Source organism: Nicotiana tomentosiformis, chromosome 1 (genome assembly GCF_000390325.3).
Source record: "Nicotiana tomentosiformis chromosome 1, ASM39032v3, whole genome shotgun sequence".
NCBI classification, from domain to species: Eukaryota; Viridiplantae; Streptophyta; class Magnoliopsida; order Solanales; family Solanaceae; genus Nicotiana; species Nicotiana tomentosiformis.
Window position 1 is genome coordinate 32,085,355 of NC_090812.1, and position 71,730 is coordinate 32,157,084.

The window sequence follows — 71,730 nt, forward strand, 5'->3', positions numbered from 1 at the left end:
TGAAAACAACATTCATAAAGGCCATCGACCAACAGTTCGAGAAACGCCCGAATGCGAATGTGATTGGATAAGCCCACGACTAATCTTCGAAATACTGCAGGCTCAGCAGGCTGCGATAGCACAACTACAGAATAATGGCCACCCTCTTGGGAGGGTCGAGCCCGAACGGTCTTGGGAGAACACCTGAAAAAACGAGCAAACCACCGAGATGTCGGATGGAGGTGATCCTGGGGACAACCTCGAGATAATGAAAATGCTTGAAGAATTGATGAAGCGGGTGGAATCAGGTGAGGAGAAAATTTATTCCAACAACAAAAAGGTGGAGACGAATAACTCCAGGGTCGATCAAATCCCGGGATCACCCCCGATATTAAAAAGAAGGATTCCAAGAAATTTTTCCAAAAGTTTTTCCCTCCGAGCGCTGCACCGAAGCCGATCCCGAAGAGGTTTTGTATGTCCGATATTCCCAAATACAACGGAACCACAGATCCAAACGAGCATGTGACCTCTTATACATGTGCCATCAAGGGGAATGACTTGGAAGATGACGAAATCGAGTCGGTGTTGCTAAAGAAGTTCGGGGAAACTCTATCAAAAGGATCAATGATATGGTATCATAACTAACCCCCAAATTCTATTGATTCGTTTGCTATGCTTGCAGATGCCTTTGTGAAAGCTCATGTTGGGGCCATCAAGGTAAAGACCAGGAAATCAGACATTTTCAAGGTTAAGCAAAGAGACAACGAGATGCTCAAGGTGTTCGTATGAAGATTTCAAATGGAACGGATGGATCTGCCTCGGGTTGGGGATGATTGGGTCGTTCAGGCATTTTCTCAAGGACTTAACCCATGAAGTTCCTTGGCTTCACAGCAACTAAAATAAAATTTAGTAGAATACCAGGCGGTAACTTGGGTCGACATCCACAACAGGTACCAGTCAAAAATCAGAGTCGAGGATGACCAACTCGGAGCCCCCTCTAGGTCCGTTTATCCCTCAAGAACCGATAAAAGGTCTAAGAGAGTCGTCGATCATGAACCAAGATCGATCCGACATCGGTATCAACCATACAACGAAGATCGAAAGGGAAATGAGTCTGGGCATCACCCTACGAGGAACGAAAAAAGAAGCGATCGAGGGACCAATATCCAAAGTCTGATGAGCAAAAATGGTTTCGACAAGCCGCTCGGGGCCAAGGAGGCACCAAGATTGTCGGAATATAACTTCAGCGTCGATGCTTCTAGTATCGTATCAGTCATCGGGCACATCAAGGACACCAAGTGGCCTCGATCATTGTTATCCGACCCTACCCAGAGAGATCCTAACTTGATGTGTAAATATCATGGCAATCATGGCCACAGGACCAAGTATTGCCGGCAAATGAGAGAAGAAGTTGCTCGGTTGTTTAATAACGGGCACCTATGAGAATTTCTGAGTGATCTAGACAAAAACCACTTCAGAAATAGGGACGCCAACAAACAGACCAAACAAGAGGAACCTCAACACATCATCAACATGATCATTGGAGGGGTCGATGTCCCTCAAGGGTCGATGATAAAATGCACTAAAGTATCTATCATAAGGGAGAAACGCACCCGAGATTATATCTCGGAGGGAACCATTTCGTTTAGCGATGGGGACGCCAAAGGCATCGTACAACCACATAATGATGCACTGGTAATATCCATACTTATCAATAAATCTCGAGTTAAATGTGTGTTGATTGATCCAGGTAGCTCGGCAAACATCATCAGATCGAGGGTGTAGAGCAATCAGGGTGCTGAACAGATTTAACATGGCATGCAAAACCACCAAATGGGAGATAACCCTACTAGTGAACATTGTCGGGACCATCCAAGAAACAAAGTTCAATGTAATAAAAGGGAACATGAGATATAACACTCTATTCGGAAGACCATGGGTTCACAACATGAGGGTGGTATCTTCAAACTTACACCAGACATTGAAGTTCCCTACACCGGGAGAAATCAAGACGGTATACGGAGAATAGCAGGCTGCAAAGGAGATGTTCACAGTTGATAAAGTACTTCCGGTGCCCGCCGTCTCGATATTAAGGAACATAGAGCCGACCAGAAAGGCCAAAGTTAAATAGAAACCACCGATGATGGTCCCGGTTGGACCGGAGGAACGAGGAGTCGACGAGGAAGATGATTACGGAATTCTGAGATCATTCATAGCTCCTAATGATACCGATGCCACCAAATCGACGGTCGAAGAGTTGGAGCAAGTCACATTGATCGAACACCTGCCAGATCGAAAGGTATACCTGGGCACGGGGTTAACCCCCGAGCTCTGGAAAAAACTTATTAATTTTCTTAAAGCTAACATAGCTTGTTTCTCTTGGTCCAATCTTGACATGACACGGATCCCGCCGGAGGTAACCGCTCATAAGCTGAGTTTGGATCTGAAGTTGCACCCGGTTAAACAGAAGAGGAGACCTCAGTCCGAGGTCAAGCATGCATTCATCAAGGACGATGTATCTAAACTCCTTAAAATAGGGTCCATTCGGGAAGTTAAGTACCCGGACTGGTTATCTAATGTAGTGGTAGTACCTAAAAAAGGAAATAAGCTAAGAATATGTGTAGATTAGAAAGATCTGAACAAGGCATGCCCTAAGGATTCATTTCCATTGCCTAACATCGATCGGATGATTGACGTGATGATCGGGCACGAGATACTCAGCTTTCTCGATGCCTATTCTGGGTACAACCAAATTTGGATGGACGCGGGTGACCAAGAAAAGACTTGTTTTATCACTAAATTCGGCACCTATTGTTATAATGTAATGCCATTCAGATTAAATAACGATGGTGCCACTTATCAACGCTTAGTAAACCGAATGTTCATAGAACAAATAGAAAAATCAATGAAAGTTTATATTGATGGCATGTTAGTCAAGTCCCTCCGAGCAGAGGACTATTTGAAACATTTGCAGGAATCCCTCTACATATTGAAGAAATACAATATGAAGTTGAACCCAGAGAAGTGTGCATTCAGGGTCGGATAGGGAAAATTCCTTGGGTTCATGGTATCCAATTGGGGGATTAAGATCAATCCTGACAAAATCAAAGCCATAGAAGACATCACCATGGTGGACAACGTCAAGGCCGTTCAGAGGCTGACCGGGCGAATAGCCGCCCTGGGCCGGTTCATATCGAGTTCCTTAGACAAAAGCCATCGGTTCTTCTTACTGTTCATGAAGAAGAATAATTTTTCCTGGACCTCGGAATGCCAACAAGCTTTGGAAGAACTCAAACGGTACCTATCAACCCCCCTGCTGCACACTCCGAAGAGCGGACAAACAGTTGTACCTTTACTTGGCGATTTTCGAGGTGGAGGTAAGTGAAGTCTTAGTTCAGGAAGAGGAAGGTACACAATTTCCTATTTACTATGTCAGTAGAACTCTAGGCGAGGCCGAAATAAGGTATCCTCACCTGGAAAAGTTGGCGCTCACTTTTCTGAGCGCCTTCAAAAAGTTAAAATCGTACTTTCAATGCCACCCCATATGTGTCGTAACCTCTTACCCACTGAGGAACATCATACACAGACCCTAGTTCTCGGACTGATTGGCCAAATGGGTCGTTAAAATTAGTGGTTACGATATCGAGTATCGACTCCGAACCGCCATAAAATCTCAAATTTTGGTAGACTTCGTGGCTGACTTTACGTTGGCCTTAATACCCGAAGTCGAAAGGGAATTATTGCTAACCTCAGGTACTACCTCGAAAATTTTGACCCTTTTCATGTATGGTGCCTCAAACGCAAATGGGTCCAGTCATGGAATCATATTAAAACCCCCTATAGGGAATGTAGTTAGGCAGTCTATTAGAACTATGAAATTGACTAACAATGAGGCCGAGTATGAGGCCATAATTGCAGGTCTCGAATTAGCTAAAAGCCATGGGGTCGAGGTGATCGAAGCTAAGTGTGACTCCCTCCTCGTGGTGAATCAAGCTAATAGGACATTCGGAGTGAAGGAGGAACGAATGAGAAGATACTTAGACAAGTTACATGTAACACTGCATCAATTCAGGGAATGGACCCCGCAACACGTGTCCTGAGATTAGAATAGCGAGGTCAATGCTCTGGCTAACTTGGGTTCGTTAGTCGATGTCGATGAATTAAGTTCGGGGACGGTAGTATAACTCATGAAGTCAGTAATAGAAGAAGGCCACACCGAAGTAAATTCGACGAGTTTAACTTGGGATTTGAATAACAAATACATAGACTACTTGAAAATCGGAAAATTGCCCTCGGATCCCAAAGAATCGAGGGCCCTATGTACAAAGGCTGTTAGATTTAGCTTGGTCGAAGGGTCATTGTTCAGAACAACATTCGACGGCCCACTTACAGATGCTTGGGGCCGGGAGATATCAAATATGCCTTGAGAGAAGTTCACTAAGGCAATTGCGGGAAACATTCAGGTGCAGAATCTTTGGTTCGGAAATTAATCAGGGGCGCCTATTACTGGACCAAAATGGAGAAGGATGTGAAGGACTTCATACGAAATTGCGATGACTGCCAAAGACACGCACCAATGATCCATTAACTAGGGGAGCTACTCCACTCGGTCTTGTCCCTGTGGCCATTTATGAAATGGGGAATGGACATCGTCGGTCCCCTGCAGTGGGCAACTGGTAAGTCTCATGTCATACTATTCATAACTGATTATTTTTCCAAATGGGTCGAAGCTCAAGCATTCAACAAAGACCAGGAAAAAGAAGTCATTGACTTCATCTGGGACCACATAATATGTCGATTCGGGATACCGGCTGAAATCGTTTGTGATAATCGAAAACAATTCATCGGCAGCAAGGTAAATAATTCTTCAAAGATCACAAAATTAAGAAGATACTATCAACACCTTACAGCCCTAGTGGGAACAAGCGGAATCAACAAACAAGACCATACTTCAAAGCTTGAAAAAGAGGTTGACCGATGCCAAAGGGAAATGGAAGGAAATACTGCATGAAGTCCTGTAGGCATACCGTACGACCTCAAAGTCTAGTATCGGGGCCACCCCATTTTCGTTAGTCTACAGGACCGAAGCCTTAATACCAATCGAAGTAAGAGAACTGAGCCTCCGGTTCTAGTATGTGACAGAAGGGTCAAACGGCGAGGCCATGATCACGAGCCTAGAACTATTGGATGAAAGGCGGGAGATCGCCCTAGTCCGGTTGGCCGCTCAGAAACTGTCACGACCCGAAATTCTCACCTTCGGGACCGTGATGGCGCCTAATATTTCACTTGCTAGGCAAGCTAAAGTTAGAATAATTTAAACCATTTTCACAATTTATTTTAATTAAATAGTAAAGAAACCAACAACCGGAATAATATCTGAATTTAAATGAACAAACCAAAATAATAATGATGTCTAAATACCATCCCAGAACTGGAGTCTCAAGTGCACGAGCTTCTAGAATAATACAAACAAGGGTCTGAATAAAATAAAGTTGTCTGAAAGAAAGCACACAACTAAGATAAAGTAGAAGGGGACTTCAGAGCTGTGAACGTTGTGCAACTATACCTCAAGTCTCCTTTGATAGCTGAATCCGAGAAAATCTACAGTACGCCGCAGGGACCAACTCCGATATCTGCACATGAAGTGCAGAGTGTAGTATGATAGCAACCGACCCCATTTACTCTGTAAGTGCCGAGCCTAACCTCGACGAAGTAGTGACGAGGCTAAGGCAGGTCACTTACATTAACCTGTACGCAATAATAATAATAATAATAATAATAATAATAATAATAATAATAATAATAATAATAATAATAATAATAATAATAATAGAAATAGAAGTAAGACCAGTAAATCAAATCAATAATTGAAGTCAATTCAGCACTCATAATCCCTCAATTAATTTCCGTTGCGGAGTGCAACTTGCTCCAACAATATAAACTTAGAATAAAATCCGTTGCGGCGTGCAACCCGCTCCAACAATATAAACTTAAAATAAATCTGTTGCGGCGTGCAACCCACTCCAACAATATAATTTAACAATTCTTAAATGTAAAGAAAATATTCCAATAAATATCACATTAAATAAGAAATTATTATGCAACAAAGCATACAATGATTATGCAACAAAGCATACATTAGAAATTATTAGGCAATTTAATATTTAATGTGCTAAATATCAAGTAGCAATTAAGACACATAATTCAAATAAGCATGTAGCAATTATAGCATGAATTCAAGACATAATATTGGACCAGGAATATGAGAGAAATAATTAATATAATAATTAATTCATAATTTAAATTAATTTATAATTTTTAGATAAATATGCAAACAATCAATTTGACAACGTATAGGCACTCGTCAGCTCGCCTATACATCGTTACGCATGAAATTCATGTAACAAATAATTCAAGGGTTCTATTCTCTCAAGTCAAGGTTAACCACGACACTCACCTTATTTTGCAATTTCAAATGATCACTCAACCACGGCTTTTCTTTTCAAATTATTCTCCAAACCAATCAAACCTATCAAATTATTGGCCAATAATTCAATTTGAGCTTTAGAAATTATTCACAATTCAAAAGAGACTTAATTTAAGTCATTTTTGGAAAAGTCAACCAAAAGTTAACGTGAGGCCCACTTTTTGGAACCCGATGAAAAATTTACGGAATCCGGACACTCGTTCCGATACGAGTTCAACCATACTAAAATTATAGAATTCCGACATCGGATTGTCTTTCAAATCCTAACTTTTTGTTTTTGGAAAGTTTTACAAAAATTTCAATTTCTTCCATCTAAATCCGAAATAATCGATGAATATAAACATGGATTTATGAAATATAACCACTTTAGGGTATAGAACACTTACCCAAGTCGAAGTCGTGAAAAACCCCTTTGGAATCGCCAAATCCGAGACTCAAAACCCAAAAATGAATAAAAATGGCAAACTCCCGATTTTAAGCATTTTGTCCAGCATTTTCACATATGCGGACATATTTCCGCATCTGCAGTCTTGCATTTGTGAGACAAGGCTCGTATTTGCGGAATAGGGCAGCCAAGTAGATGACTACATCTACGGACCTTCACGTCGCAGAAGCGACTGCGTAGATCTGCGAAGGGAACCGCAGAAGCGCGAAAGATCACATCTGCGATCATGGCACCGCAGAAGCGGGCATCGCACTTGCGTCCCAAGCTTCACAGAAGCGAAGCTTCTCCTATGGCCTCAAAGTCGTAGATGCGATATTGCCTCCACAGAATCGATCACGCATCTGCGACCAAAATTGCGCAGGTGCGACACACTAGAACCAGACCTGCAAAGTTTTACCAAAATGGTCTGAAACTCGTCCGAAGCTCACCCGAGCCACTCGAGACCTAGTTCAAATATTACAACAAGTCCCATAACATAATACAGACTTACTCGGGGTCTCAAATCTTGTCAAATAATATCAAAATTACAATTCACACCTCGATTCACACTTATGAGTTTATGAAATTTTCACTTTACAAAACCCGTGTCGAAACGTATTAAATAAATCTGGAATGATTTTAAATCTGGCGCACAAGTCATAAATGACATAACAGAGCTATTCCAACTCTCGGAATCTCAATCCCAGTGCAGTATCAATAAATTCAAATTCACGGTCAAACTTTGAAAGTCTTTAGCCTTTAGATTTCTAGTTTCCGTTAAATGGTGATAATTCGAGCTAGGGACTTCCCAAAGCACGATACAGACCTACTGGAACTGTCAAAATACTGATCCGGGTCTGTTTGCTCAAAATGTTGACGAAAGTCAAATCAAATGAGTTTTGAAGATCTATTTCACATTTTTATCAAATTTTCACATAAAAACTTTCTGGAAAAATTTGCGAACTGTGCACGCAAGTCGAGGAATGCTGAAAGGTGCTATTCGAGGTTTCAAATCACAGAATGAATGTTTAAAATTAAAGATGATATATTGGGTTATCACATTCTCCACCTCTATAACAAACGTTCGTTCTCGAACGGAATTAGAAAATTACCTGAGATGATGAAAAGGTATGGATATCTACTCTGCATGTCTGACTCGGACTTCGAGGTAGTTGCCTCAATCGAATGGCCTCTCCATTGCACTCAAACTAAAGGATAACTCTTAGACCTCAACTGTCGGACATGTCGGGCTAGAATAACTACCGGCTCCTCTTCATAAGTCAAATCTTTATCCAATTGGACTGAGCTGAAATCTAATACATGGGACGGATCACCATGGTATTTCCATAGCATGGATACATGGAACACCGGATGAACTACTGATAAACTAGGTGGTAGTGCAAGTCTGTAGGCTACTTCATCCACCCTTTCAAGAATTTCAAAGGGTCCGATAAACCTAGGGCTCAACTTGCCCTTCTTTCCGAATCTCATTACACCTTTCATAGGTAATACCCGGAGCAATACTCTTTCTCCTGCCATGAATGCAATGTCACAAAATTTACGGTCGGTAACTCTTTTGCCTAGATTGAGCTGTGCGAAGTTGATCCTGAATAACCTTGACCTTATCCAAGTAATCCTGTACCAAATCAGTACCCAACAACCGTTCCTTTCCCGGTTCAAACCAGCCAACTGGCGAACGGCATCACCTCCCGTATAATGCTTCATATATAGCCATCTGAATGCTTGAGTGGTAGCTGTTATTATAGGCAAACTTCGCAAGTGGCAAGAACTGATCCCAGGAACCTCCAAAGTCTATAACACAAGCGCGAAACATATCTTCCAATATCTGAATAGTGCGCTCTGACTGTCCATCTTTTTGTGGATGAAATGCTATACTCAACTCAACCCGCGTGCCTAACTCACACTGTATAGCCCTCCAGAAGTGCGAGGTGAACTACATTCCTCGATCAGAAATGATAGACATAGGCACACCGTGAAGGCAGACGATCTCGCGGATGTAAATCTCAGCTAACCACTCTGAAGAATAGGTAACTGCTACTGGAATGAAATGTGCTAACTTGGTCAACTTGTCCATAATGACCCATACTGCATCGAACTTCTTCTGAGTCCGTGGGAGCCCAACAACAAAATCCATAGTGATACGCTCCTACTTCCACTCAGGAATTTCTAATTTCTGAAGCAAACCACCATGCCTCTGATGCTCGTACTTGACTTGCTGATAATTTAAACACTGAGCTACATATGTAACTATATCCTTCTTCATTCTCCTCCACCAATAATGTTGCCACAAATCTCGATACATTTTGGTGCCACCCAGATGAATAGAATACCGAGAACTATAGGCCTCTTCAAGAATTAATTCACGAAGCCCATCCACATTAGGCACACAAATACGGCCATGCATTCGCAGAACTCCATCTTCCCCTACAACAACAATATTTGGCACCACTGTGCCGCACTGTGTCCTTAAGGACAAGCAAATGTGGATCATCATATTGTCGCTCTCTGATACGCTCATATGAGGAAGACCGAGCAACTGTGAAAGCTAGAATCTGACTAGACTTTGAAACATCTAACCTCACAAACTGATTGGCCAAAGTCTGAACATCTGCAACTAACGGCCTCTCACCAACCGAAATATACGCATGGCTGACCATACTCACAGCCTTCCTACTCAAAGCATCGGCCACCACATTGGCCTTTCCGAGATGATACAAAATAGTGATATCATAGTCTTTCAACAGCTCCAACCATCTTCTCTGCCTAAAATTAAGGTCTTTTTGTTTGAACATGTACTGTAGACTATGATGATCAGTGAATACCTCACACGATACACCGTAAAGGTAATGCCTCCAAATCTTCAGCGCATGAACAATGGATGCCAATTCTAAGTCATGAACAAGGTAGTTCTTCTTATGAACTTTCAACTGCCGCGACGCATATGCAATCACTCTGCCATCTTGCATTAATATTGCACCAAGCCCAATGCAAGATGCATCACAATACACCGCATAAGATCCTGAACCTTTGGGTAATACCAACACTGGTGGTGTAGTCAAAGCAGTCTTGAGCTTCTGAAAGCTTAACTCACACTCGTCTGACCATCTGAACAGGGCACCCTTCTGGGTCAATTTGGTCAGTGGGGATGCTATGGACGAAAACCCCTCCACAAACCGGCGATAATAACCTGCCAAACCCATGAAACTCTGGATCTCTATAGCTGAAGTAGGTCTAGGCCAATTCTAAACTGCCTCAATCTTTTTAGGATCCACTTTTATGCCTTATGCTAATACAACATGCCCCAAAAAGGCAATTGAGTCTAACCAAAATTCACATTTTGAAAATCTGGCATATAACTGATTATTTTTCAAAGTCTATAGCACAATCCGAAGATGTTACTCATGCTCCTCTCAACTGCTGGAGTAAATCAAGATATCATCAATGAATACAACCACAAAAGAATCCAAATAGGGCTTGAACACCCGATTCATCAAATCCATAAATACTGCTGGGGCATTTGTCAGCCCAAATAACATCACTAGTAATTCGTAATGCCCATACCGAGTCCGAAAAGCTGTATTAGGGACATCAGATGTCCTAGTATTCAACTGATGGTAACCAGACCTCAAATCAATCTTTGAAAACACCTTGGCACCATGAAGCTGATCGAATAAATCATCAATTCTTGGGAATGGATACTTGTTCTTGATAGTAGCCTTGTTCAACTGCCGATAATCTATACACATCTGCATTAAACTATCTTTATTATTTACAAATAACACTGGTGCACCCCAGGGCGAGACACTAGGTCTAATGAATCCCTGGTCAAGCAAGTCTTGTAACTGCTTCTTTAATTCCTTTAGTTCCGGCGGGGCCATACAATATGGTGGAATAGAAATGGATGCCCGGAGCCAAATCAATACAGAAGTCAATATCTCTGTTGGGTGGCATCCCCGGAAAATCTGCAGGAAATACATCTGGAAACTCACGGACAACTGGGACTGAATCCACAGAAGTAATATCCGCACTATGATCGCGAATATAAGCCAAATAAGCTAGACACCCCTTCTCGATCATACGCTGAGCTTTCACGTAAGAGATAAACTTGCTGGTGGAATGGCCAGAAGTCCCTTTCCACTCTATTCGAGGTAACCCCGGCATGGCTGAGGTCACCATTTTGGCATGACAATCCAATATAGCATGATAAGGTGACAGTCAGTCCATTCCCAAGAAAATATCAAAATTTACCATATCAAGAAGTAGAAGATCAACGCTAGTCTCAAGATTCCCAATAGTAACAACACACGAATGATAGACAAGATCTACAACGATAGAATCCCCCACCGGCATGGACACGTGCACATAAGCACTTAAAGAATCACGAGACACAACCAAATATGAAGCAAAGTAGGAGGACACATAGGAATAAGAAGATCATGGATAAAACAAAACTGAAGCATCTCTATGGAAAACTGGAACAATACATGTGATCACGATATCGGATGACTCGGCCTCAGGCCGAGCTGGAAAAGCATAAAATCGGGGCTGGCCCCCACCACTCGGAGTTGTATCTTTGGGACGGCCTCTAACTGGATGGCCTCCACCTTTAACAACCTCACCTCCACCTCTAGCTATCTGACCACTGCCTCTAGCTGGCTGGGCAGGTGGTGGAGCAACCCGTGACGGTACAAAGGCACGAAAATTCTACTGAGATTTGTTACTCGACAACCTAGAGCAATACCTCCTGATGTGACCAATGTTCCCACACTCATAACACACATCCTGTTGTTGTGGTTGCTGAAGCTGAAGCTGGCCCGAATGGGCCGGATAACCGTTGTAGTGACTCTGGAGCGGTGGTGCACTGATAGGAGCTGAATGTGCAATGAATGCTGGCTGCCCAGTGTAAGGCATAATAGGACCATGACTCTCTGAAACACTGTGAGATGCTGAAACACTGTGAGATGCCTGAAGTGATGAATAAAATGGCTTGGGAGGATGACCCATACCATAAGTACCCCTGCCTCCAGATGAGGCGCCTCTGAAATTACCGGAATGACAGAGCCTCTTATCTGACACTGGCTCTCTCTTGAGCACGAACTAACTTGATCCTCCTAGCAATATTCACAGCTGTCTGGAAGGAAATATCACTCCCTGTCTCCTTGGCCATCTGAAACATGATAGTATAAGTGAGTCCATCAATGAATCTCCCCACTCTCTCTTTTTCATTAGGAAGCAAGACGATGGCATGACGTGCTAAGTCCACAAATCGAGTCTCATACTGGGTAACAGTCATACTACCCTGCTGGAGATGCTCAAACTGCCCCGACATTCCTCTCTTAGTGTAATAGGAACAAACTTCTCTAGAAATAGCTGTGAGAAATGCTCCCAGGTAAGTGGAGGCAAATTCGCTAGTCTAGTAAATACATAATCTCTCCACCACCTTATGGCGAAACCAGTCATCTAAAACACAACAAAATTGACTATGTTGCCTTTAACTATTCCTATGTTTCGCAGTACCTCATGGCAACGGTCAAGATAATCTTGGTGGGACTGCTAGAGCCTGATTCTAGGGAGCTATCTGCTCCGGAACGGGAGTAGTGGGAGTTTGTGCTAAGTGGGCATCGGTCGGTTAGGTTCGGTTGTGAATGTCGGTTGGGCATATCGGTTTATCGGTTTTTAAATATGCCAAACCGATAACCGAACTGATAAGATATCGGCTATCAGGTATCGGTTAGTCGGTTATCGATCCTTATCGGTTTACCCGATAAGAATAAAAAATATCCCAAAAATTCATATTTTATTATAGAAATCGTGATCATACTGTTAAGAGAAAGGAACTGAATTTTTGCTCTTAAGAAAAGAGGGATTAAATTTTAATTTTAGAAAAAGAAAACCTTCTTTGCATTTGAAGATCCTAATGAATGATCTAAATTTTCAAAGTTATAAGTTAGTAGGAGTAACGAATAAGACATTTAACAATCTAATCTTACTAACTATCTCTCTACGGGCGAGCATAATTAACATGAAAATAATAAAATCCTAATCTTATGAATACTAAAGAATCAATGCAACAAAAGAAACAAATAGAAAAACTAAAAATCTGAACAATTAATTCTTTAATGTTTAGAACTAAAAATCTTAATTGAAGAATTAATATGAGAAATTCAGAAAAGTTTAAAACTTACTCTAAGGATTAAGGTTTGAAGATGAAGAGTAACTGCCGAGAGATATTGAGAGAATGAGAGAATGAAGCCATAAGGTGGATTTATATACTTTGTGGGTAAAATTATAGTTTTGTTAAAGCTTATTGGGCTATCGGTTAAACCGTTAATGAAAGTGGGTAAATCGAGACTCGAACCGATAACCCAATAGTCAAACAACATTAAACCGTTATCGAACTATTTACCCAATAACCCGATATCGATAACCCAATAGTATTTTATCGGTTCGGGCTATCGGTTATACCCGATATATGCCCAGCCCTAGTTTGTGCTCCTCCCCCCAGCCTGTGAGATGGCTGGTGTCACTGGAAATGTACCATTCTAGGCCACACCCTCCATTAGGCTCACCAAACGGACTAGAGTATCCTAAAGTACTAGAGTAGCTATGAATCCTTCCGGGACCTGAACTGGTCCAATAGTTACAGTATGAGCTGGAACCTCCGCTTCCAAATCTACCTGAGGTTCTACAACAGGCGCCGCTGCTCGAGCCCTAGACTTAGCTCTACCTCTGCCTCTACCTCAACCTCTGGCACGACCTCGGCCTCAGCCTCTACCCCTGGTCATAGTTTCTATCGGGGGATCTGTCCCCTGTCCGTCGGTAGATATATTACGTGTTCTTGCCATCTGTGAGAAAATAAGAATAGAATGGTTCAGTCATCGATGGTAGAATAAAATCGCACGATAGAATAAGAAAGAAGTGATATTGTTCCTAAACTTCATAGCCTCTGGAAGATAAGTACAGACGTCTCCGTACCGTTCTTTCAGACTCTACTAAGCTTGTTCGTGACTCGTGAGACCTAAGTAACCTAGTGCTATGATACCAACCTGTCACAACTCGAAATTCTCACATTCGGGACCGTGATGGTGTCTAACATTTCACTTGCTAGGCAAGCCAACGTTAGAGTAATTTAAACCATTTTTCATAATTTATTTTAATTAAATATTAAAGAAACCAACAACCGAAATAATATCTGAATTTAAATGAACAAACAAAAATAATAACGATGTCTAAATAGCATCCCAAAACTGGAGTCACAAGTCCACAAGCTTCTACAATAATACAAATAAGGGTATGAATAAAATAAAGCTGTTTGAAAGAAAGCACACAGCTAAGATAAACTAGAAGGGGACTTCAGAGCTGCGAATGTTGTGCAGCTATACCTCAAGTCTCCTCTGATAGCTGAATCCGAGCAAATCTACAGTACGCTGCTGGGACCAACTCCGGTATCTGCAGAAGAAGTGCAGATTGTAGTATGAGTACAACCGACCCCATGTACTCTGTAAGTGCCGAGCCTAACCTCGACGAAGTAGTGACGAGGCTAAGGCAGGTCGCTTACATTAACCTATACGCAATAATAATAATAATAATAATAATAATAATAATAATAATAATAATAATAATAATAATAATAATAACAGGAATAGAAGTTGTGTTGCGTAAAAATACAACACAAAATTATGCTCGCTAGTCGAATATAGTATAGAAAATATCGTATCCACAGGGATTGGATTTAAACAGTGTTTTCGTAGCTTCTAGTTTTAATTGCTATCCAAGATGATCAACAATTTAGAGTTGTGCGATTTAAAACTAAAATTTACTAAAAGTCTAAACTATTGGCTAATGACAATCGCAACAAGAGTAAGTAGGAAGATATCAAAGGGAGAAAATATAGGTTGATTGGATAGGTGTAAGATACTTGTTTGAGAATTAACTCTAGTTACTTCACTTCTATGGTTCAAGTGAGTCTCTCGAATTTACTCTATTATGTTCAAACATTCAGTAGAAACTTCTCTCTCGATTAAGTCTATGAACTAAGATAAGCTTGGTGAATATATTCAAGAAGTCGTAGTGGATTGATCCTTAGGAGAACTTCTTTCGATTATTCTCCTAACTAGGTCTAAACATTAATTCAAATAACCTCTTTCGATTACTAACAAGAATCAATGAATTCAACCAATAAGATAATGCAAAACATCACAAATTATGCCTTTTTCGATTACATAAACAAGTGAATATATATGCAACAATAAAAACACCCAAAACGCTTTAATACATAAAACTAGAGTTAATATCCACAAACAATTCTCAAAATACCAAATCCATCAATCCCTAAGGAAGAATTACTCCATGGATATAGAGAAATTCATCACAATTAAGTTTAAGTCAAAGAAAAACATAAAACATCCAAACCCTTGTCTTGAGTGAGGATGAATGGTGAAATCCTTGTGCTCTTGCTTCTCCCTCTTCTCCTTAGCTTCCTTAGGTCTAAATTATGTCCAAAGTCCTCAAAATACCGTCTTTCCATGTATATAAACCAAGTAGAATCGGGCACAAACAAATACACCTTCTCCTAAGCAAAATAGGACACTTTTTCGGACAGGACGTGCGCGGCCGCACACCTGGAAGTGTGCTCGCACACTTTTCACCCTGTTCTGCCTCATATGCGCGCCCAATGCGCTGCCAGTGCACAACCGCGAATATGGGTGGCGTTTTGTTGAGAATTTGGGAAAATATAAAACATGAAAGTTGTATCCCTTTTAAATATCTTTCTAACGATATATTGTGGAGTCCAAACAGAGTTCCGAGCAAAACGTTATGTGTATTTTACTGGACACTGCGCAATATACCTTCTAGATTCTTTGTTTCATTCCACTATCATCCGTTGATCCCCAAACACGATCCCGACTTAATTTTTGGGATTTTACTCAGACTGCAAAGCTCCCGAATAGCATGAATTCATTCCATAATATCTACATAGATCAAAATCACTCCTACAAGGCATAAAACACACAATTAGTGCAAAACACTAGCGATTAAAGCTCCAACTCAATTAAAGTGCAGTAAATTAGAGTGCGATAAAGCGATTAAGACATGAGATTATAGCCTACCATCAAACCCGCTCTGATAATATAAACTTAAAATAAATCCGTTACGGCGTGCAACCCGCTCCAACAATATTATTTAACAATTCTTAAATGTAAAGAAAATATTCCAATAAATATCACATTAAATAAGAAATTATTAGGCAACAAGGCATACAATGATTATGATTTATTTGGGAAATAAGTAATGACAAGTAGCAATTAATTGTGGAAATCAGGGAGAAAATATACAATTTAATATTTAATGTGCTAAATGTTAAATAGCAATTAAGACACATAATTCAAATAAGCATGCATGTAGAAATTATAGCATGAATTCAAGACATAATATTGGACAAGGAATATGAGAGAAATAATTAATATAATAATTAATTCGTGATTTAAATTAATTTATAATGTTTAGATAAATATGCAAACAATCAATTTGACAACGTATAGGCACTCGTCACCTCGCCTATACGTCGCTACACATGAAATTCACGTAACAAATAATTCAAGGGTTCTATTCCCTCGAGTCAAGGTTAATCACGACACTTATCTTGTTTTGAAATTTCAAGTGATCACTCGACAAAGGCTTTTCCTTTCGAATTATTCTCCAAACTAATCACGCAAGTCGAGGAAGGCTTAAAGGTGCTATTCGAGGTCTCAAAACACATAATAAATGTTTAAAATTAAAGATAACATATTGGGTCATCACAGAAACAACGAATAGAAAGATACTACAACCAAAGAGCCAACCTCCGACACTTTAAGATCGGGGACTTGGTGTTGAGAAAAGTAACATTACACACCCGGAACCCGAATGAGGGGAAGCTGGGACCAAATTGGGTAAGACCATATCGAGTCTCGAAATTACCGACAAAGGAGCGTACAACCTCGAAGTAGGAAATGATTTGCTACTACCGAACAACTGGAATGTGACGCACTTAAAGTGGTACTACTGCTAAGGTACGAACTCAACTACTCTTTAATCATGTTATGAATCGGACTAACATTTGCAGGTAAATGACCAAGGATGGATATGGATATTAGGTCTGAAAGCACGCGTTGTACTCATTTTCCCTTGAATCATTTTTGTCCCAAATGGGTTTTTTGGCAAAGTTTTTAACGAGGCAACAGTAAAACATGCTAACTTAGATTCGAAGGATGGTCTCAAATCGGAGTCAATGGGCGTTCACTTCGCATCAACAATATCCGAGCCCTCTCAAGCTCGACCTCGAATACTAGGGGCCAATGCCCTTGGATTAAGGTTTTTATCAAGGAAATATTTAGCAAGGAAAAAAGAAAAACCTTGTATGTTAGAAACTAAGGCTCGGTGGTTAGGATTCATTGTAAGGGCCAAACGATCGTGTGAATCGTGCCCACATAATCCACTTTAGCCATGATACAAGCTTTTACGCGCTCTCGATCATGTACTTTACACACTGAAATGAAAGAAAGTTCCGCCTTGCTATTATGTCTTCAATTTCGAATCCTAAAAAGCCCACGGGCTACCCCTACTCGGGGGCTATCGAGCCCATGAGCAACCCCTACTCGGGGACTGCCACCCGAAGAAAGTTCGGACAAACCTATTAGGTGTGGCCCAAATACAAAAGGCTACGACCACCTTAAAAATGGCTCGAAAACGTCCGAAGCTCGTAATCAGAAAGTAAGACCTTTAGAAAAACTCGAAACCTACAAACAGGTTACCCTCAGCAAAATTATCCTCTAAAATCACTTAAGCATCTTGAAAGCTTCTGGTCACATCGAGGTATCAAAGCTTCGAGCAAATAAAGTTGTATTGAAGTCGGGCTCCGTTCGAACCTCCGAAAAATGAACGCCATGTAATTACATTTGATTCTATACTAAGGCATAAAAAATACTACATATATAGAAATTATCAAAAGATGTTGGAAAAGTAAAGACACGATATTGTCAGAAAGGGAAATATTCACATATATTCCAAAATATATTTAAAAAGGCCCAATAAAAATGGCCTCAAAATAAACAAAAAATATATATACATAAGCGAAAGCAAAAAAAGGTACTAAGGCATCTACGCCTGGTCTTCATCGGGGCCCGACTCGTTTCCAGAACCATCGGAGCTCTCAGATACTTTGACACCCTCAGGCTCGTAAAGCTTCTTTGACTCGGCTTCGAGCTTCTTCACTTCCTCGATCTCGGCTGATAAGATGAATCCTCGGGCGTGGATCTTTATGAGGGTCTCCCTTCGGGACAACTGCTTCATGTATTCAGCCTTTGTCTTTAGGCGGATCTCGGTTGACTTCACATCAGCCTTGTATTGGGACACCATTTCTTCGGCATCATCGAAGGTTATGTCCAACTTGGACTTCAGTGCCTCATATTCTTTACCGAGGGTATCCCACTCTACGACAACCGATCTCAATTGTGCTCGAAGACCGTCATTCAGCTGAGACCATTTGTTAGATTTATCTTTCGCCACCCGGAGTTGGTTCTCTACCGATGCCAGCTCCGCCTTCGCAGCTTCCTTCTCCTAGGCCAGTCGATCAATCCTGCCCTTCCACACTTCATTCTAGGCCTTGACCTTGTCCATCTCGACCCGCAACTAGTCGATCAGATCCATCTTCTGTTGGACCTACGAAGTTGTGTTGTTAGTCATCGCGACTAGCTGTCTGTTCTTATCTTCAAAAACCTTTACCTTTTCAACCATGTCGGTGTGTTCCCATTTTGGGGTCGAGGCTTCCTTCCAATTTTTTCCAGCTCGGCCTGGAGAATCGGGAGGTCGTTAAGGGCCTCGTCCTATTGCTCACTCAAAAGCTTGTACATGTCCATCTTTCGGACCTGCTCCTTGAGCTCGAACTCGAGCTGACTGGTTTCTAAGAGGTACCGAAGGAAGCTCTCGTGCTGAAGCACTGAAGCCTATAAAGTAATAGAATTAAGTAAGAGACGTCACAGAAAAACTTAAATGATTCATAAGGGGAGTTTAAAGGTGTTAGAGCCTTACCCGGTTCAGTGCACGCTGTGCCTCGTTGAAGAGACTTGACGTGCCCACCTCATTCATCTTTGTCTGGTCCTCCTCGGTTGCTATGCATCAGAGGTAGCTGGCTATGCCTACCAGAGCGGATATGACCCGGGCATCCTCCGGGACTATGAGAACAACCGTCCTCTTACGCTCGGGGTCCACACTTAGCGCAGGGAATTGCTTTACCAATTTTGGGCTCGTACTCAGCCCGTTAGCTCCTGAAGGCACGTCCTTCTTCAGTATCTCCAGGTGGCCTAGCCCGGAGAAATTTTCTAATGTAGACATGTCCATGCCATCGAAGAATGAGTGGAGAGGATCCTCTTCACCTTGAGCTCCTTCACTTGATTTTTCCTTGCCTGCTTGGGCCTCTTCGAGCATGGACTCAGTATAGGAGGATGTTTCGATGATGTCTATCACACCAGTCTCCTCCTTCGGAATAGGAATGGCTTCTCAAGAGGTCACATCCCCCATCTCCACTTTGGCCTCTTGAGTTGGAAGGGGATCGACCTTGTGGCCCCGTACCTCGGTCGCCGCCTGCTCCCTGGCATGGGTCGATCCATGAACGACAAAAATGTCGTCTTCTTCATGCTCAAAGAAAGTCAGAGTCCAATACCCAGGACTCCGTATTCTTCTTGGGCTTGCGAGCCTGGGTGGTCGCCCTCTTTTTAATCTTCACCTCGGGATCCTCAGAACCCGATGACTTTCTTTTCTTCTTCTTTTCCTCCGTAGCAGCCCCGGGTTGTCCTGAAACGTAGGGTTCGATGGGTAAGGACGTGTCCTCATCGCCATCCAACGGCCTAAGTTCGGTGTTCTAGGCAAATCTACGAGGGAAAAGAGAAGGTCAACATCGTGTAAGATTGGGGCATAGTAATAATTATTCAGTGGAAAGCCTTACCATGAGAACAGGCATCCCATTTGCCCTTCAAAAGTTTGTGCCACGTGCGCTTGTAGTATGACATCTATTGGCAGATCCCTTCGATCTACTCCTTGAGCCGATGAACCACATTACGAACTCGAGTAATAGCTGCACAACCATAAATAGTGGCGATGAGAGAAAAAATGAAGGGACATTGACACTTAAGGAAAGACTACACTTACGAGATGTGTTCCACTTCTCGAGGAATGCCAGGAACTCGGGAGGGATCAAGTCTTTAGTTTTCACCCGAACAAAGCGCCCCTGCCAGCCTCGTTGTCGATCCTTATCGATGCTCGTAAAAGGGGCATTACTGGCTTGATGAACGAGCTTGACTATTCCCCCTAAAATAATTCGGGGATTGTACAGACGGAGTAGGTGGTTGATGGTAAGCCGAGGAGATTCAGCGTTGTTCACAAAGTGGCGTAAGAGTATCACGATCCTCTAGAGGGACGCGTGGATTTGCCCACGGCACACTTCGTACCTCTTGCAAAAAGGCAAGATCACCGGGTCAACCGGGCCCAACGTAAAGGGATAAGTGTAAACACTTAAACACCCCTCCACGTGGGAAGTTATATCGTCCTCAGTTCTGGGCACTGCCACGACCTTGACTTCCCATCTACAGTCCTCTGGGACTTTGGGAAGAGTATCTTTAGTAACAGAGCATATATATCTCCATGCTCCTTCGCCTCGGTCTTGTTTGACGGAGGCCTTCTCGACCTTGAAGTCATCCCCGATGGAACAACCCTTGGGTATGAAGCTTTTCATAGGAGGCTTGGGGAGCGCCTCAGGAGCATCCACCTCGACATTTATGGCCGGGTGAGAAGACGAAAGGGCCACTTACTGTGGTACTGATTTGGAGGATTTGTCCATTCTAGAAATGTATGAAGGTTTGAAGAAGGCATATGAAGATTTGAAGGTTAGAAGTGAAGATATTAATTTCTGGGTTGAAAATCTTAGAAAATCTATGAAAGTTTGGAGGTTGAAGATGAAGATGTGAAGGTTCAAGAAGCGAGGTATGAAGATTTGAGAAAGTTGAAAGCCTTTGTAAAGTTCGAAGGTAAGACTAGGATCAGAAAGTGAAAGAAGTGAAGGGGTGAAGCTTTTATAGGGGGAGATGTAACTAACACGTGGCGTTTCACTTTCGAAGGCAATCATTCGATGATCGACACGTGCCCGAAGTTAGAATGACGCGACTGATGGGACGTTTCAGCTTGTCCGTCATCTCGATTGTAACATGCGAAAGAAGGAACCGGGGTTCATCTATCGTTCCCTATCGTTTCGGCAAACCTACTCTCTGAAAAACGAGGGGACTACCTGTATACGGGTGAAACCGGGGGTAACATATACCCCGATTTCCCGGTGGATAGAACGAAGCCAAGATATGATTACACGGGATCAGAGCCGAAGCTGAGAACTTCTTGTACCAAGGCCCGAACAAAATGCACCCCGGACCCGGGATAGGTTCTGAGACTTCGGGAAGCGCATGAACGATTGCACACGACTAATAGAGGATCGTGATATCCGCATCCAACCAGATATCACGGTGTAGATCTCGCCCGATGTCATTAACAAATTAGTAATTAACGAGAAAGGATAATTTTTACCTTTTTTAGACTTGTACTAGGAGTGAAACTTTCCTACTATATAGAGGGGAAGCTTTTATTTCAATAGGAGGTATTGTAACACGCATACCAAGGCAATACAAAATTATTCCTCTGTTTTCTAGCTACTGCAAAGTCTTTACTTTACTTTTGTTCTTCGTTCTTGATTAGCTTCGAAACCAAGACCCTACCGATGGCAGAAACCATAGCCCAATCCAAGTTCAAGCTAGGCCATAACGTTATGACTTGTTTGATTATTCATTGTGTCTTTAACTCATTTATCTAACATTCTTGATTATTTGTGTTGAATCAATCCACATATCTTTAAACCGCGTATAAATTTAATTATTATCCATTTTAAGGGTAAACAAAACTGTATACAAGAGTATATACAAAGGATACAACTTGTATCAAATGTATTCATACGCGCAACGAATACAACCAGGGTGAATACACAAATATAGAAAAATAATGAGAGTCGAACTCAAGACCCTTGCTAACTAAGCGGACGCTCAAACCAACCGGGCTACGAAGGCTTGTTGCTCTTATTTCAGTCCAAAACAATTAATCTCTTGTTTCATGGATTTACTATAAAATTCAAATATATCTACAAATGGTAAATTTGTTGAAAGTATAGCAAACGATAAATATAGTGTATATATTTGACGTAATTTTTCCAATAAAACTAGATAAATTGATAACTACCCTGTTATATAAAGTTAAACCATACTACTATTATGTAAAAAACAAAACACAAAGTTATTGTATACGCATTAAATCTTCCATATTTCCACCAGGAAAAAGTGATAATCAATTAATTAATCAAAGCATAAGTGTGTTTAGGCCGGCAAGCCAGCATATCCTATTCCTCTACGCGTAGTAGGGAAGATCAAGAAGAAGAAACTGGCAAAAAACCCAGCTGCTAAGGGCAGGTTCATTACCAAGGCATTTACGTTGGATCCTGGCCTCTGCTGGTTACTGAAGAAACAAGTTTGCACGTCAGAATCACAAAATGCAAAGACCAAGAACACCAAGAGAGAAACAAATGCGTGTACGAAATCTAGGCACTTGAGCTTGTATTTCCTCATGTTTATTCCTTCCAATATTTTCTCGGGATCATTATCGAAGTTAAATAAGTGTATCCCTCTAGTGGTGGCTATACCGTAAAACGACTTCCCGTCGGAGCTGAGGACGCAGCTGTCGGTGAAAGAAGAGAAGAAACAGGCGGCGGAGCAGAATCCAATGACGGCTGCAGTCAACAACTTGTTGGAGATTTGGCAGACGCCCTTATTGGAAAATGAAGGAATTAGCATTCGAAATGCTAGGACTGTTCCGTTGGGTAGAAGGTTTGCTATGTTGGCTGCAGTGTCTAAGGTTTTGTGTATTGGATGAGCCGTTTCGCCGACGACTTTTGACCTAGCCGCTGGAGGCGGTTGTTGTGGTGGGGATGGCGAAGACATCGGCACAGGCGGAGGTGGCAACCGTTGTGATAAAGATGGTTCAGCCATTGATAAATACGTGCATATTCTTGTTGTTATGTTTTTTGTGTGTATATATGTGTGGTTCTTGTTTGGTTAAAATTGGAGGGTAGCTTAAGGGGACACATTGAACATGTGATAAGAAACGTCAGACTAAGGATTCTGTTGCATTTTATATGGTCCTCTATGAAAGTAGAACGTCATATTAAAATTCCTTTTGGCATGGACATGGAGGATACAGGTTGCGTCTATTGCTGCCTAGCTAGTTTGTTTGTTCGTGTGGAGTCTGGTTCTTTTTCTCCATGTTGCGTAACTTGTGCTATATAACCACCTCTCGGGACCTATAACTCAAGACTCATACCACTTGCATTGCTTGTGGTAATACTATTAGAAAAGCGCCTAAAACTATCAAGAAATACCGTCCGACCTGGAAAAATCGACTGATTCCCGATCGACTCTAATTCGTCGAAATTAGGCTGGTTGGTAATAAATAGCGATCGAAGTCGATCGCAATTTCCGACCGATAAAATTTCACAAGCGACCAAAAAAGAAAAAATCTGCTTAAAAAGTCGACCGAAGTCGATCGGTATTTTAAGTATGCAATTAAAAAATGCATCGTCTAGGAATCGAACAGGGGTCTGTACGGTGGCAGGATACTATTCTACCACTAGACCATTGGTACATTTTGGTTTAAAACTATCTTTTTTTTTATTTGTACTTTTTAATTATATTTTCGTGCGAAAATAACCGACTGATTTCGGTCCGATTTTATTAAAAATATAAAATTACCGATCGAAATCGGTCGATTTTTAAAAATGACTGACTGAAATAACCGTCCGATATCGATCGGTTTTTTGAATATTAATTTTAATTTATTTTATATGAAAAACCGACCAAAGTTGGTCGGTTTCTTAAAAAATAAATTTCGCGGGATGTCAAAATAGTTTCTCGCATTTTTGCGCCAAACAAAACCGACCCAAGTTAGTTGGTTTTGTTAAAAAAAATATTAAAAAAATATATTTTAAATTACCGACCGACTTCGGACGTCTAAATATATTTTAAAAAATATATTGTAAAAATTTCACGCGTCCTATTTGGTCACCACTACTTAACTTGTACTTATTTATTTAAAAGTTCATTAGTACCCAAAGTATAGGTAGCTTTAGACAAGCTATTTCTTCTTAGTTGCTGTGAAGATAGAGGCGGCGACATATTTACACGATGTTTGTGATCATGTTTTAAGATGATTTATGGTGTCTTACTGTAGTGAGCTACAACAACTCTCCTTTCTTTCCTACAACTTAGAGTTTCTTTTTCTTCTTCTTAGTTTCAAAATAGGTTTGTTATATTTATTGTTGTTTCAACAAATTAATGATTATGATTTGTTATTTATGATATTTGGAATCAAATTTGAACTCAATTAGAGCAGATTTAGAGTTGAATCGTGTGCTGCATTATTGAAATTTAAAGAATAAGTTTTTATTTTTGGGCAATTCGAACTTGAGACAATAACATCTTAAGTGCATACAAAAATTAAAATTATTTGCACTTTAGATGGATGCATACATCTTGAGTGATTCTTAACGAAAACATTTAAAGTGCACCCAATTTTATACATGTACTTAAGACGTTCTCGTCTTAAGTCCCTAATTGCGGATAAAATTTATAGTTTCAGATGCGGATTGTACTGTTTTAATCGAGTACATTTGAAGTTGTGTCCGCAATGAGTAAAATTGTAAAAAAAATTAAACTTAAGATACGACTTAAACAGTGATGTATTTCCCTATTATTTGTGTGCGCCAAATTATTCATACTCATAAGTCAATATAGGAAAGAAAACCATGACCTAAATAGTAACATTCTCTAAATATATTCTTCGCCCACTGCATCAACCTAGGAGTTCATTGATCCAAAGTTTGGTCCTAGTTAATGGCTTGATCCAAAGTCGTCCTATTTATGTACTTAGAATGACATGTTCTCGTGACCCAAATTAGTGGTTGTGACTGGCAAATGATGACCTCACGCTCGCAGAGCAAACTCTTAAGGTGACATGACAAACACTGACTCATAAATTATACTATTGAGATCCAATGTCTCTATATTGTCATTCAATCAAAACTATAACTCAAACGTAGAGATGTAAGCTTACAGGAGTCATAAGGTATTAACGTATTACATGATATACGTACTCTTTTTTCTTCACTAGGATTTTTTTCCATAAAGTTTTTTCCTAGCAAGATTTTAACGAGTCACATTATCTATGGACAGTGGCGGACCCAAGTGGTAGATAGCGGGTTCAACTGAACCCGTTTTACAAAAAAATAATATTGTGTATATGTATAAATTAGGATTAAAGGTGTGTAAATTTTGCATAAATATTTTATTTGAACTCACTTGATAACTACTATTTTACTACTAAATTTATGTACTTCTAAGATTGAACCCGCTTGCACAAAATCCTGGGTCCGTCGCTGTCTATGGACATCGAAGGGGGAGTGTTATAAAATCTTGAATTATGGTGGATGTTTATAACCACCAAAGGAGTAATGCTCACTACTCTTCTCCATTATCTCCATAATCTCCCTCATGATCTTCCTCCATGATTTTTCTCTCAAATGCTTAATGGCATATTTATGTAGTGACCATTCCACTCAATAGTGGCCATTTCTCTCAATAGTGGTCATTCCACTCACTATTTTACAATAGTGATTCTTCACTTTCTATGCTTGTTTAAAGGTCTGATAGGAAAAATAACACAATTGAAGAAGAAATAAGAATCTCTCCTCTCTTTCTCTCTATATCTCTTAGCTTATTTTTTCTTGTTCTGTATTGTTACTTTGAGGTATATTTATAACACATATAACGTCTTCTAAGAGTAATTAATTAGGTTTAGTATGATAAAGGAGTATGATTTTATTACATAATCAACTGACTAATAGTCCATTTTTTTAATATTAAAATTTTATTACATAGAATACTGAGAAACAAAGGTGAAGTAGGACATATTAATTTAACCTCACTCAACATAACATAAGATAGATGAAACAAATACCCTCTTTACATAAATTTAGAACAAAAACGCAAAATCTAACAGTGATTCTTAAATAATTAAGTGAATTAACTTGCGCGTTGGAGAAGATGAACCTTTGTCAAATCGAGAACACTTGAGCCATTAATCCAACATTTTATATTGTCATTTAGTAAACCAACAGAATCATAGGCTTTATATGGACACACTGTTAGGAATTCCTTTGCCAGTTAATCCCATTTCACTTGAGGCATAGAATGAAGTGTAAGGCACCTTAACAGGACCGGACCTATTTTTCCATTTCTCATCACAATTCATTTGTGTAATTCTCTTCTCAATCTCTCTCAGCCTCTTACCAAATCTTTCAAAAGCTTGTAGTGGTTCTTGATCATTTGTCCATTCAGGAGTGTCCCTTTGTCCCAAGTAAACCTCATCTGCGGTATGCCTTGACAGCATTTCTATGAGAGAAATCCCAAGTAGTGTCTGCATCTGAGGTGTTATTGTTTTCAAGAATGCATTCTCAGGATTTGTGTTGAGCTCCTCGTATTCTTGAGTTCCCGGCTCAGGCATGAATCTTCGACTTAATGTAGGACGATTAGGGAGGTAGCCAGCATAAGGATATTGCCCAAAATTGACTGCTGCATGCAGTGCTGAAGCTATCCATATAACAATGGTGCAAGAGTTTATTAGTTCTTGGACCGTCTGCATTTTAGGCCACCAGGGCTCGTCCTTTTTGTCGCCGTGTCCCTTTTCACGCAGCTCCTTCCACCAGGCTTGGAGTTCTGTATCTCCTTGAATCATGTCGTCTGATTTGTAATAGAAATGACAGTATTCTTCAACCCAAATTTTGATTGCTGCCCAAATTTCCAGCCCGTCAACAGCAAATGGATAGTCTTGAATTAATAAACGAAGACCGTGTGGTGCATTTGAATCCTCAACCGCCATTCCTCTGAAGTTGAATGGTATAATCAATAAGACCATGATAGCAAGGTATCAGAAGCATGACGAGTGCAAAAATGAATATTATGGGGAACTTCACATTTACCTCTTAATAAGATCAGTTGGAAGAGCTTGATCAAGAAACATCCAATTCTTGTAAATAACAGCTGACATTTCCATGGCAAATTTAGAGGGAAAAACTGTCATCTCAACAATTCCACAAGCATTAATGAGGGTCTGCCTAGCAAATGCATTTATGAACATGGTGTCGCGGAAGTGTGGATGCAGAAGTTTGTAAATCGGATGGAGAACACTTAATTGCCTGTTTGTGGCAATCACAAACGGTTCAACTACTGCATGAGTATTCAACCTATGATCCAATATCAGCATCAATGAAAAATAAAATAGCAACTATACCAGGCACTGAAGAAATAATGGCTATCTAGTTATAGATTATACCAATGGGAAATAAGCTGATGAAAGCCGGAATCATTTACTGCAACATAAGCTTTCGCTAGTTGCCAAACAATAGCTTCCTGCCCATCAATTGCTGGTGTGTACACTTTGCTAACAGCTCCAAGATGATCTCCGTCTGGATGTGGCAAGCTCAGATCAATTGCAACTGGCTTCAACGTTCCATCTTCTTTCAGAAAAAGTAAAGTTCTTGTGGCATAAGTCTTTGTAGTAGTAGTGTTTATGCGTCTCAGGTAAGGCATGAGAGTATCATGGTGATTCAATATGAACAATCTGTTATCCTTGATTGCCTATAAAAGAAGCTAATACTCATCAACCAATCTGGTTTATGGCACGAGCAAGAAGTTAAACCTTTTCTTTCATTTTACATATGAATAAGCACAAAAGATTAATAGAGAATACCTGTTCTACAGCTAATCCATCTAAATTCTTCTTTATATGTTCCACTGTAATAGCACTCTTCTGGTCGCCAAAAACTTTAGGATCCAGATTACTTGTTGGAGGAAACTCCTGTGGGTACGATAATTCAGCAAAATATTATGATCATTTATTTAAAATGGTATTCAGCTGATCACACAGTAAAGATAAAGACAATCTTGACCATACTTTTAGAGAACAGATGATAATAGGGTTTAATCCAGCCAACATTTCTCTCGCAAACTCTTCATCAGTTCTCCAAGCAGATTTATCTTCTGATGTCCATAAACACAAGGTCAAAATACATAATCATAATAAAATTGAACAGAACATATTGCTTCAGTAACAATCTAAAGTAAACAGTGATTTTGCTTTTTCTTTACCTTTGATTACTTGTGGCATAGGGAACTTACAGAGGTGTTCACCATCTGATCTCAGCAACTCTTTCACCAGTTCCATTGGAACAAGATCCCTTAATTTATGAACTAGAGATTCAAAAGGAAACTTAAATCCATCATCATATATTTTTAATTCATCCTCAAATGTATCAAACTCTGTAAAGTTAGAAGCCTCAAGCTCAGCAAGTAAGAACTGAGATAACAACTTCAGGGCATATGCTGCAAAATCTGACATCTTTAACTGATTGAATTTCTCATCTCTGGGAACATAAATCTCTAAGCTTTTATGTAGTGGCAGCCGACTTTCACTTTTAGGATCTGCAGGGCCAATAGAGTAATGAGAGTCCAATGAAAGAATTTCTTATGTAGCTGCGGAATTGCATAACAATTAGACAAAAATCGGAATTTCATTACCTGTTGCAGTAGGCAAACGGCCTGTCCTCCCTCGACGAGGATAAGGGTAGTCAGCTGATCCTCCAAGAATCTTGCGCTCGTACTTTGGACCCTTATCAGGATCACCTAAATCATTATAGACATCATAGTCATAGATCCTGTCCCATTCCTCCAGCTTCCCAATTCCATTTCCTCTCAGGTTTTCCAACTCTTCTTCACGATAAGAACGAAGAGGTTCTGGTGTTTGGCTTGGTAGGTAAGTCTGCAGAAAGAAACAAGACAGCAATTGTAACAGACAAATCATTCTGTTGCACTTACTGTCCGCTTTGTAACTTTGAAAATCAAAAGGAATTTGGAAAGCTAATTGATACCTGATTGGAGAAGAAAATGCGATCTCTTTTATAGTATTCGGAAGGGTAAATCCATGAATTGCAAATGAAGCATACTCGGCCGCGGCCTGGAACATCATCAAGTGTCAGTGTCTTTAGATAGAATTCCTTTTGGTGAAAGTTCTTAATAAGGAAAGCCCCTGGAACTCCAGCCTCTTCCTCCCATTCAAATGTGACTCCAAACGTAGCATCAGTAGCTGTCAAAGGTGTGAATTTGGCTTCCCAATTTTCCAGGAATGCTGGTTTTCCAGGTTTTCCTCTGCACTTGTTAGCTAAAAAATAGACAACTAGTTAAACAAACCACAATTACTAAGAAGAAACTTAAAATGAGTTAACCAATTGTTGATTTTAGTTTACTACTCTTAATAAATCTTGAAACTATAACGTACCAGGGTCAGCATTGACAGCACTGATGAGCTGCAGAGAGACCTTATGTCCAAGAATCTCATCAACACGGTCGACAACAGATGCCTTGACATCATCTAAATCCAAGAAATTCTTCTTCATTAAAACAACTGTACCCTTAACTTTTGTTGTCTCTTTACTTGGATTGGAAAGCTTATGAGACAGATCTGTACAAAAAAGTGTCCCAAAATGAGGATAAGGAGGAGAAAAAAAGAGAGTCCATATGTCAGTTGACAAGGGAACAAATAAACTATTAGCAAAAATAAGCATTTGCATGATAGTGTATTCTGCTAATTTTCTCCTGTTTTTTTGTGGAATCAATCCTACTTGAGTTAAAAGTTCAATGAAAACATGAGTCAAAGAACTTGTTTAATTTGGCAGACATGCCATGCATAATAGTTGAAGTTTACACATGATCAGAACGAACTACACTATAATTATTATCTCAAAGTTCTTTACACTGCCCGTGCATGGAATAACACAACTACACTTACACTTGACAAGGCATTTAGTAGAAATGTAGAATTTACAAGGGAGAAATATAAAAAAGTGTGACTAGAAATGGAGGAAATGTAGAAATGGAACCTCTTAATTACCTAGATCTCCATCAACAAAAGTGAATTGCTCAGAAATCTCATGAGTTTGATGTTCATCCAATTCTGGTGAATTACTGCTCAAAAGAGTATTTTTAATCATTCTGTATAAGAATTTGACAGTGGATGCCATAACTATCACTTTGGTTCTTAACTAAATTTTGAACTCATGAGAAAAAGCTGATTAAGATAGGAATTTTATATTAAATTAATGGGGAGATCAACAGGCGAAAAGTAAGTAAAGTGTTTATCTCTTTAGGAAGTGTTGGAATTTGTGCTTTTGATAAGTATACCTTGAACTTGTATAGGTGCGCCAACTTATAATTATAACTATTCTGATAAGGACAACCCTAACTCAAGGAACCAAGTTAACGAAGTCTAATGCTTCGGAATTGTTGCATTAATTGGATAAATTTTTCTTTGGCAAATTGGATAAAGTCATTGGAAATCATTTATTCCCACAATTTTCTAAAATCATTGGAAATACTTTGTTTTTGACCGTTTACTCTTCCATTTTATCACCAAGAATGGCAGTAAATGTCACTCAATTCGATTGCCCCTTATAAAGTCATCAAACAATATACTGTTGACTAATAGAGAATTGCATAAATGGCCTAATTTTTACACGTATCAAGACTCAATATTAGATTAGATATAGTAAATGTTTAATTCTCGATAGTGGTATTTATTTTGGAAAACATAAAATAAATTCAAATTATAAGCAAACTCTAGTAAATGTTTGCACAAACTCTTATTTGAGAAAGAAGGAAGAGTATCAATTTAAAAGCCCCAATATAGGGTATATTTGTGATTTGACCCCCAAAGCTAGCCATTGAAGTGAAAGAGGCGAAGGTCATAGACACCACATTGTATCTCAATAGGATGATAACAGTGGAAAGAATTTAGTGATACCAAACTATGCTTAATTTAGATAAAAATACAAAAGAACTTTAATATTAAAATATAACATTTTAAAATTCATAGTAAGTATTTATGATAATTAAAAATGTAATTAAGAAGTAGAATCAACGTTAAAACATAACCAATAAAAATGAATGTTAAACAGTTAGACGATAATTCATAAAGGTAAGTTTTTAAAACATGCAATATTGCTTAACTTACGGTTTCTAGTTGTAATTTCAGTTCAGCGGGAAAAAACTAATTTTAATATAAACACTAAGTGTGAAAAAACTTTAACAGTTCATAGAAAAAGAATAATTTTGGTATAAATGGGGCTTAACAGTTCATACTTCATAGTAGAGCTAATTTTACACCTGCAATGAGTGGGCAAATATCATATCGGCAAAACAGGAAGAGATGTTGGATATTTAAGGGAATTGATAAAAAAGATTTTTCACATGTTTGACCCGTGCATGAAAAAGAACTAGGTCCGTACGTTAAGTGTCACGACCCAATTTCTCCTATAGGCCGTGATGTCACCCAACGTTACCGCTAGGCAAGCCAACCGTAAACTAACTCTGTGATCTTTTCTTTTAAAGATTTGAAATAGTTGATTTTTTATTTATGTATAAATAAGAAGTAAGAGTTTAATTAAAAAATGAGAGATCAAAATTTATATAGCTAGTGAGATAAGTAAAATAACCCAAAACCATCAAGTGTCTACTAGCATAAATCTCCAAGACCTGGTGTCACAAGTGTATGAGCTACTAGTAGAATACACAAAAGAGTACTACACTGCCGTCTGAAATGAAATAGACAGAAAATAAAGCAAAAGAAAGACTTCGGCTGCTACAGAACAAGCTCGGAAGACAGCTCACCGCAAAGTTTCGTAGTAGTCAAGGATGCGCGCCGGACTGATATCCAGACACCTGCCTCATGCCCTGCACATTTAATGCAGAAGTGTAGCATGAGTACATAAACAACATGTACCCAGTAAGTTTCTAGTCTAACCTCGAAGAAGTAGTGACGAGGGTCGACTTCGACACTTAATATGGGCCAGCAATAAAATATATAACATTCTAATCAAACATGGGGTATATAATTCATAATAGAACTCAAAAGCAAAGAAATAAATAAACAATACTTTCACCGATAGAAAGTACCAAATCATTTCCCCCCCTCATTTAACTGTTTAACCTCTCCGGCCAATGAAACAATATCAACTATAGTTGGACTCCCAGTATTATTACGCACGAATTATGCCGAAGACGTACGGCCCGATCCAACATACATATACATATACTGTGTGCACTGCCGATGGTCGAATGTCACGAACCATAGATGCATTTATTAACCTGCCGAGACGAACGACATGCTCCCATGAAAGTAGTGAAAATTTACCCCGCTCGCGAAATATATTTGCGATGCGGTTGAACATAGATTCCTCAAGTTATTATAATATCCCTCAATTCTTTCCACAACAAGAAATTCAACTAGAAACTTTTAAAAATTCTTGAAATCCTCAAATCTCAGCTCTATTCAAGGCAATTAGCTCACTACTAGAAATTCGCTAAATACCGACCAAAAAAATCGACCAAAGTTGGTCGGTTATGGCCAATTACCGACCAAAACGCGGCCATTTATGTGTGAACGGTATTTTGACGGTCGGAAAGGCATACCGACCAAAGTTGGTCGGAAATTACCAACCAAAGTTGGTCGAAAATTACCGACCAACTTTGGTCGGTCAATTAAATTCAAAAAAACAAATTGCAAAAAAAAACGACCAAAGTTGGTCGGTTTTTTAATTTTGTAATCAAAAGATTCACCATCTGGGAATCGAACCGGGGTCTGTACTGTGGCAGGTTACTATTCTACCACTAGACCATTGGTGCATTTTGTTTTAAGAATATCTTTTATTTGATTTGTACTCTTTAATTGTATTTTCGCACGAAAATAACCGACCAACGTTGGTCGATTTTTTAAAATGACTGGCCGAATTAACCGACCAATTTTGGTCGTTTTTTTTTAATATTAATTTTTATTTATTTTAATTGAAAAACCGACCAAAGTGGTCTGTTTCTTGAAAAATAAATTTCGCGGGACTCAAAAATAGTTTCCCGCATTTTTGCTCCTAAGAAAACCGACAAATGTTGGTCGGTTTCGTAAAAAAAAATTAAAAAATAAAATATTTTGAAAAACCGACCAACTTTGGTCGGTTTTTTGGCCCTTTTTTTGACCGATCAAAGTTGGTCGGTCGACTTGGTCGGTTTTTGCCGAATTTCTAGTAGTGATATAGTAAGCATAATCAAATAACAGTGTCAACAAAATATGGTGTAAACCTAAAACTACCTGGACATAAGCATAATTAGTAGCTACGTTACATACGTAGCCCCCACAAATAAAAGCACATATTAATTGAATTCACCTATGGGGTTAATTCTATCTTACAAGGTTAGAAAAGAGATTTATCTCGTCTCAAAGCCCACTCTCCGGTCACAATTTCGCTCTAAAGCCCCAACTCGGTGTCGTTCAATCCGGACACACTTCTAAGTCCAAATCACTATACGGAGCTATTGGAATCATCAAAACTCCGATCCGAGGTCGAATACTAAAAGTCAAGCTTGGCCTTTTTTGCCAATCTTTAGGAACCAAGTATTCCGATTTCAATCCGAACTCTTCCAAATCCCGAGCTAACCATCGTCGCAAGTCATAAAACAGTAAAAGCACATACGGGAAGTCTTATTTAGGAGAACGGGGTTCTAGAAAGCAAAACGACCTGTCGGGTCGTTACATGAAAGTGTGTGGAATATATAAATAACCAAATACAAGGGTTTTCTTAGTTTAAGCTTTAAATTAATTCATTACACAATTCAACATATATAAATGAACTTGTAGTAACATTTAAAGAACTCATGTTTCTGGTTGCCATTAGCACTAGAACAGTGGTATACATCACTATCTTTTTTCCCGTTTGATGTGAACCTGCACACACTTCTCGTAGAAAAATAAAGAATTTATAGACGATCATTTCCTCCCTACAATACCAACTTTTGCATATAGTAGAGAAAGACGTGTGGTCTAGTACATTAACATAATGAGATCTTTAATTTGGTGGCTAGCAAATTTTCCGTACGATAAAGACTTGAATGAGAAAACAACCTGATGGACAAAATTAAAGTACCAACTTTCGTTTATAGTAGAAATAGCTATAAAATTTCATTAGATAATTCAAAATATTTATCACAAGCTGGTGCTGGTGCTGGTGCTGGTTTAATTTCAAACTAGATAATTAGGAAGCATATTATTGAAGCCTAGTGCGAATAAAGTTGTCTTATCCAAATGATGGTAAGATAACAACTTTAATTTATATTGAGACACTGTTGGGTATTCCTTTACCAGTAAGTCCTGGTTCACTTGTAGGATAGAGCAATGTATATGGCATCTTAACAGGCCCCATCCTGTTCTTCAGTTTCTTGTCATTGTTCATCTTTATAATTTTTTCCTCAATTTCAGCCAGCTTTTTGCCGAATCTTTCTAAAGCTTGTATTGGTTCTTTATCCTTAGTCCACTCAGGAGTGTCTCTCTGGCCAAGGTAAATTTCATCTGAAGAATGTGTTGATAAAATCTCAATAGCAGAAATTCCAATTAGAGTCTGTAGTTGGGGTGTAATTGTTCTCAGATATCCTTTTTCGGGGTTCGTCTTCAGCTCTTCATACTCAGGACTGCCTGGCTCAGGCATGAACCTTCGGCTCATTGAAGGCCGATTTGGTAGGTAGCCACCATAAGGGTACTGCCCAAAATTTATGGCTGCATGAAGAGCAGAAGCAATCCATATAATTGTAGTGCATGAGTCAATCAGTTCTTTGAGGGCTTGCATTTTAGGCCACCATGGCTCAGATTTCTTGTCACCATGTCCATCTTCTCGGACTTCCTTCCACCAGGCTTGAAGTTCAGTGTCTTTCTGAATCATGTCATCTGTTTTGTAATAGAAGCTGCAATATTCCTGAACCCAACTTTTGATTGCTGACCATATTTCTAGCCCGTCCACAGCATATGGATAGTCCTCAATTAGTAGGCGGACACCTTGTTCCGATTCAGGATCCTCAACTGCTACACCTCTACAACACAATAAAAAATTCAAAAAGTTTTTCAGGATATTTGTTTCATTGTGAACTTTTCGAATTCTATAAGTAAATTCCAGGATTAAGTAGTGAATTACCTCTTGATAAGATCAGCAGGGAGAGCTTGATCTGGGAAAGACCAGTCCTTGTAAGCTACTGATGTCATCTCCATCGCGTATTTTGTAGGGAAAACTGTCTGCTCAAGAATTCCTCCGGCATTAAGTAGAGTCTGTCTAGCCAAGGCATTTATGTGCATTGTATCGCGGAAGTGAGGATGCAATAGCTTATAGATAGGATGAAGCACACTTAGCTGCCTGTTCGTCGCAATCACAAATGGCTCAATTGCAGCATGAGTGTGTAACCTGAGAAGAAAAACAGATATTTAATCAAAGAGGTTGTTGATAAACAAAACAAACTAAATTGATGATCATTGCCATAAAAAAGCCTTTTTGCAAGTTTAAGCACCAGTGGCTGATTAGTTGATGAACTCCAGAGTCATTGACTGCGACATAAGCTTTAGCTAATTGCCATATGGAAGCCTCAACACCATTTTCATGTGATGTAAAAACTTTGCTAATGGCACCAAGTTGATCTCCATCTGGATGAGGCAAGCTTAATTCAATGGCTAGCGGCTTCAAAGTCCCATCATTTTGTAGAAAGAGGAGAGTTCTTGAGGCATAAATTTGTGTACTGGTCATATTGATCTGCCTCAGATATGGCATAATTGTGTCATGATGATCCAATATGAAAAGCTGATTTGCATTGATCGCCTAATAGGGTACAAATTTATCAGATACAGGTCCCATTTAATTAAACAGGTATATCAGAACTATGATAAAATCAACTCATAAAACCTCTTCTATAGTGAATCCATCTAACTGATTTTGTATTTGTTCTCTGGTTAGTTTGCTCGTTTGGTCACCATAGACTTTCAGGTCCAGCTTACTAGTCGGAGGGAATTCCTGCAGAAGCGTTTTCAGCTCATAATTTTTTAACTGAAAAATAAGTAACTTCAGATTCCTTTCACAGTGACGAGAGATGGAGATAATGTGAAGTTCGTTTAGAAGTTAGGACCTAAGGTTACTTTATGTTTGGTTCCTTTTTTCTTGCTTTGCACATAGACAAGACAGAAATTTTAGAGGGAAAAGTGATAGTTTTAGATTACTTTAAGGGCACAAATGCAGACAGGGTTTATTCCAGCTAACATCTCCCTTGCAAATTCTTCATCTGTCCGCCAAGCTGACTTATCCTCTGTTGCAACAATGTAAGACTTTGAGAAAGCACAAAGCAAAAAAGAAAGATTCCCACAAAGAGGGTTGACTTACTGTTACTCTTTCAATCAAAAGTACCTTTAATAACCTGTGGCATTGGATACTTAAGAAACTGCTGACCAGCACTTTGAATAAATTCCTTGAGCATATGTGTAGTACTTCTCTGCAAAAGATCATTTGGAAGATTGATTCCTTCTTCATAGATTTTTAATATCTCTTCAAAGCTATTGAACTCATTGAGGCTGATGTTTGCTAAAGACTCGAGCTCAGGAACAAGGAGCTGAACGATGACCTTAAGTGCTATACCGACAAAATCTGTCATCTTTAGGGGTGCAAAATTCTCATCCCTTGGAACATAAATACCAAAGCTCATTATCAGTGGAAGCCGGCTCTCAGAATTAGGATCTGCACAAAAGTTCAGGAAATTATACAAACTGAATAACGTTAGCCTTTTTACTACAAAACAATCAGATATGGCTCATAGTAATGATCATTTTGATGCAGAAAATGAGAGAACCTGTATTTGTTGGTGGTCTTCCTGTTCTTCCTCTACGCGGATAAGGATACTTTTCAGATCCTCCTAGGATTGGCCTAACATAATCCGAACCCTTTTCAGGATCCCCAAGGTCATTGTAATATGCATAGTCATAAATCCTATCCCACTCCTCAAGCTTTCCGGTTCCATTTCCTCTCAAGTTCAGCAACTCTTCTTCTCTGTACCAACGTAACGGTGCTGGAGTTTCACTAGGAAGCCAAGCCTGCATCAAGTAAACAAAGTTGCCTCATCATAATTTAGACCACTAACAACAGCCTAATGGCTCTTCTCCTTTTCTTTTTCAGGAAGTTCAATGTTTTTCATGTTATACTTTACCTGATTGACAAAGAAAACTCGGTCTGATTTGTACTTCTCAGCTGGATAAACCCAAGAATTGCAAACAAAATGCATACTTCCATGACTTGGATCATCAACTTCAAAAGTCAGTTTCTTGAGAAAGAACTCACTAGGATTAAAGTTCTTGATAATGAATGCTCCTGGAGCTCCAACTTCTTCATCCCAATCAAATGTGACACTAAACTTTGATTCATTTCCTGAGTTATTCTCATCTCTCAAGTGTGTAGGATTCCCAAGTTTCCCTTTCATTTCTTTCCCTTCAGGAATATAATTTTCAATTTATAAATCACATTATTCAAGAAAAACTCATATAGCAAATTAGACCAGTGGTATATAAAGAATTTGCAACAGGACAAAGGATGACCACTATATCAACAAGTATGCCTCGGTTCCATGCAAGTTATAGTCGACTATGCGAATCCTCACTGACCATGTTACTCCATTTGCTCATCTCAGACAAATATTATACAAAATTCAAATAAAAAGTACTAGAAGTTCACTATATTTTCTATTGAAAAAGGATAACTGCAGTGAAGTATAAAAGATGGCGGAATATTGAAAAAAAGGGAAAAAAGAAATCACCTGAATCTCCAGTAAAAGAACTGATAAGCTGCAGGGTGACCTTATGACCAAGAATCTCATAAGCAGCTTGCTGTTGAACTACTTCAGATGGAACAAGGTCTAAAGGTCTCTTTTTAATCAGTACAACAGTACCATTGATCTTTTTCTTTTCAACTTTACTAATTGATGCCATTAACTCTTTGAGTCTTTGTAATATGAAGTGAATAACAAAGTAATCAGCAAAAGATGTAGGATCTTTTCTGGTGTTTAGGCCAAATGAAAGAAACTATGTATTTATAGGCAAAGGACACGGTTGTGTTATGATCAAGACACTTCATTTATTTTTTATATTATAGACAAATGTTAGTGAAAGTCTAAAGATATTGCACATCTGAATAGAATTTTACTTTTATAACTTAAGTGATTGGGTGAACAATTGATATTAAAAAGATTCTTTGCAGCTTTCTGATCACTTATTAATTTACGAATTAGTAAATACGTGCTCTTGACCCGAGGGTTGTCAGAAACAGTCTCTCTACCTTCACAAGTAAGGTTGTGTGCACACTACCCTCTCCATACTCCATTTGTGATATTACATTTTTTATTTTTGGTTGTTGTTGTCGTCTTAGTAAATACGTAATAACCATGTGACGAAGGTGTCCATGGTAAGTTTGCTCGCGCCTCAACAATTCTACAGGTTACCCACTACATCTCCCACTAGCACAAACACCACATGAATCAAATAACTCTGCCTACAGAGGATTAGGCAAATATGAAAAAATCACCAACTTTTTTATTTCTACTGAAATTTGATCCTTGATTTTTCATGATTTTAACTCGCTTCATTGACAGCTAAGCCACACTCTTGAACGTAGCGCCTTTGCATTTTGTCATCCAAAAGTACTTTTTTTGTGTGTACGACGTAGCAATGACAATGTTGTTTCTTCAAAAGGGAGACTGAGACATGCTAGTTAGTAAAAGGCTTTGTCCCATAAAAGCAAGGAATATAAATGCCAAAAAAATACAGCAAAAATCCCATTTGCAAATTGCAACAAGTAGGTACTCTTTGTGGTAATTGCAACTCCTCACTGAACTTGTCTACTAGCTCTATTAGATGGGTAATTACATTCTTCAGGTGAAATTTTCTACTTTAATTGTGTATAAGGAATCTTAGAAAGTTAGAACTATTTCATAGAGTTCCTTCTTAAAACACCCTTTTTTCCATTAAAAAGATTATGCTACTAAATAGAGTTAGCATCACCACTTGCCAAGAACCCAAAAGTATGAAAACTTAGTCTCTCTTTTGGCTTTTTTTACTCCTTAAGATATCATAGCCAACTTTTAACTTGAAAATAAATCCTTCAAGTGTTTAATAAGTGCAACTTTTTAAAAACTTTCCCTTATGATCGATTGGATTATAAAATTTTATCTGACCAATCAAGACAATAAAAATAAACTAGCACGTAAAAAAATGCACTTTCTTTTAATCAACTTGTCCAATTTCTGATACGTAGTGTATGGAACAGTGCAATACTCTAGCGTCAAAGGAGTAGTTGAATTTAATTATCTTTAATAGAAAGTGTTTGCTCCTCGTGCCGGTGTTTGTTTTTAATTTTATTTTTTAATTATCATAAATGCTTACGTTAACTATATATGTTGGGAATAAACCCCCTACAGTAATAATATTCACAGTAATAAAAGCGGAATAATAATGTAGCACCGAGATACGGTAATTAACAAGAATAAAAGAGTGACTACGACACCAAGATTTTTACGTGGAAAACCCTTTTGAATAAGGGAAAAAACCACGGCCCCGAGACGAGCAACTGATATCAATATAGCAAGGAATTTTACACTTTGTAGGTCCGAGTCAAATACTCCAAAGACCACTACAACATTCAAAAGAAATAACCCTCTTTTGATATTCACACCACACTACAATATCACTCACTCTCTATTTTTCTCACAGACTATTTTTTTCTTATATTTTGTCTGTGAAACCTGACTCTTTCTTTCTCTCTTTGTAGGTGTGTAGAAATGAGAGCTGAAGCTCTCCTTTTATAGCCTAAGCCTCACTCTCTAAAGCCTACTATATTTGACAATTTGCACACACTTTTCCTTCTTTTTCTTCAATATTGACAATTCAACAAAGTTGGCTACCAAACCAAAGAAATTCTCAGCTAAATATTTTCCTTAGGCACATGCCTATTACTTTGGCTCTTGAATGAGATGGACCCCATCAATCCCCTCCCCCCCCCCCCCCATCTCGTTCATCTAAAGGAGGTAACACTGTCTTTTAGTTTGAGTGCATGCCGATAAGTTCTTTGCATAGCTCGAACTTGTCTCTTGTACCACCTTGGTCAGCATATCTGCGGGATTCTCACTTGTAGAAATCTTCAAGACTTTTAGAGATTCATTCTCTACCATTTCTCGAATCCAATGATATCTCACGTCGATGTGTTTGGTCCTTGCATGGTACATGGAGTTCTTGCTAAGGTCTATTGCACTTTGACTGTCACAATAGACGACAGACTCCTTCTGATGCAATCCAAACTCTTGAATGAATCGTTTCAACCATATCATCTCCTTACCAGCTTCAGTAGCGGCAATATACTCTACTTCAGTTGTAAAGAGTGCGACACACTTCTGCAACTTCGACTACCATGATATAGCTCCCCCTGAAAATGTGAACAAATATCCAGTAGTGGATTCTCTGTTATCAATGTCACCTGCCATATCAGTATCTGTATAGCCCTTCAAGATTGGATTAGATCCTCCAAAGCTCAAATAATCTCCCGTGGTACCTCTCAGGTACCTGAGTATCCACTTGACTGCTTCCCAATTTTCTTTTCCAGGATTTTCAAGGAATCTGCTAACAACACTAACTGCATGAGCAATATCAGGTCAGGTGCATACCATTGCATACATCAAGCTTCCGACTGCTGAAGAATAAGGAACTCTAGCCATGTTCCCTTTCTCCTCCATTATTGTAGGACACATCTTCTTGCTCAACTTTAGATGACTAGCAAGAGGTGTGCTGACTGGCTTAGCATTCTTCATGTTGAAGCGTTCTAGTACACGTTCAATGTACTTTTCCTGAGACAGCCACAACTTTCTGCTTGTTCGCTCTCGAACTATCTTCATACCTAGAATTTGTTGTGTTGGGTCCAAGTCCTTCATATCAAATGACTTGGACAAATCTCCCTTCAACTTTGCGATCAGCCCCTTGTCTTTTCCTACAATTAATATGTCATCCACATACAACAACAATATAATAAAGTTATTCTCAGAATTTTTTTTGAAGTATACACATGGATCAGAATATGTCTTTATGTAAGTTTGACTTTTCATGAATGAGTCAAACATCTTGTACCACTGCCTTGGTGCCTGCTTCAACCCATAAAGACTCTTATTTAGTTTCCACACCATGTATTTCCTTTCAGCTACTTCAAATCCTTCTGGCTGCTCCATATAGATCTCCTCTTCCAAATCTCCGTGAAGAAATATAGTTTTTATGTCCAACTGCTCCACTTTAAGATCCAGACTAGCTGCTACGCTCAAGATTGTTCGAATATAAGTCATTTTGACAACAGGTGAGAAAATTTTGTCAAAATCAATACCTTTCTTCTGCTCGAAGCCTTTTACCACCAATCGAGCTTTGTATCTAACAAGCTTGTCATTTTTATCTTTCTTGAGTTTAAAGACCCATTTACATTTGAGTGGTCTTTTTCCCTTTGGAAGTTCAACCAGCTTGTACGTGCAATTTTTTTTGTAGAGTTTCCTTCTCCTCTTGCATGACTTTCATCCACTAGTTCTTTTCTGGATGAGACAACACCTCCTTAATACTTTTTGGCTCCCCTTCATCACTGATGAGGACATACTCTGTTGAAGGGTACTTGCATGACTCTACCCTTGGCCTCTCTGATCTCCTCAGAGGTTGGGGTTGTTCTTCTTCCTGAGTGGGGTACTCCACTTGCTAGACATCATCATCAAGTTGCTCCCCCTGCTCAATAACCTCACCAGGTTGCTCCCCCTGCTCGACAACCTCGTCGTTCCTACTTTCTGCACTTGTGGGATTGTTAGAAGTAGAAGGAATAGTAACAAGGTTAGGAATTATACCATTCTTGGCCTTCTCTGGCATATCATCAGCAGTTCCAACTTCACTTTCTCGGAAGATTACATCTCTGCTTCTGATGACCTTCTTCTTTATAGGATCCCACAATCTGTATCCAAACTCTTCATCTCCATATCCGATGAATATGCATGGAACATATTTATCATCTAACTTTGTTCTCTGCTCTTTTGGTACATGTGCAAAAGTTCTGCAACCGAACACTTTCAGATGCGAGTAGGACACCTCCTTGTTGGTCCAAATTCTCTCTGGGATGTCAAACGCCAACGGAACTGATGGACTCTTATTAATCAGGTAACAGGTTGTCTGAACTGCTTCACCCCAGAATGACTTAGGCAGTTTAGTCATTCTGAGCATGCTTCTCACCATCTCCACAATGGTGCGGTTCATCCTTTCGGCTATGCCATTGTATTGTGGGGTTCCAGAAACTGTCTTTTCATGTCTGATCTCATGGCTCGAACAGTACTCTTCAAATTCCCTTGAAGTGTACTCACCTCCATTGTCACTTCGGAGACGCTTTAGCTTTTGGCTTGTCTCCCTTTTCACCATAGCATGAAACTTCTGAAAAAATTGAAACACCTGATCTTTGGTTTTCAAAATATAAACCCATAATTTTTGTGAAGCATCATCAATAAAAGTAACAAAATATTTGTTACCATCTATCGATTCAATTTTTATTGGACCACAAACATCAGAATATACTAAATCAAGTATATTTAATTTTCTTTCAGACGATGTCTGAAATGAGACTCTATGCTGCTTACCAAATAAACAGAAGTCACAAGGTTTTACCATTGTATCTTTGGCATAAGAAATGAGTGATTTCCTGCCAAGAATCTGCAATCCCTTCTCGCTCATATGACCCATTCTCTTGTGCCACAAATCTGCAGAAATCTCATCTTGTGCCATGTTTAATTCACCTTGGCATATTTCTGCATTTGTCCTGTACAACGTGCCACGAGCAACTCCCTTTGCAATCACCAATGATCCTTTGGTGAGTCTCCAATTTTGATTTGCAAAATAGTTCTCGTATCCATCTCGGTCTAAAGCAATTCCCGAGATCAAGCTTATCCGCAAATCAGGTACATGTCGCACATCCTTTAGAACCAATGTGCATCCGACATTTGTCTTGATACAAATGTCACTGATCCCCGTAATCTTTGAGTAACTTGTGTTACCCATTCTCACAGTACCGAAATCACCTGTTACATATCTACAAAAAAAGATCTCTTATCGGTATGGCATGGTAAGATGTTGTTGTATCAACCACCCATTTCGACTCTGGACCTGATAGGTGCATGCATTATTCATCCTTATTTATAAAGAGGACAACATTATCATTGCTTTGCACCATGTCGGTTGTGTTGTCGTCATTCTTCTGGCCACTGGTTTCATATTTGCCCTTCCTTGGATTTGGGCAATCTCTTTTGAAGTGACCTGGTTGATCACAATTGTAGCAATTTCTGGCTCGTGATTTGGATCGGTTCTTAGACTTCCCACGAGCTCCGGATCTACCATAGTTGCTCGAACTCCTTTGATAACTCCTGCCTCTACCTTCTGTGATGAGAACATGTCCTTGATTTGCAGGCTTCTTTCTCATCTTCTCATTGAGTAGAAGAGTCGATGTGACATCTTTCAACTCAATGGTAGTCTTACCGTGCAGGATGGTTGTTGCCAGATTATCGTACGAAGATGGCAACGAGTTCAACAGTAAGATGGCTTTATCTTCGTCCTCGATTTTCACTCCGAGATTGGCGAGCCGTGTGATTAGTCATTTAAACACATTTAAATGTGACAAAAAATTCGTATCTTCACCTATGAGTGGAGCGTATAGTTGCTTCTTCAGGTATAATTTATTTGTCAGCATTTTGGACATGTATAGGCTTTCCAACCTTGTCCAAATGCCACATGTGGTGTCTTCATCAATGATATTATTTACCACATCATCTGATAAGTGCAACCTAATTGCACTAGCAGCCCTTTCATCCAAGTCAGCCCAATCCTCAGCCTTCATGGTATCAGGCTTTTTGGCATCAGCATCTAGTACCCTGTGTAATCCTTGTTGGATGAGTAGATCCCTCATCCTTCTTTGTCATGTTGAGAAACCGCTATCTCCGTTAAATTTTTTTACCTCGTACTTTACTCCGGACATTTTTATTTTTCACCAAGTATAGTACTACCGACAGTGAATAGTATTTCTGTGAATGAGTAGAACCTGCGCTCTGATAGCAATTGTTGGGAATAAACCCCCTACAGAAATAATATTTACAGTAATAAAAGCGGAATAATAACGTAGCACCGAGATACGGTAATTAACAAGAATAAAAGAGTGACTACGACACCAAGATTTTTACGTGGAAAACCCTTTTGAATAAGGAAAAAAATCACAGCCCCGAGACGAGCAACTGATATCACTATAGCAAGGAATTTTATACTTTGTAGGTCCGAGTCAAATACTCCAAAGACCACTACAATACTCAAAAGAAATAACCCTCTTTTGATATTCTCACCTCACTACAATATCGCCCACTCTCTATTTTTCTCACAGACTATTTTCTTATACCTTGTCTGTGAAACATCACTCTTTCTTTCTCTTTTTGTTGGTATGTAGAAATGAGAGCTGAAGCTCTCCTTTTATAGCCGAAGCCTCACTCTCTAAAGCCTACTATATTTGACAATTTGCACACATTTTCCCTTCTTTTTATTCAATGTTGACAATTCAACAAAGTTGACTATCAAACTAAAGAAATTCAACAAAGTTGGCTACCAAACCAAAGAAATTCTCAACTAAATATTTTTCTTAGGCACATGTAGGGGTGTTCAAAACCATACCGAAATCGAAAATTGAACCGAAACTGAAGCTTAATGGCTTATTGGTATCGGGTTAACGGTTTAACGGACGGAAAACAGATTAAAATTTTTTTATTAACGGCTTATCGGTTTGGGGGCGGATTATTCAATTTTCTTAACGGATAATTCGTTAACCCGTTAAGAAAATATACATATATATATATATATATATATATATATATATATATATATATATATATATTATATTATATTATTGGTATATTAAAGATCAAAAACCCTTCCACTTCTTCCAGTACTCTATCTCTAAGTTCTAACGCATAATTCCTAAATAATCAGAACCCTTACGTACTATGCATCAGAAGATCCCAGGATTGGCTTAGCTTAGCTTATTCTCCCACCCTACAACAAGATTGTTTAAGTTGATGTCTATGGTTCACCTCTGCTTTTGTTTTTTAAAACTAATGCATGTTGTCTATGTTTAATAGAAGAACAGTAGTGCTGTGTCACATTTTTTTTCACTCTACAACACATGACACACTACATCATTCTTATGTAGGCGTTAACAGACATGTATGTTTGGACTCAATGTATAATTTTCTATTCTGAATTTGTATGCTAGGCGGTCAGCAAACAATTAATACACGCAATATAGATTGAATTAGGTCGATAAACCGCCCAATAACCGCCCGATAAGAGCTAAACTGATACCAATCCGCCCGATATCTTATCGGGTGGCTAGCGGATTAATACATTTAAAAGCTGATAACCGTTAAGTCAAACCGTTAAGAGTAATTAACCGCTCAATCTGCCCGATAAGCAGCCCTAGGCACATGCCTATTACTTTGGCTCTTGAATGAGATGGACCCCATCAATATAACATTAAAGTGCTTTCTTTTAAGCATAATACTTAACATTGATCCGCTTCTTTTTAACCAAAAAGAATTGCAGAATTTTTTAATTATATGTCGCATAACAAAAAGCGATCTACGTGGATTTTTATTTATTTTTTTGAAATTGCAGACACACAACCAGAAAAAGGAAAACGAAAATATGCATGAAATTCTGCAAATGCGTACTAGCATTAATTCGGTGAGTCTTACCGATATAAAAACGAAATGACTCTATGGAGGGTGGAACTCTAACTATACAATGTGATCTCTACTACTTATTACATACTTGTCCTTATTGGGCAACCCGGTGTACTAAACTCCTACTATGCGCGGGGTTCGGCGAATGGCCAGACCACAAAAGTCTATTGTATGCAACCTTACCTTACAAGAGACTGTTTCTACGGCTCGAACCCGTGATCTCCTGGTCACGTGGCAGCAGCTTCATCAATTACGTGAAGGCTCCCTTCACACTTGTGCTTATTGATTTGTTAAAATCTTATGTAAGTCAATACATCAGATTTATCCCTTGTTAAGGTGAGAGGTAAGTTTTTAAGTAGACCTAAAAGCAAAAGAAAAGTAAGTTCTTTTAATGTAGGCTTATCTAGATAAGGGAAGATGCCTAAAGAAAGAATTAGTTCGAAAAACAAGATTCTTCTCTTGCAGTTTTGCCACAGTATCCAATATAACTTAATACTAGTTCAAACAAAACTACCAGTCAGCTGCATTTTAATTGAACAAGAAGAAACAAAAACTGGATATATAGCATACAGTACTTTATTCACAATTTAGAACTGGGCACTTGTTGATACAAATGAATTACTTACAGAACAGAAGAGCCTACAGCATTACATCCTTTAGCTGTAGCTGGAACTTCCTTGAAATAAAAATAAAAGATTTTATTTTCTATTATTATTAGGAATATAAAGAAACAATAACAACACATGGATTTAATACTTTTATATTGAATTAAAGTTCTATATTGACACACTGTTAGGAATTCCTTTGCCAGTAAGTCCTCCTTCACTTGTGGGGAAGAGCAAGGTGTATGGAACTTTAACAGGACCCGACCTGTTCTTCCATTTCTCATCGACATTCATCTGCATAATCTGATCCTCGATATCACTCAGCTTCTTTCCAAACCTCGCAAAAGCTGAAAGTGGTTCTTGATCCTTTGTCCATTCAGGTGATTCCCTTTGCCCGAGGTAAAGTGTATCCGAAGAATGCCTTGACAAGATCTCTATGAGGGAAATGCCAAGCAGTGTCTGCAGCTGAGGAGTGATTGTTTTGAGGAATACCTTATCCGGATTTGTCTTGAGCTCTTCATACTCAGGACTTCCTGGCTCTGGCATGAAATTTCGGCTTAATGTAGGGCGATTAGGGAGATAACCAGCATAAGGGTATTGCCCAAAATTGACTGCTGCATGAAGTGCTGAAGCTATCCATATTGTGATGGTGCAAGAGTCTATCAATTCTTGCACTGTCTGCATTTTAGGCCACCAAGGCTCATCTTTCTTGTCACCGTGTCCCTCTTCGCGGAGTTCCTTCCACCAGGCTTGGAGTTCAGTGTCTTTTTGAACCGCATCATCTGATTTGTAATAGTAGTTGCAGTATTCAGTTACCCAACTTTTAATTGCTGACCAAATTTTCAACCCATCAACAGCATATGGATAGTCCTGAATCAGTAATCGAATGCCAAGTGGGGAGCTCGAGTCCTCAACAGCCACTCCTCTAAAATTGAGTAACATCATGTTCATGTTAGCAAGACAACACCACCAAAAATGTTATTTTAGTGACCAATTTATGTTATTTATTTACCTTTTGATGAGATCAGTAGGAAGTGCTTGTTCAGGGAAAACCCAGTCTTTGTAAACTACTGCTGACATTTCCATGGAATATTTGGCCGGAAAAACTGTCAACTCAAGAAGTCCACCACCATTGATCAAGATCTGTCTTGCTAAAGCATTTATGTTCATCGTCTCACGGAAATGAGGGTGGAGAAGCTTATAAATAGGGTGAAGCGTGCTTAGTTGCCTATTTGTTGCGATCACGAATGGCTCTATCGCTGCATGTGTATTCAACCTGAGAAGATAACAACAAATGATTCTGAATAGTATTATTTAACAATACATTTAGTTTGGTTATGGGTAAGTTGTATTTTATATAAAGCTTTCTGACAGGTTTTACCAGTGACTGATGAGTTGATGAACGCCCGAGTCATTCACTGCTGCATAGGCTTTGGCCAACTGCCAGATAGAACCTTCAACACCTTGATCAGCTGGTGTATATACTTTGCTAACAGCGCCAAATTGATCTCCATCTGGATGTGGCAAGCTTAGTTCAATTGCTGATGGCTTCAAAGTTCCATTATCTTGCAAGAAGAGCAGAGTTCTTGAGGCATAGGTTTTTGTGTCTGTCGACGTGTTAATTCTCCTCAAGTATGGCATAAGGATATCATGATGGTTCAATATGAATAGTCTGTTAGTCTTGATTGCCTGATAAATAATAGTACCAACTCTTGTCACTATAGTCTACTCAGAGAACTTGACTGAAGAATCTAGCTAGTATCAAAATTAAAGTAGTAATTACCTCATCAATTGTTAGTCCATCCAACTTATCCTCTATCTGCTCTCTGGTAATTGTACTGTTTTGGTTGCCATATATTTTAGGATCCAACTTGCTTTTCGGAGGGAATTCCTGCAGATATTAGATAAGTCAACATCTTCAAAATGCACGAAGAATCACGAAAAATAGAAATAAACATAAGCAAGTTCTTGATATCTTGAAAGACTAGCAATTCAGATGAATTAAAGCTTACTTGGAGTCTACTGATTATGACAGGATTGACTCCCGCCAACATTTCTCTCCCAAATTCTTCATCCGTCCTCCATGCAGTTTTATCCTCTACACCAACAGTATTTAGATTACCAAAAGGCGAGGCGTGAGAAATAATACTTTGAAAATGCTTTCGATCATATAGAAATTTAAATAATACCTTGAATAACCTGAGGAGTTGGATACTTAAATAGGCCTTCACCATCACTTCGAAGGAGTTCTTTTAGTATCTCTAAAGGAATGCTATCAGTAATGGCTTTCAACAAAGGGCCTTGAGGCAACTTGATTCCTCCTTCATACAGTTTAAGTACATCCTCAAATCTATCAAACTCATTAGGCGTGCTATCGAACAAAGCCTTAAACTCAGGGAGAAGCAACTGCACAATGGATTTCAAAGCAAATGTCAAGAAGTCTGACAACTTTATATGACCAAATCGCTCATCCCTTGGCACATATATGTCTAAGCTCATAAGCAATGGAATCCTGCTCTCGGAATTAGGATCTGCAGAGAGTAAATAGCTAATGTCAAGTATATATAATAGTAAATTAAAGTTGAGACTATTATACTTGTTGAAGTACACAAATGAAATGTATTTTGTGAATGTCTTAACCTGTTTTGGTTGGTTTGCGGCCTGTCCTGCCTCTACGAGGATACGGGTACTCAGAAGATCCTCCTAAGACAGGCCTTGACAAATCTTGGCCTTTGTCTGGATCACCCAAGTCATTGTAGTAAGCATAGTCATAAACTCTATCCCATTCCTCAAGCTTTCCAGTTCCATCTCCTCTTAAAGTTACTAATTCATTTTCTCTGTATTTTCGCAACGTTTCTGGTGTTTCACTTGGTAGATAAGCCTGAATCATTCATTACAACAATGCAAAGTATATGTTTAAACACTTAAAAGGTGTATTTACTTGTTACATTATTAATGAATGAATTAATTGTACCTGATTCGCGAAGAAGATGCGATCTGACTTATATTTATTAGCAGGATAAACCCAAGAATTACAGACAAAATGAACTTTGCCATGATTAGGAACATCTTCAAGGGTGAGTGACTTGAGGAAGAACTCACTAAAATGCAAGTTCTTGATAATGAATGCTTCTGGAACTCCAAATTCCTCATCATCCCAATCAAATGTGACTCTAAATGCTGATTCACCTGCTGCTATTGGGGTGCTATTTGTTAGCCAGTTCTCCAAGTATGCTGCTTTGCTGCGTTTCCCTTGTAAACCATTTGCTGCAAATAAATCGAATTCAGAAACAGATTAGTTCTACTTTTAGGAGTGATTTAAAGAAAGGTAAATAGGGAAAAAAGAGATTATAATCAAGTAGTAATAATTAACTTACAATCTAGGTTAGGCTTAAGAAATGATATTACAAGTTAATAACAAGAATGTATGCTAATCGAAGTGTCGACGAGAAAACGGGAAGGATAGAACATATAACAGCAGTTCGATGCACTAAGCTCCCGGTATGTTCGGGGTCCGAAAAAGGCCGGACCACAAATGTCTATTGTACCTTACCCGTATGTATTTCTAGATAGAACATATAAAAACCAAGAAATAAAATATAATACCTCATCCAATGATCCCTAAGGTCTGAAATGCTGAAACAAATAAATAATGGTCCTAACTAGAATAATTTACTACTTTACCACCCTAGTCTGAGATTTGATAGGCTGCCTTTTTTCATATCTTAAAAAATAATAACTAAAAATTTTTGAATAAAAGAGACAATTACAGATAACTTTACTCTTTAAGTGGTTCATATTTGGTCGTTTCGTGGAACTCTAAATTGGTAATTCTTGCCATGCAGATCAGTAAAATTTACTTCCAGAAAATTAAAGCATATACCTAATTATTTATACTGATATGAGATTCAAATATATATGTACACACATATACAATTCCAAGAAATTTTAAAGAACGTGTAGATGTATAACATTAATGTCCATTTCAAACTAACTGCAGCATCGGAGTCAGGATTTGAAGCTTATGAATTCTATATTTTAGTCCTTAAGTTACTGGATTTTAAATTAATATTTTGTCATATTCAATGGATTTTCTAAGACAAATATAAAGTTTGAACCAAAACTACTGATTCAGTTAGACCCGTAATCTGTACTTTAGCATTGCCCCTGACTGACGGTATAGAAGAGAAAATGTTCCAGGTGTATGATCAGTAATTTAGCAGTGATAAAGTTTTTCTTGAAGATATGTTCATTTTAGACCATATGGTTGAGTTAAGGCCACGTTAATTCTAGTTGACAACACTTTACCAGATGCTTCTGTTTCATTCTTGTACACATTTCTGGGAAAAGAATACTACAAATGAAATTAAACTGTCCCTTTCTCCATAGTTGAAAATTCAATAAATAAAAGACAGAGACTTTAAGACTCGTAACTTGACAAGAGTGGGTTACTCTAGTGGTGAGTACCCTCCACTTCCAACCAAGAGGTTGTGAGTTCGAGTCACCCCAAGAGCAAGGTGGTAGTTCTTGGAGGGAGGGAGCCGAGGGTCTATCGGAAACAACCTCTCTACCCTAGGGTAGGGGTAAGGTTTGCGTACACACTGCCCTCCCCAAATCCCACTAAGAAATTATACTTGGTTGTTGTTGTTGTTGATGTTGTTGTTTAAGACTCGTAACTCATCTAGGTTGGTGGGGTCTTCATCACCTTAAATTAAATAACTTGCTTCTATTTCTGATTGAGAAATTATGTTCCTCAATTAATAGGGTTTCTGTACACATGTATATATGTTTGGATTCTCCACTAAGTTTTGATTTAGTGTGAAAGAATTTCAAATGGAAAAAAGAGTTGAAATGGCTTCTTTAAATTGAAAAATCAGAAGGAAAAAAAATGATTTGGTTCGATTTAAAAGGTTGAATTGATGACTTAGTCCTTTAGGTTGATTTTAGACATTAGTTAATTTATTTTATAGAAACAGTCTATGATATCTAAAAATTGCACAAAATACTTTTCGTGATCAAAGAAAAAGTTAAACAGCAAATATATTTTGTAACACTTCAGATCTTTCAACCATGATAATTTTTCAAAAACTAAGAAGATATGTTGAGGTAAAAGCAACAACTCGATAACTTTTAAACCAACATTAGGGGCAGAGGTAAAGGTAAAGTATTGGATATAGGGTTGGAAAAATTCTGTAGCTTTTGCTTAGATTTTATATTTGTATTAAAAAATTATAATATATATATATATATATATATATATATATATATATATATATATATATATATATATAATTACAAACCCGATAATTAAGACGAGCTATTGTTCAATGATAAATTCAAAATGCATAACGTTCAAATTTTAGCTCCGTCTTTCCTCATATGATATGTCTTTTCTGGTAACCTCACTCTGCCTCCTCCACAAATAGAAAAAGGACAAAGAAATGGAAAAAGGGGACTCTTGAAAACTTAGTTCAACTACTTTCATTATGTATAGCCTAAAATTGAAACAACATAAATTCAGCAAGTACAAAATTCAACAGGCAAACCTTTCTGGAATTTCTTTTTATAATAATTTATACTCTTTCTTTCACCCTAATTTTACTCTTAAGTAAATTTTCATTTTAGACTATCATATGTATGCATAGACAGACACGCACCACATTTAACAACGAAAGTGCTCATAGGCCATAGCATATTCTACGTTAACTTGTCATTGTTTTTTTTTCCTTATAAGTAATGTACGCAGTATCACAAACGAAAGCCACGCACTAGGTTAGTGCTGGACATAAGACATTACACAAAATGGGGGTCCTGTACAAAATAGATTAATACTTGCAATATTTTTAGAGAAAAGATATGACATAAAAGTATAATAATTGTTTGAAATAAAGAAACTCCAAAGTCAAATGCATATAAATAAAAAACAACGTCCTTTGGTACCAATAATAAATTGTATCTTTGTATACGGTCGAAATAGATTTCGACCTTCCTACGTTCGATCGAGTTCAAGTGTTAAAAAGTCAGAATGAGATTTTGGGAGTGAACTTTGAAGTCGGTACTAACGAGCCTCGAGCCCGAAGGTCGCTCGAGGAGTCGGCTCGATAACCCTATCGAGCCCATGACCGAATCGATCCGCAAGGCACTGCTTCGAGGTCGGAAATGCGCGACGCCCATCTCGAAGGTCGAACTCGAGCCAAAGGACCCGACCCAGTAACGAATTCGAGCCAGTATCGAGCTCACAGACAAGAGCCGTTGCAACCGCACCAAGAGAGAAAATCTTGGTGGGAATCAAGAAAGAGACAAGTCATCATGGGCCTTCCACTGTATGCTTTATTTTATTATTTTTTGTAATGACCCTCTTCTATAAAAAGGGGAATCCGTGTAAGCTATGGAGGCAGAGAAGAAAAAACACACTGTAACAAAAAAAATCACTTCTCATATTGAAAGATATCCCTTTATGCTTGTTTTACTTTATCTTATTCATTCTTGTTGCCCACTATTTGTATTCTTATAGTCAAGAGTACACATATCTCTATTTCTATACACGATTTATATCGAATTGTATCGCATATCCTTAGAACCATACACAAAATCTAACGTTATTTAATTTTTCCGGTAAACAATTTTCAAATAATCACCCTAGAAGACTAGCTAGAAGATGGGACTGGGAGCACAAATACTTATTGAAGTTATTAAAATCAACCATTAGGCCTAATAAAACTGTAGGTTCATGAAATAAAAAAAATAGCTCAATAAAGTAATCCATAATATCACATGGTACTTTCTGTTCCGCATACCTTTAATTGGAGTACTTTATTGATATTTGATAGTCCCTACAAGTAGGGACTGCTCCAAAAGTTAATACACATTGAAAATACTTTATGATTACACGAGAACCAAATCTGAATTAGATATGTTCCAGGGCATCGATTTATTCTTTTGAGAATGATCTCTACTTTGAGCGGAGGAAAGAAATGCAAGGTAAAACTGTGTATAATAGACCATTATAATTCGATCCTTCTTCGAACCCCGTACATAGCGGGAGCTTAGTGCACTGAGCTGCCCTTTAGAATAATCTCTCACGTCTCGTGTGATCATAATTATAAGTGACCTTAAAGGCTGCTGAATTTGTGATTTTTTTTTCTCTTTAAAATATCCAATATTTGAAGTGTTGCATTAATTTTGATTTGCTCTAAATAAACTCATTAATGGAGTTAATCCTTCTTGTGAAATATCCTTTATTACCAGGCTCGAACGAAAATCTTTGATTAATATGGGAGGATACAATCATCCCTGTCATATTATTCATGGCGAAGTTATGAATATTATATGTCTCCTTTATTTGATTAAAACTTTGGAATAAAAAAAGCATATAATAAAAAGAAGTACTCACCAGGATCAGCATTAACAGAACTGATCAACTCGAGAGAGACCCTCCGACCAAGGAACTCAAGAACTCCATCAAGAACTGAGGCATTAATATCAGTAAAATCCAAAACATTTTTCTTCATCAAAACCACTGTTCCTTTTACCTTTTTTCCATCATCTTTCCCTGTGATTGCATCCACAATCTTCTCCAGAAACATGATTAACTAGTTGATAACTTTCTCTCTCAATAACCTTCCAAGAAAACGAAAGAAAATAGAATTTAGATGAGTTTAATTTAATTTGTGTTGTGAAGTTTCTAACTAGGAAATCTAATATTTATAACAAGAACAAGTAGTTGTCTAGTTGAGAATAAAGAAAAACAATAAAAAGGGGAAAATAAGAAAGACAAAAGCCATCTCTATATTCCAACTTTCCTGTCTAGCTATCGTCTGTCCATATTGGTCTTTATTATCCTTTTATTTATTAAAAAAAGATTTATTTATAGCACATGATGGGTAGCAAGTACGTTTTCAATTTTCCCCTTCTATTCTCAAAAGCCTTCAAAAAGTTTGGCCAATTCTTCATTCTTCTTCTTCCTTTTCTTTTTGCCTTCGCAAAAAAATTATCTGTATCGGATTTTTACATTAAATAATTAATAAATGCATAACGTATGTTTGTAAATAAAATTATTTACTTAATCATAGTTAATTAATATATATTATCACCTTATTAATTCACTTAACCATAATAATATAATATGATTTGGTACAAATACTCATGCGGATAAAATTTTACCGCAATTAATGTAGGTTTATTTACGTGGATAATTCTTGGGCCCGAGTGAATTTCTTTTACCTTTCTAAAAATCTACACATCAATCTTAGTTGGAGTGATTCTGAAAATACTTATTCATTATCTGTTATTCATGTTTATCTAATTTCTACACTAAAATAAGTTGTTTAATATTTGGAACATCCTTAAAACATAAACAAGCTTTTCCTCAAAAATATTTTTCCCCTAAAAAAAAAAAACGACTCGCTCAAAATCGTCCTAACTCCCTAGTTTTGCTTTGTTTATATTGTGCCGTGAAATTCCATCTTTGCCGAGGTAATTTGATGCGTTTGCATCTCATTTCAAAACGATTAGAATTGTTGTAATATTACAAAATTGTGCTAGTTAATTAGTTGCAACTTGCAAGGAGTGATGTGAAAGTATTTACACATTGTATGTAGATGGTAAACAAAATTATCATTTTTGAACATTTATCCATTGCTCTTCTTCATTTGTATGATATATAAACACCGCGTGCGTGTAATTAGCCCTCATTCTTATGAGGTAAATCCCTCATTCTTAGAAAAACACTGGTTACGTATAGTTGTTCTATTGTTACAATTTATAATAATAATTTCAATCAGATGATTACCTCAATAGTTATAGTTTGTTTTTAACCCTAATAAGACTCGTGTATTGCCTTTCTAATTACTATTTTGACGTTGAGTTTGTCTATCATCAAAATTTACCCTCATAAATCATTTAGATTAAGTGTACGACGCTATTACAGTCAAATCTCTCTATAACAGTATCCTTATATAATAGTTATTTACTTTAAAACCTGAGTTTTTCTCTAGACCTAGTATTATATTATGTTATAATATGTCTTCTATAACAGCACTTCACTACATCAGTCAAAAAATTTCGGAACAAATCAGGATGTTAAAGATATATATATATATATATATATATATATATATATATGTGTATGTGTGTGTGTGTGTGTGTGTGTGTGTGTGTGTGTGTTTATTAAAAATTAAAATGCTTTAGGAAATAGTCATATGTTCGACTCTTACTAAGAAAGGCCCTTTCCAATAATACTTTTCCTCTTTTCTTGTAGGATATGAGTAAGGAAGCTGATCATAGCCAATTAAATGCATTTCAAATTTATTTTCTCTTGTTGTCTATGTGGTCAATTCTTCCCCACGAGCAAACAAGTGGAGTGATTTGAATCCTAATATTTTAATTTTTCTGTTCAATTCCTCTATGAAATTTTTTTGCCTTTCTTGTCAAAATCCTTTCTCTTCTCTTTTTTATTATTCAAATGCATCAATACTATTTTATTATTTTATATATACAACCTATGGTACATAAGCGAACACATCTTGAGTTGAAAACTGAAATGAAGTTTCCATTATTATTCGTATAGAGGTTCTTGAGGAGGGAGGTTCTTGAGGTATGGATTCAGAAAAACGTGTTGGCAATATGGAATTTAAGTCAAACTCTTTTTGGCACGTAAGTGCAATTCAACACGGTAAATAATTTTATGACTAGACATATATAGTGACTTTATCCAAATTATAAATTATCATCATAGTCATAGTTTGAACTTTCAAATGATGTTAAATATTACTATTAATAACTTTGCTAGACTTGGATTGAATTATCTTTTTTTTTTCGTAGTCTTCTTAAAGTTAGGTTTCTTTTGTCTCTTGGCTTGTTCTTCTTTTGAAAATTGCACATTGGCCTTCTTCCATATTTTCTTGCTCTATATTTTACTTTTATTTCTTGTGCCGAAAGAAAAGATTATTACCTTAATGAAGGAGCTGATAATGACTTTCATAAAATCACCAAGCCAAATAAAGGTATGAATAATGGAGCACAACATATGAAAATACTCACCATCAGCTAGTGTTTACACGAAATTAAATAATTTACAATTAGTGATGAAGGATATATCATTTTGAAAGATTTAGTTTTGTTGCCATAATATCACATTAGTGAGCTATGTGTATCTATCCTTATCTACGTTTTGCTTATTTATTTTTATAGGAGTATTATTTTAAGGGCCATAATTCATAAGAAGAAAAATGCAGGAATTCTTGTAAAAGATGTACAGTAAATTATATATAAAACTCAATTGATGTCAATGATGGATCTCCATATAAGTATAGTTGAGCATTAAATTTTGATTGAATTATCAACAATTTTCATCACAAGATGCGTGTCGTGCTATTGATATGAATATAGAGCCTATTGCTATTTGCTAGTGACATTTTTAAGAATAACAATCTTAGTAATGGTTCACTCCATTCGAGTTTCACTACCCAACGTAACTATGGACTAAATTTTGATTAAATAGATCCGAATTGTGAGTTACTCTCCTATGGAGAATTTTACTATAGCTAGAAACAATTCTATTTTGTAGAAATACATGTACTTTCAATTATGAGAATAATTTTATACGTTTCTATTTGTGCAAGACGGGAGCGTTACATGCACTCATAGAACTATATATAGGGAAATAAATGGTTGAAAGGGAAAAAATATGAGGGTTTAACAATTTTTTTTACTCCAAATAGTATCCTTATAAAGGTCTAAAAGTAACTTGGAGAGATTGAGAGAGTATGGCTCACCGAGATTATTAGTTAATGTTATATTAAGGAGATGAAATATGCCAACGAGTGGAGAAAGAGCTCCTCTACTCTGATTTATAAGAACAAAGGCGATATTCTTAATTCTGTAAAGTATCGTGGTATTAAACTTACGGATTATACGATAAAATTTTAGAAAAGTATATATCTTGTCCTCTATGTAGTACATAAAAGATAAAGTGAAAGAATGTGGTCCAAGATGGTTAGGCTACATCTTCTATAGACATCCAAATACAATGCATCTGTATAAGGTGCGCCGCGATAATAATTTGAAGGCATTAAAAGCAAAGAAGTCGACTTAAAATCACATGAAGTAAAGTTGCAATTATTTAATCTAGAAAAAGGGCTTATAATCTTTTAGAATCCATGAAGATTTAGCTAGCAAAGAACATAACACAACACAAGCAAATTAAACTATCTATACAAGCGACACTAAACTTATAAGGAGAAATTAATTTAGTCGTTGTTAATAAACTTACATTAGATTCGATTTTTGTGTTAGAAATTTGTAGGTCAATGTATGTACATGTGAGATTAAAGAATCCCCAGCTTTAGAGAACATAAAATTTGTCTGAATATACAAACTATTCACTGGGAACTTAAAATTTGTCTGAATATACAAACTATTCACTGGGAACTTAAAATTTGTCTGAATATACAAACTATTCATGAGTAATTATATTATAGTATGAAATTGTCAAATAGAGGTAAATGACAATGGATAGCCTCAATATATAGTGATAGGTGATGTTTAGAGAGATTGAAGATCATAATCTAATTTAATAGGCAAGTCGAGGACGGTCATATATAATGCACGAGGCTTATCAAAAGGGAGAGACAATATGACCCATTAACGCTAACTTGCACGTTTCCAAATGGAAAAAGGACCCCCCCACCCCACCCCCACCCCACTTCACTGTCCACCCTTCTATTTTTCATTTCCCACTCTTCTGTGACTTTTCTTCTTTACCTCTTTTAGTATTCTATGCATTATACAATAGCTGCAGCCTGCAGTAGGTGAGAATTGTCGTCTTTTTATCCTCTATTGGTTTTGCAAATTTGTGCTGTAAACTCACAGTCAAGACCAGAAATAATTTCAGTACTAGAGACTTAATTTGTTTTGTGCAGTTTTCAGACAATTATTGTATCATACTGTGATAAAAGATAATTTCAAGTGGATCATTATTAACTGATACTATTAGATTAAGATCAACAACAATAATAATATAAGTATAGTATATTATTATATCATGGAATAACAATTACGAGATTAAGAGGGTTAAAAACAAAAGTAGTTACTCTAAATTGATGGAAACTTATAAATATTTAAGAGGGGCGAAAAGCCTAGTAGACTCTTGTACTTGTTCCGGTTTGTCATTCCGGTCCCTGTACTCTACATAGTTTCATCTAGACACTTATAATTATCAAAATATACTGACCGAACACTTATAATTGCTAAACATACGTAGCAACTTGATGGGTGAGGTGGATAAAATGTGTGTATTTCACGCGCGTAAGTATGAATATTAAAATGAAAAATAATTAAAATATTAAGAAAGAATGTTTTAAAATAAAAGAAAAAGACTAGACAAATAGGCAAAGCCCAAATATGAAAAACTGGTTCACTGAATCCCTGTCGTTCTCATCCTCATCGTATGCCTCTTTCTCTCAAAAGTAAATAAAGGATTAAAATCACTTGGATCTAAAAACAAGATATTCAGAAAAAAATTATTTGGTCTTCCAGAAAACTAAATGCCATAATTCATTCACAACTATTTCTCCCAAAACCATATCCAAATATACATGCATTTTTCATTAATTAAACCAAAATGCAAAAGCAAAACTGTTCCAATTTGAACGCTTTTAGCATCTGGAACTTCGTTTTGACAATCTAAGAATATTCAACAATTTTTGTAAATTACACCATATCAAATGTTCAAAACTTAGTTTCACCCAGCGGCCAACTCCTTTGAGTAAAAAATGAAGCCTTAAATATCAATTGCTTTGAGCCTCAAACATTTTTTTTCTAGAGGCAATTCAGAAAATAAGTTGCAGCTGCTGTTTATGGAGCCATGATTTACCATACATGGCAAGTTAGGAATTGGAGAATATTCAGGAAATTAAATGTAAATAGAGAGTTTATAGTTTCACATATTCAGAAAGAATTTAGAGAGAAAATTAGCAATTGTGCAGGTTATAGGAGAGCTAGAAACTATCAAATTTTGATTCATAAGCTCTGTAATTAGATTTACATAGGTGATTGATTTGTCTTTATGAGATCTTAGAATTCTGGGCACCCTTCGTAGGAAGTGGTTTGGAATCTAGATGCTTTTAGTTTGTAAAGTCTTTGATTGCTATGGTAATATTCACAGTTATTACAACAACAATGTTTACTGGAAAAATCGGATAACGTTAGATTTGTGGATGGTTCTAAGGATATGCGATATAATTTTGATATAAATCGCGTAGAGAAATGGAAATATGTGTATTGTTGACTATAAGAACGAAAATAATAAGCAAAAAGAATGAATAAGTAAAACAAGCACAAGGGGATTACTATCAATATCTAGAGGAAGTGATCTTTTTTTTATGTTCCACCTTCCTAGCTTACAAGGATTTCCCCTTTTATAGAAGAGGGTCATTACTAAAAAATAATAAAATAAAACATGTAGTGGAAGACCCATGATGACTTGTCTCTTCCTTGATTCCCGCCAAGATTCTCTTTGTTGGTGTGGTTGCAACGGCTCTTGTCTGTGAGCTCGATACTAGCTCGAACTCGTTACTGGGTCGGGCCCTTCGGTCTTGGATAGAGTTCGACCTTTGAGATGGGTGTCGCGCATTTTCGACCTTGAAGCAGTGCCTTACGGATCGATCCAGTCACGGACTCGATAGGATTATCGAGCCGCCTCCTCGAGCGACCTTCGGGCTCGAGGTTCGTTAGTACCGACCTCAGAGCTCACTCTCAAAATCTCATTCCGATTTCGTAACACTCGAACTCGATCGAACGTAGGAAGGCCGAAATCTATTTAGACCGTATACAGATAGTCCCCTCGTTTCTCGGAAAAGGATGTGGCGAGAAACGATATGATTTCCCAGAAGCTCGATCAGATATACACTGATGTTTTTATCGATCCCGACCATGACGTATGTAATGCTCGATCATCTTATGTGTCTTTATAATCCCTGACTTTATCGAGGATACCCGAATCTTTTCTTCCCCGGTGGGAATTGCCAGTTACCTTCGGTCTTTGGTGACCGAAGAAGATCAATCAGTGATGAATGCGGAGGGGCTTCCTGTCTTTTCAACGAGGCCCAACGTGCTTTGAATCGGATAACTTCTGATGGCGTTTTCGCCACTTCTGTACAAAATTTTTTGTAAATACAAATCTTTCTTCTTCTTTTTTGAAGAAAAATGGCCTTTCAAACTAGATAAACAGTTTGAATTTAAATCTCTGTTGCCTTCGCGCCTCGTGGATAGTCCCCTTTGCTTTATCGGGCTCGAGCATCCTTCAGCTTAAATAGTCAAGTGTTTGATTTAATTCGAAGAAATGAGTAGTTTTGCTCGAAATAATGTAGCCTGTAGGCGTAATAGTCGAGCGAGTGATGACTCGAACTCAAAATAAAGGTAGCCCGTAGGCTTAGCAGTCGAGTGAATGATTCGAACTTGATGCAATGTAGCCCGCAGGCGTAATAGTTAAATTAGCCCGTGGGCTTAATGGTCGAGTGAGTGATTGCTCGAACTCGAAATAAAGGTGGCCCGTAGGCTTGGCAATCGAGCGAATGATTCAAACTCGATGCAATGTAGCCCATAGGCGTAATAGTTAAAGTAGCCCGTATGCTTAATGGTCGAGTGAGTGATTGCTCGAACTCGAAATAAAGGTAGCACGTAGGCTTGGCAATCGAGTGAATGATTCGAACTCGATGCAATGTAGCCCGTAGGCATAATAGTTAAAGTAGCCCGTAGGCTTAATGGTCGAGTGAGTGATTGCTCGAACTCGAAATAAAGGTAGCCCGTAGGCTTGGCAATCGAGTGAATGATTCGAACTCGATGCAATGTAGCCCGTAGGCGTAATAGTTAAAGTAGCCCGTAGGCTTAATGGTCGAGTGAGTGATTGCTTGAACTCGAAATAAAGGTAGCCTGTAGGCTTGGCAATCGAGTGAATGATTCGAACTCGATGTAATGTAGCCCGTAGGCGTAATAGTTAAAGTAGGCCGTAGGCTTGGCAATCGAGTGAATGATTCGAACTCGATGCAATGTAGCCCATAGGCGTAATAGTTAAAGTAGCCCATAGGCTTAATGGTCGAGTGAGTGATTGCTCGAACTCGAAATAAAGGTAGCCCGTAGGCTTGGCAATTGAGTGAATGATTCGAACTCGATGCAATGTAGCCCGTAGGCGTAATAGTTAAAGTAGCCCGTAGGCATAATGGTCGAGTGAGTGATTGCTCGAACTCGAAATAAAGGTAGCCTGTAGGCTTGGCAATCGAGTGAATGATTCGAACTCGATGTAATGTAGCCCGTAGGCGTAATAGTTTAAGTAGCCCGTAGGCTTGGCAATCGAGTGAATGATTCGAACTCAATGCAATGTAGCCTGTAGGCGTAATAGTTAAAGTAGCCCGTAGGCTTAATGGTCGAGTGAGTGATTGCTCGAACTCAAAATAAAGGTAGCCCGTAGGCTTGGCAATCGAGTGAATGATTCGAACTCGATGCAATGTAGCCCGTAGGCGTAATAGTTAAAGTAGCCCGTAGGCTTAATGGTCGAGTGAGTGATTGCTTGAACTCGAAATAAAGGTAGCCCGTAGGCTTGGCAATCGAGTGAATGATTCGAACTCGATCCTGTTTGCATAATAAATCTTGAACATAGAATATCGGTAAGGAGGAGAGCTTTCTTTGCAGGTCATTATACATGGGTTCATGTTTTGCGTCAGGGCTCGGGCCAACTATATAAGCATGGTTCGTTTTGACCGTTTGGCCCTTACAACGCTTCCCGTTGAGACACTGTTTGTCATGAAATAACGAAGTAATTTCCTTTGCACCGAACTTGATAATCATCACAGATGCGTTCAATGATAAAGCCTCCCTGTGTACGAGGTTGATTTTAAAGAGGCCACGGATACTCAGCAGTAGTATCATTTCCGCTATATGACTGGTATCGATCTCTGGTCGACTTTTGCTTTTTCGTAATGGTCCTAGAAGTCAACTGGTCATCTTCAACTCTTATTTTGGATTGATATCGATTATGCACATCGGTCCAAGTAATAGCTGGGTACTCGATCAGATTTTGCCTCAGCCGCCGCGAAGCCCTCGAACTCCGCTCATTTAGACCTTGAGTGAAAGCTTGAACAACCCAATCGTCTGTGACCGGTGGCAGATCCATTCGTTCAATTTGAAAACGAGCTATGAACTCCCTTAGCATCTCGTTATCCTTTTGCATTACCTTGAACAGGTCCGACTTTCTGGTTTCGACCTTTATGGCTCCGGCATGAGCTTTTACGAAGCAATCTGCAAGCATAGCAAAAGAATCAATGGAGTTAGATGGTAAATTATGATACCATATCATTGCCCCTTTTGACAGGGTTTCACCGAATTTTTTTAATAATACAGATTCGATCTCATCATCTTCCAAATCATTGCCCTTGATGGCACACGTGTAAGAAGTGATGTGCTCGTTGGGGTCGGTCGTTCTGTTATATTTGGGTATTTCGGGCATACGGAATTTTTTGGGGATTGGTTTTGGGGCTGCACTCGAGGGAAAAGGCTTTTGAATGAATTTTTTCGAATCTAGCCCTTTTATCATTGGTGGAGCCCCCGGGATCTGGTCGACCCTGGAATTATATGTTTCTACTTTTTTATCGTTGGCTTCGACTCGTTTTGTGAGTTCCTCGAGCAATTTAGTAGTTTCGGGAGTAGTCCCCGATTCTTGCTCATTTGGCTTCTCTATGGCTGGTTCCGTTCTGTGGGTGACTTCTCGGAGCGGATTGGGCTCCGGCCTGCTTTGTACCTAAGTTTGGCTCTGCAACTGAGCTATCGCTATTTGCTGGGCTTGTAACATCTCGAAGATCATCCGTAAGCTGACTCCGATCTCCTCCACGTTATGGGTGTCTCGAGCTACGGATCGAGTACCACCCTGAATGCTCCTTTCCGGTTCGGAACGCTAATTCGTCTCTAGAGCTATTTGTGAATTGACATCCAATGATACTTCGGCTCGAATTTCGGGTGCTTTGATTCGAGCCTCAGCGCCTTCATCGAGTGGCATTCCAGCCCCGGGTGCCAAGTTGTTGGTTTCATCTTGAAGGCCGGCTTCGTGGTCGATAGGTGAAGCTATTGCTGATTTGAAGTTGCAAACTGGCGTGTACTTTAGGTTTATATCAAACGATCACTGTTACCCTTAGCCCCACGGTGGGCGCCAAACTATTTACCGGAAAAATCGGATAACGTTAGATTTGTAGATGGTTCTAAGGATATGCGATACAATTTGATATAAATCGCGTAGAGAAATGGAAATATGTGTATTGTTGACTATAAGAACGAAAATAATAAGCAAAAAGAATGAATAAGTAAAACAAGCACAAGAGGATTACTATCAATATCTAGAGGAAGTGATCTTTTTTTTATGTTCCACCTTCCTAGCTTACAAGGATTCCCCCTTTTATAGAAGAGGGTCATTACCAAAAAATAATAAAATAAAACATGTAGTGGAAGACCCATGATGACTTGTCTCTTCCTTGATTCCCGCCAAGATTCTCTTTGTTGGTGTGGTTGCAACGACTCTTGTCTGTGAGCTCGATACTAGCTCGAACTCGTTACTGGGTCGGGCCCTTCGGTCTTGGATCGAGTTCGACCTTCGAAATGGGTGTCGCGCATTTCCGACCTCGAAGCAGTGCCTTGCGGATCGATTCGGTCACGGGCTCGATAGGATTATTGAGCCGCCTCCTCGAGCGACCTTCGGGCTCGAGGTTCGTTAGTACCGATCTCAGAGCTCACTCCCAAAATCTCATTCCGACTTCTTAACACTCGAACTCGATCGAACGTAGGAAGGCCGAAATCTATTTCGACCGTATACAAACAAGAAAACATTATTTTTTTCTTTAAAATTTGAAAGACAAGTGTCACTTGCAATGCTTCTTTTGTAATTTTACCCAAATGGAGCCTCTTGTGTCTAAATCATAAATTGCTTGAGTTTCAGTAATCCTCAAGCTAAACCCACCAATTCTTGAAAGAGAAACCATTGGTGGAAGCTGGAGAGTGGTGGCGATGGGGGTTGGGTGGAAGAGAAAGAAGTGAAAAAGATGAAAGGGAGAAGGAAAGAGAAACTGGAGTGAATTTGAGGTTATGTTTTTAGAAAATAGTTTGTGTCCAAAAAATATTTTTTTTGTAATAATAAAAATTATGTGGCATATTTTATCTGATATGGATATCAATCTCGGCGTGATTGAGAATGGCTTAAAATAATGTGTTTTAATAATTATAAGTGTTCAGATAAAATTTTGTAGATTACGAGGAACAGAATAAGCACAATGATCTCCTGGGTTATTCAGCCAAAATGCCGATGTGAGACATCAATAAAGAGCTAAAGTTGTTCATCAAATGAGAAAACGAAAAGATTTCTATCCTCGATAGCACTTACAAGATAACTTTATTTACATAGAAATCCTCCAGTTCTTCTTGGTTTCTCTGAGATTGATTTAAATCATACTGTTATCATAAATTCAGTGTAACTAATAGGAAGACCGTTGGCTAAAAAGTGGAACATGAATTAAAGAGGTCCAACATAATTATTTATTTTCTCAAAATGAAAAGGGAAGGACATTATCTTTTTTTTTTGATAAACTGGGAATTTTTGTTTCATAGAAGATTACACACTACAACAGTTTTGATCTTGTGGATCATTACAAAGATAGGATTGTGGATCATTATAAAGATAGGATAACCAGAGTTGAACCTATAACCTTACAAAGGTTTTGAACCCCCTTGATCAATAAGCTATACTTTTGGGTTGTGTCAAGGAAATTCAAAACTTAATATATAGAGGTAAAAACAGATTTTGTCTTACATATACAGTGTAATTTTTCGGCGAAGGGGGTTCGGGCGACCCCCTTCCGCCCCCTAAATCCGCCCCTGCCCATGCATAGCATGCTGGTTACCAAGTTTTACTAGGTGCCTACAACCATGGATAGAAACAGATTTAACATGAACATCTCCCACTTTGTCCGTCAGCATCCTGATCGTGGCATAAGTTGCAGGATTAACTAGACGACAGAGTTTATTGACAGTAGGAAGCATGTATGCATGCTTCGCCAAAAGGCACTTCATTGCCTTGAAGGAAGTTATGCTGGAACAGTACCATGCCCATTCTGGAGATTAACCACCTGCATGTATTAATGATAGAGTCATAAGTTATACATGCATTGTTAATGTAGATAACTACCTGTGTGGCGTCTGTTTCCACTTCTAAAGGTTGTAGCTTCATTTCATGAGCAAGGTGTAGCCCTTGGTAGAGGGCTTGTAGTTCGGTTTGTATGGGTATTTTTGCATAAGATTTCATTTGGAATCGTAGGACCCAATCCCCACTGGAGTTCCTAAATACACTCCCTACACCTCCATGTGTACCCTCCTCTTTGAATGCCCCGTCTATATTTAATTTGTACCAACCTTTATGTGGTACTGACCAACTAAATTTTACGTGGACCTTTCTATCTAGATTAATCTCACGGTCAGTTAATAGTTTGTATTGAGTGGCTTGATTCAGTATAAAGGTTACAAAAATTTCTTTCGAAGTCTTGTTTATGTTATTGTTGTTTTTATTTAGCCAAATATTCCAAATGACGAATGGGAATACATTAGACCATGAGATGTGCTTACTGGATATGTTTGGAGCTAGTTCCCTAAGGTAGTTTAGCCAGTTATTATTATTTGGGTAATTAATCACTATACCTAATTATTCCCACATTTGTTTTTGCCACAAAGCATCCCATAAATATATGGCTAATATCTTCAGTCTCCTTACGACAAATTGTACACAAATTGTTAATGTCCATTCTTATACGTGCCGGATGGTACCTGCATGGTAATCTATTATGGTGACAAAGTCGAAGGAAGAATTTGATTTTGTTGGGGCAACTAAGTTTTCAGATCCAATTATAATTATTTTATGTAGAACGGATTTTGTCAATGAGGTCATATCGCGAATTTGTTGTGAAGGTGCCTTTATTGTTCATATCCCATATTAGGGTATCATTCCTAGCTCCTGGATCGAAAATGATGAATGTAATCCTTTCTTGTATTTCAATAGGGATATTTAAGGACATTTTTCCTAGGTCCCACATGTTGTTAGGATGAATATTTCTAACGGTAAAAACTTACCCGCATCGGATGTTTACACCCGACCAATAAACAAATGACACATATGACTTTATTTTACTATAACTATTAGTAATTAACCATAGTTAACTACCATGCATTTTGCACATAATCTTAATTAATAATATCAAAATACTTAATAATCATGCTTGCTATTTCTCGTTATCTCTTCTAAACAGTACCGTCAACCTATCCCAAAGACCACCATTGGCCATTACGAACTTCGAAAAGTAAATATCATTACATTTTAATCTTAACCAACCAGAGTATAGGCTTTATTGGGTTCTACTCATCTGTAGTTCTGTACTATAGAAATAAAATTTTATTTTCTAACATTCACCATATATGTAACGACCCGATCAGTCATTTTAATTTCTAGAATTCCGTTCTCCTAAATAAGACTTCCCGTACATACTTTTACTGTTTTATGACTTGCGGAGATGGTTAGTTCGGGATTTGGAAGGGTTTGAGTTGAAATCGAAACGCTTGGTTCCTTAAGGTTGGCTTAAAAGGCCAAATTTAACTTCGGTCAACATTTTGAGTAGACGACCTCAGAATCGGAATTTGACGGTTCCAATAGGTTCGTATGATGATTTTGGACTTGGGCGTATGTTCGGATCGGGTTTTGGATGACCCAGGAGCATTTTGGCACCTAATAATGAGAGTTGGTTCTTGAAGGTTTTAGAAGTTCTTTAAATTTGGTTGGGAGTGGGTTCTGATGATATCGAGGTCCAAACAGAATTTCGAGACCGGGAATAGTTCCAAAATGTCATTTAAAACTTGCACGCAAAATTTGGTGTCATTCTGAGTAGTTTAAGTACGTTTCGGCGCATTGGAAGTGAATTGAAGAACTTGTAGTTCTTAAGTTTGGTTCGATTGGTTTTAGGGTGCGATTCTTAGTTTCGATGTCGTTTTGGGCGTTCTGAGAGTTCGAGCGAGTCCGTTTTATGATTCCAAACTTGTTGGCATGTTCGGGAGGGGCCCCGGGGGCCTCGAGTATCAATCGGACGAGGCTCGGACCAAGATGAGAATTTGGAACAACAGCTGAAGCATCAGGTCTGCCATAATCGCACCTGCGCTTGGCCACTAGCAGGTGCGAATTGCATGTGCTAGCCAAGCCTCGCAGAAGCGGCCAAGGAAGGGTAGCCCAGGTTCCGCAGGTGCAGCCCATCCTCCGCAGAAGCGGGATCGCAGAAGCAGAAACCCGTCTGCAGAAGCGACGCCAGTCGGTCCAGGGGAGTTCCGTAGAAGCGTACTTTTGTCCGCAGAAGCGAGGACGCAAGTGCGGACCTATGACCGCAGGTGCGGAAATCGCTAAAGGCAATGAACTTCATTTAATACGGGACTTAGGAATTTTTCTCCCATTCTTCACACATTTGGGCGATTTTAGAGATTCAAAAAGGGAGATTTCAACCTAGCTATTGAGGGATAGTAATTCCAACCTTAATGTAAGTTTAATACATACAATATGGGTAGATTTTAACATGAAAATTGGTAGAAATTATGGGTTTAGATGAAAAACCTAGGGTTTAATAAAAATGAGATTTTACCACGAAAATGATCATGAAACTTAGTGAAAACCATATATTTATGTTCCTAAGGTTATGCGTAATAGCTTTCTTCAAAACTTTTTGGAATTCAGGTATGTGGGTGCGGGGGTGAATTTTAGGAATCTTACAATTTGGGTTGGGTAATCACTCTAATAGTTGAGATATGAACTTTTGAGTATAGAGTGATTGATTTACACCATGCTTCGTGGACACCGTTAATTGATTATATTTGTTAATTGTATCAAATAGAACTAAGTCGAGGATTTTAAGGATTTAAAAGCTTTAAGTTGAATTGTCTTTATTTTGAAAAGAATCAAAAAAGAGTTAAGATCTATTGGTAATTTATATTTGACCGCGTCGCAAGTATATTCCGCAAGCGGGGTAATTCTTTCTACTACTCTCGTGGGAGCTGGCCGTTTGCCTCGACAGGTTAATAGATGCATCTATGGTTCGTGATGTTCGACCCTCGACAGTGCACATTTTACATTTATGTTGGATCGGGCCGAACGTCCTCAGTGAAATTTTGTGCGTGATAATAGAACTGGAAGTCTCTTTTATAATTGGTATAAATTCATTATTTGAAAGGTTATTTGTTTTAAATGAAGGAAGTGATTTGGGTTCTTAAATATGGTGATGAATTGTTCAGTTATTTCTTGTTTTGAGTTTTATTGTTATATATATATCATGCTTAATTAGAATTTCATATTATCATATTGTTGGCCCTTAGTAAGTGTCGGAGTCAACTCCTCGTCACTACTTCTTCGAGGTTAGACTAGATACTTACTGGGTACATATTGTTTATATACTCACGCTACATTTCTGTACTTAATTGTACATGATCTGAGCCAGGTGCATCTGGTTACCAGTCTGGTGTGCAGATTTGATCCCCATCTCGAGACTTCACGATGAGCTACCTTCCGAGCCGTTCTACAGCAGCTGGAGTCTCTCTTATATTTTATTTTTCTGTCTATTTTCTTTAGACAGTAGGCTAGTATTCTTTTGTATATTCTACTAGATTGCCCACATACTTGTGACACCAGGTCTTGGCACACACACTAGTAGACTTATGATTTTGGATTTATTTACATGATTACGATTTGTACTCGTTTGCTTCCGTTTAGTTATGCTACATTTTCAAATTTCTAAATCTTTTTAACAAATGAGAAAATGTTATCCAGTTAGTAATTTATTTAAACGGAAAACCATTAGTTTGATCAGTGTTGGCTTGCCTAACAATGGTGTTGGGCGCCATCACGGCCTATGATGGAATTGGGTCGTGATAATATGGTATCAAAGCACTAGGTTCACGTAAGTCTCACAAGTTATGGGCAGACCTATTAGAGTCATGCGGATCGGTGCAGAGACGTCCGTACTTATCTTCGAGAGGCTATAGGGTGTTAGGAAACTACTCTTTATAGATCTCCTATCGTGCAGTTGATGATATACTAAGATCCTTTCTCTCATTCTCTCACAGATGGTGAGGACGCATACGGCCGGCGTTCCAGACCCGGGAGAAGCTGCTCCCCCCATTGCTAGAGGCTGAGGCAGAGGAAGGTTGAGGGCACCGACCCGAGGTAGGGGACGAGGGCATCCCAGAGCTTCCCCAGTAGCACCACCAGCGGATCCAATGGAGGATCCCATCATTGAGGAGCAGGGCGAGGTGCCCACCATAGAGCCAACCTCGGTAGATTTAATGTCAGCACCGGGTTTTCAGGAGGTCATAGGTCTTATGTTGCGGCACGGACACTATGACTCATACTGATTTATTTCTAGCAGACCCATCCACATCTCAGGTGGGAGGGGGAGTACAAACCCTACTGCCCAGGCTCCGGGGCATGCAGCTGCAGTATATCAAACTCCGGGTACACTACCCATAGTCGGAGCCCAGCCAGTTGCAGCGGTTGCACATGAGCCTAGACCAGTTGCGGACGGTGATCCGCAGAAGCTATTGGACAGATGGACTAGGCTACAACCTCCTATTTTCGGGGGTGAGCGGTATGAGGATCCCTAGGACTTCATTGATCGGCGGAGGGACAGACTGCACAACATGAGGATATTGGAGTCCCATGGGGTGGATTTCACTACCTTCAAGCTGGATGCTGGGCCCGTAAATGGTGGCAGTCTTATCTTCTTGGCAGACCAGCGGGTTATCCTCCCATGACTTGGGACCAGTTTACACAGCTTTTCTTGGTCAGGTATATTCCACCCTCTCAGAGGGAAGAGTTGCGAGGTCAATTCGAGTATCTCGAGCAGGATCAGATGTCAGTGACCAATTATGAGGTAAGATTCACCGAGTTGTCTCATCACATACTTATGATACTTTCTACCGACACAGAGAGAGTGCGGAGATTTGTTGCGAGGTTGCACCCCGGTATTCGGGCTAGTATGGCCCGGGAGGTTGAGATGGGTACTGATTATCAGCTAGTAGTGGAGATTGCTCAGAGGATTAAGGGCTACCGCCAGAGGGATAAAGAGCGGATACAGTAGGACAAGAGGACTCATTTCTCCGGAGCGTTTAGAGGTGCCCCGGCTAGGGGCAGAGGTCAGTTTGGGAGGTGTCAACCGAGCAGGCCCATATATTCAGCACCACCACCTCCTCGGGGTGCTCCATCACAACCTTATTTTAGTGATATACCAGAGAGTTCTTATTTCCCACCAGCTCATCAGGGTTTTTCCAGTGCCTATTTCATTGCCATGCCAGAGAGTTCATACCACCCACCGGCCATCTAGGGTCCTTCTAGTGGGTATTCAGGCCATCAGGGTCAGACTTCGGGGAAGCAGTCTATGGTACCGAGAGGTTTTTACAAGTGTGGAGATCCGGGTCACATGAAGAGATTTTATCTTGGACTTCGGGAAAAGGCAGTACAGCAGGGCCATTAGCCCATGATTGCAACAACAGCCGTCCGACCACCTAAAGGTGGGGGACAGAAAAGTAGGGGCCGTCCTAGAGGTGTAGGCTAGCCAGCCGACACCCTAGATAGATTCTATGCTTTTCTGGCTAGACCAGATGCAGTGGCCTCAGATGCCGTGATCACAGGTATTATTTCTGTCTGCGGTAGTGATGCTTCAGTGTTGTTTGATCCAGGATCTACCTATTCATACGTATCATCTCTGTTTGCTCATTTCCTGGATATCCCTCGCGAGTCATTGGGTACTCCTATTTATGTGTCCACTCTTGTGGGCGATTCTGTGGTTGTGGATTGGATCTATCGGTCCTGTGTGGTCACATTCTATGGTTACGAGACTAGAGCGGACCTTCTGTTACTTTATACCGACTTTGAGGTCATCTTGGGCATGGACTGGTTATCCCCATATCACACCATCATTGATTGCCATGCCAAGACTATTACCTTAGCAATGCCAGAGTTGCCTAGATTGGAGTGGAAGGGTTCGTCTGTCAGTACATCTACTCGGGTTATCTCTTTTCTGAAGGCTTGACATATGGTCGAGAAGGGTTGTTTGGCTTATCTACCCTATGTTCGGGATACCACCGAAGAGTCTTCGACAATTGATTCAGTGCCAGTAGTCCGGGAGTTCGCCGATGTGTTTCCTTCTGACCTTCCAAGTATGCCACCAGATCGTGATATTGATTTCTGTATTGACTTGGCTCCGGGTACCC

The 71,730-nt window shown here is 38.7% G+C and overlaps 5 protein-coding genes and 1 long non-coding RNA gene across 6 annotated transcripts; all 6 read right to left on the bottom strand.

Moving 5' to 3' along the window:
* Positions 1-11,126: 11,126 nt before the first annotated feature.
* On the bottom strand, positions 11,127-12,240 carry LOC138905296 (uncharacterized). The gene is made up of 3 exons (XM_070193808.1): positions 12,014-12,240; positions 11,653-11,949; positions 11,127-11,280 (listed from the first exon to the last, which is right to left on the bottom strand). The coding sequence occupies exons 1-3, from the start codon at positions 12,238-12,240 to the stop codon at positions 11,127-11,129; spliced, it is 678 nt and encodes a 225-aa protein (XP_070049909.1).
* Positions 12,241-22,354: 10,114 nt separating this feature from the next.
* Positions 22,355-23,023, bottom strand: LOC104116624 (protein DMP10). The gene has a single exon (XM_009627520.3). It carries the CDS (start codon positions 23,021-23,023, stop codon positions 22,355-22,357), a length of 669 nt encoding a protein of 222 aa, XP_009625815.1.
* Positions 23,024-26,031: 3,008 nt separating this feature from the next.
* LOC104116625 (probable linoleate 9S-lipoxygenase 5) lies at positions 26,032-30,223 on the bottom strand. The gene is made up of 10 exons (XM_009627521.4): positions 30,033-30,223; positions 29,421-29,603; positions 29,014-29,303; positions 28,664-28,904; positions 28,235-28,567; positions 28,041-28,126; positions 27,837-27,944; positions 27,420-27,724; positions 27,067-27,330; positions 26,032-26,970 (listed from the first exon to the last, which is right to left on the bottom strand). The coding sequence occupies exons 1-10, from the start codon at positions 30,160-30,162 to the stop codon at positions 26,217-26,219; spliced, it is 2,694 nt and encodes an 897-aa protein (XP_009625816.4). The 5' UTR covers positions 30,163-30,223; the 3' UTR covers positions 26,032-26,216.
* Positions 30,224-34,107: 3,884 nt separating this feature from the next.
* Positions 34,108-38,050, bottom strand: LOC104116626 (probable linoleate 9S-lipoxygenase 5). Its single transcript, XM_009627522.3, has 9 exons — positions 37,796-38,050; positions 37,193-37,470; positions 36,839-37,079; positions 36,400-36,726; positions 36,216-36,301; positions 35,905-36,012; positions 35,516-35,820; positions 35,149-35,412; positions 34,108-35,047 (listed from the first exon to the last, which is right to left on the bottom strand). The coding sequence occupies exons 1-9, from the start codon at positions 37,965-37,967 to the stop codon at positions 34,294-34,296; spliced, it is 2,535 nt and encodes an 844-aa protein (XP_009625817.3). The 5' UTR covers positions 37,968-38,050; the 3' UTR covers positions 34,108-34,293.
* Positions 38,051-39,560: 1,510 nt separating this feature from the next.
* LOC138906599 (uncharacterized) lies at positions 39,561-44,564 on the bottom strand. The gene is made up of 2 exons (XR_011414089.1): positions 44,313-44,564; positions 39,561-39,663 (listed from the first exon to the last, which is right to left on the bottom strand). It is a non-coding gene; the product is annotated as an uncharacterized lncRNA (long non-coding RNA).
* A 1,801-nt stretch (positions 44,565-46,365) lies between these two features.
* On the bottom strand, positions 46,366-54,105 carry LOC104104499 (probable linoleate 9S-lipoxygenase 5). Its single transcript, XM_009612605.4, has 9 exons — positions 53,804-54,105; positions 49,385-49,677; positions 49,051-49,291; positions 48,600-48,941; positions 48,423-48,508; positions 48,194-48,301; positions 47,792-48,099; positions 47,423-47,686; positions 46,366-47,335 (listed from the first exon to the last, which is right to left on the bottom strand). The coding sequence occupies exons 1-9, from the start codon at positions 53,994-53,996 to the stop codon at positions 46,582-46,584; spliced, it is 2,589 nt and encodes an 862-aa protein (XP_009610900.1). The 5' UTR covers positions 53,997-54,105; the 3' UTR covers positions 46,366-46,581.
* Between the last annotated feature and the right edge of the window lie 17,625 nt (positions 54,106-71,730).

What these genes read in the sequence shown, in the direction of transcription:
- LOC104104499 (XM_009612605.4), bottom strand. Translation starts at nt 53,996, where the DNA reads ATGTTTCTGGAGAAGATTGTGGATGCAATCACAGGGAAAGATGATGGA. An exon ending in TTCTGTTAATGCTGATCCTG is followed by an intron (nt 49,678 to 53,803) that starts GTGAGTACTTCT and finishes ATTTATTTGCAG; the next exon opens with CAAATGGTTTACAAGGGAAA. An exon ending in GCATCTTCTTCGCGAATCAG is followed by an intron (nt 49,292 to 49,384) that starts GTACAATTAATT and finishes TGAATGATTCAG; the next exon opens with GCTTATCTACCAAGTGAAAC.
- LOC104116625 (XM_009627521.4), bottom strand. Translation starts at nt 30,162, where the DNA reads ATGGCATCCACTGTCAAATTCTTATACAGAATGATTAAAAATACTCTT. An exon ending in ATGGATTAGCTGTAGAACAG is followed by an intron (nt 27,725 to 27,836) that starts GTATTCTCTATT and finishes CTTCTTTTATAG; the next exon opens with GCAATCAAGGATAACAGATT. An exon ending in CATCAGCTTATTTCCCATTG is followed by an intron (nt 27,331 to 27,419) that starts GTATAATCTATA and finishes ATTGGATCATAG; the next exon opens with GTTGAATACTCATGCAGTAG.
- LOC138905296 (XM_070193808.1), bottom strand. Translation starts at nt 12,240, where the DNA reads ATGTCGGGGCAGTTTGAGCATCTCCAGCAGGGTAGTATGACTGTTACC. An exon ending in AATATTGCTAGGAGGATCAA is followed by an intron (nt 11,950 to 12,013) that starts GTTAGTTCGTGC and finishes CGGTAATTTCAG; the next exon opens with AGGCGCCTCATCTGGAGGCA. An exon ending in AACATTGGTCACATCAGGAG is followed by an intron (nt 11,281 to 11,652) that starts GTATTGCTCTAG and finishes TGATTCTTTAAG; the next exon opens with TGCTTATGTGCACGTGTCCA.
- LOC104116624 (XM_009627520.3), bottom strand. Translation starts at nt 23,023, where the DNA reads ATGGCTGAACCATCTTTATCACAACGGTTGCCACCTCCGCCTGTGCCG.
- LOC104116626 (XM_009627522.3), bottom strand. Translation starts at nt 37,967, where the DNA reads ATGGCATCAATTAGTAAAGTTGAAAAGAAAAAGATCAATGGTACTGTT. An exon ending in TCTGCATTTGTGCCCTTAAA is followed by an intron (nt 36,013 to 36,215) that starts GTAATCTAAAAC and finishes ACGCTTCTGCAG; the next exon opens with GAATTCCCTCCGACTAGTAA. An exon ending in CCTGCTGATCTTATCAAGAG is followed by an intron (nt 35,048 to 35,148) that starts GTAATTCACTAC and finishes ATTGTGTTGTAG; the next exon opens with AGGTGTAGCAGTTGAGGATC.